Source organism: Sebastes fasciatus, chromosome 8, assembly GCF_043250625.1.
Source record: "Sebastes fasciatus isolate fSebFas1 chromosome 8, fSebFas1.pri, whole genome shotgun sequence".
Classification (NCBI taxonomy): Eukaryota; Metazoa; Chordata; class Actinopteri; order Perciformes; family Sebastidae; genus Sebastes; species Sebastes fasciatus.
This window is the reverse complement of record NC_133802.1, coordinates 12,352,992-12,413,939: the sequence shown is the minus strand read 5'-3', so window position 1 is coordinate 12,413,939 and position 60,948 is coordinate 12,352,992. Positions and strand designations below refer to the sequence as shown.

General features: G+C 40.0%; 5 protein-coding genes across 7 annotated transcripts; 2 read left to right on the top strand and 3 right to left on the bottom strand.

Annotated features, from left to right (window-relative positions):
* Positions 1-831: 831 nt before the first annotated feature.
* Positions 832-11,619, top strand: LOC141772465 (oxysterol-binding protein-related protein 2-like). Of its 2 annotated transcripts, XM_074643456.1 has the most exons (15): positions 832-983; positions 1,283-1,438; positions 1,897-2,008; positions 2,381-2,456; positions 2,902-3,036; positions 3,963-4,060; positions 4,164-4,346; positions 4,769-4,876; positions 4,961-5,050; positions 5,135-5,261; positions 5,727-5,846; positions 7,541-7,664; positions 7,780-7,870; positions 9,168-9,240; positions 9,331-11,619. In XM_074643456.1, exons 2-15 carry the CDS (start codon positions 1,393-1,395, stop codon positions 9,367-9,369), a joined length of 1,422 nt encoding a protein of 473 aa, XP_074499557.1. In that variant the 5' UTR covers positions 832-983; positions 1,283-1,392; the 3' UTR covers positions 9,370-11,619. The 2 variants fall into 2 exon arrangements, with proteins under 2 accessions (XP_074499557.1, XP_074499558.1); XM_074643457.1 differs by lacking the exon at positions 9,168-9,240.
* Positions 11,620-13,573: 1,954 nt separating this feature from the next.
* On the top strand, positions 13,574-19,559 carry adrm1 (ADRM1 26S proteasome ubiquitin receptor). Its single transcript, XM_074643458.1, has 10 exons — positions 13,574-13,642; positions 15,022-15,249; positions 15,335-15,451; positions 15,607-15,730; positions 15,824-15,910; positions 15,997-16,093; positions 16,708-16,949; positions 17,823-17,980; positions 18,473-18,575; positions 19,213-19,559. Exons 2-10 carry the CDS (start codon positions 15,040-15,042, stop codon positions 19,314-19,316), a joined length of 1,242 nt encoding a protein of 413 aa, XP_074499559.1. The 5' UTR covers positions 13,574-13,642; positions 15,022-15,039; the 3' UTR covers positions 19,317-19,559.
* Positions 19,560-19,960: 401 nt separating this feature from the next.
* Positions 19,961-30,138, bottom strand: cables2a (Cdk5 and Abl enzyme substrate 2a). Of its 2 annotated transcripts, XM_074643455.1 has the most exons (9): positions 29,528-30,136; positions 28,434-28,526; positions 26,553-26,630; positions 26,291-26,390; positions 26,011-26,179; positions 25,816-25,913; positions 24,425-24,531; positions 24,061-24,265; positions 19,961-22,820 (listed from the first exon to the last, which is right to left on the bottom strand). In XM_074643455.1, exons 1-9 carry the CDS (start codon positions 30,103-30,105, stop codon positions 22,680-22,682), a joined length of 1,569 nt encoding a protein of 522 aa, XP_074499556.1. In that variant the 5' UTR covers positions 30,106-30,136; the 3' UTR covers positions 19,961-22,679. The 2 variants fall into 2 exon arrangements, with proteins under 2 accessions (XP_074499556.1, XP_074499555.1); XM_074643454.1 differs by lacking the exon at positions 26,553-26,630 and having other exon boundaries at positions 29,528-30,138.
* Positions 30,139-32,713: 2,575 nt separating this feature from the next.
* xkr7a (XK related 7a) lies at positions 32,714-41,214 on the bottom strand. Its single transcript, XM_074643453.1, has 3 exons — positions 40,114-41,214; positions 36,426-36,625; positions 32,714-36,258 (listed from the first exon to the last, which is right to left on the bottom strand). Exons 1-3 carry the CDS (start codon positions 40,722-40,724, stop codon positions 35,303-35,305), a joined length of 1,767 nt encoding a protein of 588 aa, XP_074499554.1. The 5' UTR covers positions 40,725-41,214; the 3' UTR covers positions 32,714-35,302.
* Positions 41,215-43,304: 2,090 nt separating this feature from the next.
* rap1aa (RAP1A, member of RAS oncogene family a) lies at positions 43,305-55,284 on the bottom strand. The gene is made up of 9 exons (XM_074643439.1): positions 55,154-55,284; positions 53,313-53,469; positions 51,178-51,265; positions 50,612-50,680; positions 50,446-50,502; positions 50,213-50,353; positions 49,055-49,198; positions 47,287-47,405; positions 43,305-44,045 (listed from the first exon to the last, which is right to left on the bottom strand). The coding sequence occupies exons 3-8, from the start codon at positions 51,232-51,234 to the stop codon at positions 47,316-47,318; spliced, it is 558 nt and encodes a 185-aa protein (XP_074499540.1). The 5' UTR covers positions 51,235-51,265; positions 53,313-53,469; positions 55,154-55,284; the 3' UTR covers positions 43,305-44,045; positions 47,287-47,315.
* Positions 55,285-60,948: the final 5,664 nt, after the last annotated feature.

Below are 60,948 nucleotides of genomic sequence, written 5' to 3'. Positions count from 1 at the left end.
ATTAAATAGTATCTGCCTAATTGTGGTCCTGAAATATTTTGATCCTTGTTCATATGGAAGTTTTTACATGTAAACCTTAAAATACATATTTACAGAGTAAGTTATGTGAATTTGGAAATCGCCCTGTATTTTTGTGGATGTGACTTTACACAACACAAATACAAAATTACATGTCTGTGGGTAGTGAAATATTTGCAGATCATGGTACACATTTGTGGATTGTCTTCTGTGGGTTACAACTAATAAAGTCCAATAAAAACTTCCATGTGTTCATCCATGTATGTAAAGCACTTTGTAACTTTATTTTGAAAAGTGCTGTGTAAACAATTTTCATCATTATTAATTCAACCATTTTATTTGAGGAGTCACGTCCACTCAGTCTGTATTAAACTCCCTTGTGGACTTTTTAATGTCACGTTTTTTTATTTTTTTATTTTATTGAACAAATTCAAATTTACAAACAACATGGCTCATAGATCATTGCATTAGAGTAAAATGACAAGGTGCATACAGAACAAGAACAAATAAAATATGTAAAATTATACATGAAAATAATAATAAATTAAATTAAGGGCTATAGGGCTGTATACCTGTAATTCATATTCTTCTATTATACTAAGAAGTTTCTATGCATTTTTGTTTTTCATGACTTTAAGGGCTTTTATGTAAGAAAGAAACTCAGAATGAAACACATTAAACCTAGGTGGACTGAACATCCCTCTCTCTCTCTTTGACTGCTATTTCTAGACGGCTCCTGAATGCTGCGCTGTGATTGGCTGTCGGACCTGTCAGTCACTGTATCCTTGCTGTGCTGTGATTGGCTGTCGGACCTGTCAGTCACTGTATCCTTGCTGTGCTGTGATTGGCTGTCGGACCTGTCAGTCACGGTGCCCTTGCCGCCCACTTCCGCCCAGTTTTGAGAGTGCAGTTCACTCTTTCGATTGTTTATGTCACTTGAGCTTCAATTTGACCTTAATTCACAGGTATATCTAATTGAATTGTGTTTAAATCTTCGTGTCTGCGTTGATAACGTTATCTAAACTCTGCTGCCCAGCCTCCAGCTAAAGGTGTAACTTAGCAACAGCGATGCTAACAGCTAGGTAGCTAGTTTAGTCAGAGCTAACTACTAGCTAGCTACAGCTCTCTGGTGAGCAGAGCTGCAGCTCTCTGGTGAGCAGAGCTGCTGACAGCAGAGCTACAAAGATGTTATTGTTTTATTCATAGCATGCACTAGATACTGTTTGGCTGCCCTGCTTGGTGTAACCAGTCTGTGCTGTTGCAGGTGGTGTATTTGTGGCTGGTCTGTGATGCTTGGAGAGAAGCTGAGTCTGCAGGGACAGGACAGGCCAGATGGTGGAAACATGACTTCTGAGTAACACACAGTTACTTTCTATGCTCAGTATGAACAGCGAGGAGGAGTTTTACGACGCTGAGACAGGTGAGACACGCTGACAGATGTCTAATATAGTTAAATATACTTGTGCTTAATGTGTCTTTGCTTTCTTTCCTCACCCTCCTGTTGTCTCCATCAGGGCTGGAGTCAGCTGACAGATGTCTCATAGAGTAAAATATACTTCTGACAGATGTCAAGTCAAGTCAAATTTATTTCTATAGCACATTTAAAACAACATGACCTGACCAAAGTGCTTTACAGATATAGGCAGAATAAAGACCGGTCAACAGAGCAGACAACAAAAGACTGTAATAATGAGCATTTATAAAAGGCCAATTAGTAATCACAATTCAAGTACATTCAAAAGCCAGAGAAAAGAGGTGGATCTTGAGCTGTGCTTTGAAAGACTCCGTAGAGGGAGCTAGATGTCTCATATAGTAAAATATACTTGTGCCCTAATGTGTCTTTGCTCTCTTTCCTCACCCTCCTGTTGTCTCCATCAGGGCTGGAGTCAGATGATTCCTGTGAGGTCAGTTTTAAAGATGCCCTGGTGTTTGACAGTAAGCAGGTGACTGACGGCAGCGACAAACAGGAGAATGGAGTGTGGGAGCGCAGGTGAGGAGGACTTGTGTGTTTGGTATGTCTGTCTGTATGCATGTTACCACATGATCACATTTGTCTTTGGGTGAGGGGTCAGGGCTAGAGGGGCTCTTCATGCATGTACTCGCATGTGGAAGAAGCAGACAAGGCCAGTGTAAACCAGATTTTTGTTATGCTGTTAGCTAGTGAGCACCTCCTCTGCAGAGCATTTGGAGTTACTGTTTGTGAAGCTAGTCAAGACTTTGTTTCAACTTTAAACTTTTCACCCTGAAAATAATCTGGATTTTAAAGCAGTACATTGTGTTCTGTGATGATATGCTGCCAGCTGTCAAAAGTTTTTTGATTTTACATCTTTTTAAATCTTAATTTGGTCCAAATGTGTACCAGGAAAACCCTGCCTGCTGAAATGATCTCCAAAAACGATTTCAGTGTGTGGAGTACACTGAAGAAATGCATCGGCATGGTGAGTCCTACCTGCTTCTAATTTAATCTGAATTTCTTACATGAGATGTGCCACAAACAAGCTGTTGTCAGATTCTGGGTCTAGTGTGACATGTTATGTCTATTTTTATAATTGAATACTTACACGTTTCAGCTTTTATTACCCCTTTACAAGATTAGTAATTTCTTAACTCTTTCTTTTACTCTATAATCGGCTTGGAAATTGCATTTTTTTTTTTTTTAAAGCACTTGAAAGTACCAAAATAGAACATCAGAATACAATGAATATAAAAGATATTAAAGGCAGAGCATATTTGTTGCATGAAGGTTAAATAATGTGATCCATGATAAGTTGTTTGAGTAAGGTATTTTGTACTACAGTGTCACACTTTGAATATGATCTGGTATAAAGCTCACCTGCTTATTTATCCGGTCTGTTTATTTGATCTTTTCTTGTGCTCCCACAGGAGCTGTCCAAAATAGCGATGCCGGTGGTGTTTAACGAGCCGCTGAGCTTCCTTCAGAGAATCTCAGAGTACATGGAGCACACTCACCTCATCCACAAAGCCTGCAGTTTGTCTGACTCAATAGACCGCATGCAGGTAGAGATTTTTTTTAGATTTTCAGCTTGTTTTCATTTCTATTTAAATAATTTTCTTCACTCTCTGCATTCTTCTAAACGTACCTGGACAGATGTATCTAACAGATCTTACTGAGTTAAGGCTGCAGCTTACAATTTACTTTTTTTGTAGACTAATTGGTCATTAATATTAGGGATGCACCGATACTAATAATCATATCGGGCTGATACTGACTCAAATAGCTGGATCGGGTATTGGTGACAATGGGGCCGATCTATTCACTTCAATTCTATGTTTATATTCTACTGTATATTCATTATTTACTGGAATTTGTATTCCTGTTTAAGTTTTAACCAATTTGTTGCTGCATTGAAAAGGTTTACACCTGAATTTTAATTCCTGTTAATTTTGAAGTTTTTTTGCCAAGTTCCTGGTGTACAATTTATTAATAACAAATAACTATTCAGTAAATATGAATATGTATTTATTTGTTACATTTTGTTAGGAAAGCAATATTTAAGTAAAGCCTGACGTTGCCTTACACAAAATAATAATCCCAGTCACTTCCACACAGTGAGGCATACAGCTTATTAATTAAACACTGGTATCGGACTGGTACTTGGTATTGGCTGATACCCAACGCCCAGGTATCGCTATCAGGACTGAAAAAGTCGGGTCGGTGCTTCCCTGCTTAAAATGTCAGAAAATTGTGAGAATTACCCATAAAGTTTTCTATAAACCAATGTGACCTTTTGAGAAAGCTTGTTTTGTCTGAACAACTGTCCAAAAGCCAAAGACATTTCGTTTTACTATCTGCAAATCATCACATTTGAGAAGCTAGAACGAGGGCATCATTGGTGAATTTTACTGAAAATATAAATTTTCTGTCAGTTGAACCAATTATTTTTTGCAGCTGTACTCTGATTCACTTCATGTCTTTCTGACAGGTTGTTGCTGCGTTTGCTGTATCGGCTGTAGCATCTCAATGGGAACGGACTGGAAAGCCATTTAATCCTTTACTGGGGGAGACATATGAACTCATACGGTACTGGACAAGAATGCTGACGAAAGCCTATAGAAGCTCAAATTGCATAGAACAATATTGTCTTGATGATAGACAATGATGATGATGAATATTTTTTTTAAAGAGAGGACGAGGGATACAGATTGATCTCGGAGCAGGTGAGCCACCACCCCCCTGTCAGTGCCTTCCATGCCCAGTCTCTCAAACAAGAGTTTGAGTTTCACGGCTCCATTTACCCAAAACTCAAGTTCTGGGGCAAAAGTGTGGAGGCCGAGCCGAAAGGCACCATGACGCTGGAGCTACTGAAGTGAGTGTTTGTGTCATTTATTTGTTGTTTGATTATCTTTGTTGTGGTTGTGCTTTTAGCTGCATTTGATTGGTTCAATTATTTGTTGCTATGTTTGCACATTGTACATGGCTTTTCCTAAAATTAAAGTTTTTCTTGCTCACTCTGGTGTTTTACAATGTAAATTGTAGATAAACCTGACTTTGTATGAAAATGTGAAAATTGAGGTGGCCATGACACCAAGCAATCTTTAAGCATTAGTTTGACATTTTAGGGAACACATTTATTTGCTTTTTGCTGAGCGTTAGATGAGAAGATTGATACCACTCTTAGACATGAGAGTGGTATCAATCTTCTCATCTAATGCTCGGCAAGAAAAAAAGATTGTGGGTATTTCCCAAAATATCAAAATATTCCTTTGAGACTCTGGGAATTTCTTACAGGCATAAAGAAGCGTACACGTGGACAAACCCAATGTGTTGTGTGCATAACGTCATCCTGGGAAAACTCTGGATTGAGCAATATGGAACCGTGGAGATAGTCAACCACAGGTATAGTGACAAATACTTAACTGCAAGATTTAAACTTGTTTGATCAGTGACTATTGATTGACACATTTATTTTTAATTCATCAGCACGGGAGATAAGTGTGTGTTGAACTTCAAACCGTGTGGCATGTTTGGGAAAGAGCTACACAGGGTCGAAGGTCACATCCTAGACAAAAGGTAAGAGCACGATCACAACACTGTTAATAGCCAGAGTGGTTGTGATTCATTTTCTCTGAACTGAACTCTTTGCTGTTGAACCAGTAAGAAGAAGCGGCGAGTGATCTATGGAAAGTGGACAGAGTGCATGTACAGCGTGGACCCCAAGGTTTACGAAGCATACAAGAAGTCAGACAAGAAGACGGGGGGAGACCCAAAAAAGCTGAAACAGGTGAGTGATGCTCAGATTTACGGTCGATCCTGCCTTGACTGACATCTGATGAAATGCTGCTTAGAGTTTGTTCTCACGTTTGTCTTTGACGTGTTTTATCTGTCTTATAACTGTGAAGTAACCTGTGACTCATCACTCTAAATTCTTTTCTCAAATGGTATCTTTTCCTTTCACAATAACATGCAGTGGCTTTAGTAGAAGGTAAGGTAAAAGTGTATTTGATATCTGTAGTGTGCTACTGCTGTTGTCTAGTTCGAGTTATGTTCAAAGTGTAGTGTATGATTAGATCATTGCCAGCACTAATCCATAATGTCTTGCAATGACATGCATTGTTGCTTGAGAGATGTGTTGAATTTGTGGCAACTGTAGTTCTGTGAATCACCTGTTTGCACATGAACTGTACATACTGTTGAGTTTCAGCTCGTTAGTCCACGTTGATAATGTTATTTATATGTGTGTGTGTAGGAACATAGTTGTGAAGCTGACGAGGCAGACGAGATGCCAGAAGTTCAAGAGACTGTGACTGTGATACCAGGAAGTGCCTTACTGTGGAGGATAACGCCGCGGCCTGCTGACTCAGCACAGGTCAATATCACACACACACACACACACACAGAAAATATGCTAAACAGTAACCGTTAAAGCCGGGGCCACCGTGACACAACATGAAGCAAACCCCCATCTTTTCCAAGTCTCCAAACAGCCACAGAGACCAGCCACAGAGACCGGCCACAGAGACCGGCCACAGAGACCGGTCACAGAGACCGGCCACAGAGACCGGCCACAGAGACCGGCCACAGAGACCGGTCACAGAGACCAGCCACAGAGACCGGCCACAGAGACCGGTCACAGAGACCGGTCACAGAGACCGGTCACAGAGACCGGCCACAGAGACCGGCCACAGAGACCAGCCACAGAGACCGGCCACAGAATGTGCAAACAGTTGAATTTATTTACAATTTCGGTTGAATATCGGTTACTAGACTCTCTCGAAACTCAAGGTGGGCGACTGCCAACAAAACAAACCAAAATCCCTCTGAACTTACTGGTCGTCATCCGAGACAGGCCAATCCCCTGCGGGAGCCTGTAGCTGGGTCCACCAATGGTCGTCTCGTTCCGGAAATTTGTGGACTTTTCTTGTAAACAAACAAAGTTTCTGTTTACAGTCAACGTTTCTCACCAAAACTCGTGTTTATCTTTGCGGCCTGACAAACATGTTGAGTGTAGTTCCATCCTCATAAAACATTTGTCATGCTGAGTTTGTATTATTAAATATTAATATATAAATCCTGCATTGTTGACATCCACGTTCACTAGCTTGCAGTCTACTTCTTCACTCATGGCTACATTTCTTTGCGCATCAGCACCATCAACAAGCTGCAGGAATGCATATTGTATCGCCTGCATCGTCGGGCACATGTATGATACAAACAACCGTGACCCACTTAAAAAACACTGCTCTGGTAGCGTCATCTGCGTTCCTCAGGGTACCTGAGCTGTGATAGCTTAAGATATGGAAGGCCGTTGTGATGATGATAAATGCCTTTTATATTCTGTATAGTGACGGGCTAGGTTTCCATTTCCTTTCACGTCAATTTCATTCTATAGGTTAATTTTAAACGTGTGTGTAGGGACATGTAGATTATATATATTCTTATATTCTAATCTTAAATATATTCAGATTCATTTGATTAGTTGATTTAACATTACCTTGCACAGCAGCTGGATTCTCGCGATGTCACAAGATCACACGAGAATCACAGGAACACACATCTCACCAAAATCTATCTTGTCAGGCTTCAAGTAATGTGTTTGTGTTCGGCATGCCAGATCATGGCCAATCAGCGTCCTGTGAGGCGCTACTGGCAGCTACGGGCGTGGCATGTGTGTTGCGATACGGAGAGGTGACTGTTCTTTGGCGAGGTCACAGCAATGACGGCTCCTAAATAGATTAGCGTACATGCTGCAATAGCATCAGTATGTACGAGTATTTCTTCATTGACAGTAGAGCAAGGAACGCCACTGAAGGCTTTTCTTGATTGAAAAGATGTTTTCGCTCTTCTCCCGACTGATTTCGGCTAGAGCTTGATTGACAGATGGTTCATCCGATCACCTGCCAAGTATTTTTTTAAAGTGCCTGCCCTTCCAAACAGTTTCCAATGTCGGCTTCTCAGATGGTTCTGTGTAACAATCCATTTGGCGGGTCAGGTTAGATTTAACAGACTGCCAAATCACTTTATGAATAAAGATGTTGATTCTGTGTGTTTCCTTCTGTCTAGATGTATAACTTCACCAGCTTTGCCATGACACTAAACGAACTGGAGCCCGGCATGGAGAGACTACTGTCGCCAACGGACTGCCGGCTGAGGCCCGACATCAGAGCCATGGAGAACGGAGACATCGGTAACACCAACTTCATATAAACAGGCTGAGAGAAGCTAAAACGATTCCTTCCACACACACACACGGCCCTCAGATGATTCTTCATTCATTTTTTTGTGTTTTTTTTTTTTTATAGACTCGTCAAGTGCAGAGAAGGAGCGGTTAGAGGATAAACAAAGGGCCTCACGCAGGGAACGCTCCAAGGATGAGGAGGAGTGGTCAACCAGGTGCGTCTTTGTTATAAATGTCAAGGCTTATTTTCAAGAGCTTGTAAATAAAGCCCCTCTCAGACATGCACCTCGTTGGTGGAATTGGATGCTGTCAGATTAATTTAAAGGTTGCAGCTCCACAACCTGAAATACACAGAGAGAAATCAAATCAATTAGGTTTTATAAATCACAGAAAACTGTTGTTGAAGAGATTCTGTCATGTCAGATCAGGCTAAAACTTCTCACGGAAATGAGATCTTATGTAATCTTATTTCATGCATCACTGGAACCGTTACATCTTCATTTGGTAACTTTGAGCAAATATGATATAAAAAAAGTTATTTTTATAAAACTGTCACTGTATCCTGACAGCAGTACATGAGACCGATAATGTGAAAAGAATCATGTTCCTCTGCCTCCTCTTAGTGCTCCTAATGGCATTTGCAAGTTTCTACCGCGCCCAAGTCCTCTTCAGACTTAATGACTTAGTCATTAGCTTGTACTCAAAACGTCACTTACTAAGATGTGCCAATAAATTGCACTTAAAGGGAGCTACAGTGTGCGGACCTTCTTCTACGTTTTTCATTTTACAGCTAAACAGTACACTTAAATACGTTTCTGAAAACATTTGAGGTGAGATATAGGCATCACAGTAACAGAATCATGATTCATATTTGATCAGCGCTGCCTAGTCTGACAGTTTGATTTGAGTTTGTGAGTTTCGCAAGCAGTGATTGACGGCTTCCCAGAGACTGCTCGGCTCTGACTGGTTGTTTTTTTTCGGCCAGTGAAATCTTGCAAAGCACAGGAGGACACACAGGAATTTTTTTTTTTTCAGATTATCTGACTCATGCACTACTGTGAGGGTATACTGACAGTTTTATAAGAATAACTTTATCTTATATTTACGACTTCAGCTTTAACAACAAGCTAATTTCGTTCTGAATTCCTGCTAAACAGCTTGTTATTCTATGCTTGCTATTATACAACAGACAGCAGAATTTACTCTCTTAAAAACGTAAGGTGAACAAACTGATGAGTAAAACTATTAGGATTAAATGTAAGAAAAACGTCCTTTGCGTTCACAATAGTCATCAGATAAGGCTTCAACAGCAAAATAAATGTTGTTTCTCTTTCTGTGTATGTAAATGTCAAGTCACCTTTGTGACAAGAAAAATCACTTAAGTACATTGATGAAATTAGCAACGTTACGTACACCATGTCTGAAAAAGGGCTCATGATTGCCTTCCAATTCCTGGATTTCTGCTGTGTTAAATACATAAATGGAAAGACTACACTTCTCACGTCATCACAGGTTAGCTGGAATAAAAGTAGTCTACTTAGCAGCCGTGTCTCTTGATGCTGCAAAGCCCGTTTCCCAGCTAAAGGCAGAAAACGCTCCCGGGATCATCATTTTAACAGATGACTACTCATGTTATGTCATATTTCCTTTAACTGTTTTATGTGTGTCTCTCCAGGTGGTTTCAGCAGGGAACAAACCCTCATACAGGAGCTGAGGACTGGCTGTACACAGGTGGATACTTTGACAGGAATTACACTGACTGTCCCAACATCTATTGACACAGAAGGAGGTGCTCGGTGTGAAGACCTCCTCCTCCTCCTCCTCCTCCTCTGATAGGATTCACTTTATTTCTCAGCATCTAAGATAGACGCTCACTGGTACTGTGTCTTTGTTTGAATCCATGAAAAGCTGATAGCAACGTGTTATCGGACAGTTTATCAGATTATTACTGACTGTGAACGTTGTCCACAGGAGAAATGTTATAATAAGGAGAATTTTAGAGTTTACTTACTGTAAATGTTGACATCTTTATCTTTATACGCCCTAATCATGACAATAATAGTCCACATGTATGTTACTCACCTGTCGAGGGGTTTTAAACCAGTCACCTGTGTGTGTGTGTGCGCGTGCGTGTGTGTGTGTGTGTGCGTGTATGTATTATGTGTGCGTGCGTGCGTGTATGCATGTGTGTGTGCGTGTGGTGACCATGCTGCTGCTGCTGCAGGACACAAAGCTCTGACTTCTAGAGGATATATTCTCAGTTTTAGTTCAGGTACTCAACCGTAATCTCACCTGTAGACGTACCACACACTTCTTGTCCAGTTGCATTCAGAAATCAGGTTATTTAAACACATCTGCTACTTTTTTTTTTTTTTACCATATAACCTATTTGGATATTAGATGTGTATTTTAATTAGCCGTAAACATCCCTAAAACGTCACACGTGTGATACATTTTTCCGTGAATAGAGACTTACAGTAGAGATCAAAGCTGCTTATAACCGTGTTTACCGTCACAGTAAACATATTGTTGGTACATTATATTGTCGTCCGCTGTAACATAGATGACGTGTATAATAATTGGTGCGTGCATGTTCACCAAGATGATTATTTACACAAGATAAAGCCATAAAAACATTCTCTGCACTAAGTATAATACTGTAAATGGATTCGCGTCAAAAAGGATACAGAGCGTTTTGGTTTTAAAGCCGGTGGTTATCAAAGTCTGACACTATAAGAAACATGTTGATGGGATATTCTGAGCCATACAGACAAAACAAGTTCATATTAATGGATATTTTAAACTCATAATATTATTTTTTCTCTTACTTAAAACAAACTAGCTGTAAACAGGAAGTATAGTGTTGCCATTGAGTTAGTTAGGTAGTTAGCTGTGTTATTTTTTTTTCCTGTATTTGTTTATTTTGGCAAATTGGCACCATTAAAAGTTTGCCGAATTAGCTAGAAGCAGTTCCTGTTTGCAATGTACCCGTAACATGTACAGACAACTATCACTGGATTACTTTGATACTGAAGAAAAGTTAGAAATGTGATGTTTCTCAGGCAAGTTCTGGTGTTAAAAGGAAGAGTCTTTTGGACGTTTATTTGCAAGATAATGATATCCCCGTGAAGTGTAAGTCACGCCGCATCTAAAATTATGTGTTATATATATTTAGGAGTAGGAAATTTGCGGCTCACGTCTCTCCCTCCGCGTCCCACTGCCGATGCACAGTTCAAAAACCTCTAGTTTAAAGAGAAAGCTGTGTCATACTGACTCTTGATTATAGCTATTTGTCTTCACACACTGACGAGTAACTCTTGAGAGATCTTTTGAGAGTTTCCAGATGAAGCCCTGAGACATTTTCCTCCATCGATGAAAGCTGTTTTAGGACACAGCAGCAGCAAAAACCGACAGGACACTGTAGCCATTATAAACCTATGCAAACTGATCCATCCAGTCTGCCCTCCTGAAATGTGAAGAATGAAAATACAACACTTAACTCCTCTTTAGCTTGTAGCCAATGTGTGCTCCAGACACTACAGAGGCAGCAGTTAATGAATGTCATTTGCAGATGATATAACGTTTAACATACATACAGCAGATGTTCCTTTGTGTTTAAAAGCACTAACATTGCATAAACTGCACATTTGAACGCTCACAGTCCAATGCACATAGTGTGTACAGTGAAAATATATTCTACATCATGCCTTCCCCCGGCTGCTCTCAACTTTACTCGCTCAAAGCACTTTGTGACGCCTGCAGACACTTGAAAGTGCAGGTTTGCTCCGATGGTTCTTCTGATCTCACACTCTTTACCCTCTCGTTTCGTCTAGCATCTGTTTGAAAATGTTTACATTATGTGTTCATTGATCTCTTGTTTCTTTTCCTCCTCATACTCTTATCCACATACAACCATATGCATCCATGGCATATTTGAGAAATAAATTATGGACTATTGAAATTACCAGTCCTGTTGTTGTGTTAACAATCACTTTAACAGCATCTTTATGACACCAGAGTGTGTTATTTATTCCAGTGGTGCCCAAATAAGGGGTCACAAGATGATTTATCGGATCAAAATCAAACCAAAACATGTTGCTGCTACACAACATTAAGTATTTTGCTGATTTTTTTCTAACTTTTGCTTGTTTCTTGTGAAAAACTGGAAAATCTTTTACCTCTTCGGGCCTCTAAAATGATTCAAAAGAAACAATCGGATAAGGGAAAACTACTCACAACTCATTGACATAATGCAACATGTGATGAGGGGTCAGGTCCATAAGGTAAAAAGGTTTGGGACCACTGGGTTAAAGGAAACATAGGGTCTCTGTAATTTAGCCTAAAACCGAGGTGTCAACATGTATTTCCACATCATAACTGGTTTGTTTGGGAATATGGGAATATACACATTTTTAGTGCCTGATTGTTTTGTTTTTTTGGATAAATGGTCAAAACAATATTGCCACCTAGTGGTGACCTCTGTAAGCCATAGAAAACTATAGGACTACAATTCTCACGGCGCTTCAGCCAATTAATAGAGCCAGGTGCAGTAGCACCGAGATCGAAAAGTGGCCGATGGTGTGCCACTGTGGTTCAGAGTGGTATGTGGTTCAGAGTGGTATGCCGCTCATGTTCCTCCACCACATACTGTTTCCTAACAGCAGGCACCACTTGAAAATGGTAGGCCACTGTCGGACTGCATATACAAATTTGACCTCACCACAAGTACAACCTTAAATGTTTATTTATTTTCTGTCTTTATTGACAATGTAGCACAACACAGCGCCGTAAATAAAGGAATCGATGTCCTTTCTCTGGTCCGTTCTGTTGTTGGGATATTATGCAATGCTTTTGAAATGACAGTGAAGTAATTTCATACTTGCCGATGTACCCTGAAGCTAATATGAGAGCTAACATTAGCTGAATGATCTCAGTATTTTTAAAGTCCTGAAATATATTTGGCAAAAATATAATATTTGGCAGTTACATAATCAAAATATTCAGCTGTGCAGACCAAATTTCATTGAGATTTGCTTGAAGCATACACAGAATGTCACTGAACACTGTGCATTTGGAATATTACATCTCTCTTGGTTTTACGTTTCATGTCCATAACAAAGTATGTAATTCTGCTGTTTCTATGTGCACTGTGGACGCTGTGTGTCAGCACTTAGCTAGTTAATATTGTCAACTTCTATCCCTATTTAGTTTTAATTACAGCTGAAGCAATTGGTTGATTTATCAGTGAGTTGATAAAATAGAAAAATATTATGCATTCATATTATCATTTATTTAGCAAAAATGCCAAATTTTCAAAAGTGAAGATTTAACCTGCTGTTTTTCTATGGGCAGAAATATTTGTCACTAGAAACTGAATTTGAATAATTTTTATTTAAATTTCAATTGTTCAACTTGAATAATTGCATTGCAAAACTGAATCTTGAATCGAATTCAGTTGCTCTGAAACTGTATTTGATCTGTGGTCAGCTTTGTCCTCGCAAGGTTCAGGGCTGATTTTAAACAGTTTAAGGAGTGTTGAGCCATTTTTAATCCATTAAATTCCATTTTCTATAAATTTGACGTGTCACTATTAACACCAGCATTGATATCAGTCATATCATTTAGTTTACTGCTCAAAAAAACACATTGAAGTGTGCAATACCTCTTTAAATAATTCTTATAAACCTTTCATAAATGGTGACTTATCAGAAAGTAACTAGTAAAGATCTCTTTCCTCAGAGCTCAAATCATTAAGCATTAAGTGGAAATACTCAAGTAAAGTATAAGTACCTCATGATGTCTGCTTCATGTATCTCTGTGTTGTGTCATCTCTACCGAACATGCTCATGAAGATTTAAAGCCCCCGTGATTGACACGCGGGTCGACCAATCACAGTGAAGCACCGCTGCCAGTCAGCCAATCACGATCATCCACAGTATTATTGCCTGTTCTCCGGTTGAACGACATTTCAGTGAGTAGCACTACATGTAAGTATGAACATCTTATTCTCTTATACTTGTTGTTTTTCAATAACTAACACAGTAGCCAGGTGTGTGTTTAGCCCAGGTGTGTAAACATGTGGAAGTGCAGCTCAGTGGTGACCTCGTGGAGCTGGAAACAGCTGAGAGGCTGCTAGCCTGCTAAAGGATGCAGAGTCATCTGCAGCTGCTGAGGCTGCTCCTCTAGAGCTGCTTTATTAGCTGGTTTATTATGGGGAGCACAGGGATGAGCTTTGTTCCACTTCTCTGTTCCATTTCACATTTTCTTTTCTTTATTATATTCTCTGGTTGATTTGTTATTTTTTTTGTCTAGGAGAGCCTTACTATCTCCTTAAATGGAAATAACATAATACACATTAAATAGGCTGGCAGGCAACATCTCCAGAATGAATGAACTAGCATTTAAAATATGCCTCTGTTAATCTACTGCTAGAGGCTAATATGTTCATTAGCAGAGTGGAGTGACACAGCAGGACACCTCCCATCTCCTGCAGTCTGATTTCTTAATTTTTTTTTTATTTATTGTATTTATTTGTACATATATAAAACTGCACAAAATCCAGTCAATGAAAAAACAAAACAAGAAATGTGTCAGGAGAGGTCAAGAAGCCACAGGCTTATATACAAAGGACCTCACCCCAATCCCAGAAGAAGAAGAAAAAACAATAACAAAAAAGGAAGAAAGTCTAAACATAATTTTAAAAATACAACAAAAGTTGAACAATAACAAGTAGTACACAAAATGTGCAGAAAAACCTAACCAAACAGTGGAAAACAATCCAAAAGAAAACAATGAAATACATACAAAAAAACAGTGCAGAAGAAAAGAAAATATACCTAAACATATCAAAAGATAATTAAACATCATGAATTAAATGTGATGATAATCCTCTTTTAAAATGTGCTAAGGATAATGAGCTCTTGATAACGTGTAGTTTGATGTTCCATATTTGTACACCAGGATATCTGATGGAGTACTGGCCATGTTTTGTTTTGTAAAAAGGCAGGTGAAGATGATTAACCTGTCTAGTATTATGTGAATGAATTTGAGAATTAGATTTAAAGAAGTTGCTAAACGATGATGGTAAAGAAGAACCACACAGCTCTAAACAGATATATTGTACATTTTTCATAGTGCTTTGTTTTCTTATTTTGTACTGTAAAATATTCTATATTTAGCCTATGTTTCTTGAGTTTTCTGTACTTTATTTTTATTTTCTCTTGCACCAAAACACCAAGGCTAATTCCTTGTATGTTGAAAACCTACTCGACAGTAAACCTTATTCTGATTTCACCCTCATGATCATAGTCCATGTGTGTCTGTATATAACTGTCTGAGGCTTCCCTCCTCTCTGTCCTCCCTGCAGCAGTCTGTCCTCTCCATCATGGCCTCTGGAGCTTTATTCCCCAGCATGGTGTCTGGGTCCCGCGGCTCCTCCAGCAAGTACCTGGTGGAGTTTCGGGCCGGCAAGATGACCATGAAGGCCAGCACGGTGACCCCTGACAAGCGCAAAGGTCAGGTCTACATCCAGCAGACGGACGACTCCCTCATCCACTTCTGCTGGAAGGATCGGACCACTGGGAACGTGGATGATGTGGGTGACACCGTCAGCATGTAAATACTGGCTCCACCTGTGTTTGACTTTTTAATATTAACCCCTTTTCATGTCCTGAATCTAGGACTTGATCATTTTCCCTGACGACTGTGAGTTCAAACGGGTGAGCCAGTGCACCACCGGACGGGTCTATGTGCTGAAGTTCAAAGCTGGCTCCAAAAGACTCTTCTTCTGGATGCAGGTATGCAGCACATACTTCTGTATTCATGAAGCTTTGGTTTTCACTTGTTAAAAAGACACAATGATAAAGGTATATTTACAAGAGATGCATCTTTATTTTACAGATAATGTCTCTGTTGCATATGAAACCTCTCCGTTTTGTTTTTCTGATCTCAGGAGCCAAAGACTGACAAGGATGAGGAACACTGCCGTAAAGTGAACGAGTATCTCAACAACCCTCCCATGCCTGGCGCTCTCGGAAGTGGCGGCAGCGGAGGACATGATCTGTCTGCTCTGGGAGGTAACAGATGCTCACATAATTGTTTTCCTGTAATGTGCAAGAACCTGAAATATCGATTTTAGAACTGTCATCTGTTATTTCTCCCATGTAAAGGGGAAGGCGGTCTGCAGAGCCTTCTGGGTAACATGAGCCACAACCAGCTCATGCAGCTCATCGGACCAACTGGACTGGGGGGGATCGGTACGTACCTACGTCCTAATCAGGGAGAATATCTTGGTAAATGCAGTTTCATGCTCTCAGGAGAATAACGTGGAGGTTTCTTTCAGGTGGTCTCGGAGCACTTGCCGGTCCAGGATTGGCCAACCTCCTGGGCAGCAGCAGCAGTAGCAGCAGCGTTCCTGCAGCCAGTAACTCCTCCACAAGGTGTCTTATTCCTGTTAAATATCCAAGAACAAATCTACCTTTTTTAACACGGTCTGTTGTGAGGGGCAGCTGTGACAGACAGGAGGAAGAAGTGCATAACAGAATCAGATGTCTGAAACACAAACAGTAAACATCAGGTTTTAGTGTCAGTCCATCATAATCAAAGATCAAAACCAGAGTATGTTTGGCATTTTTGCTTAAAAAAGGACTTAAATGATTATAAAAAATAGTTGCTGATTAAATTTCTGTTGATCATCTACTCTATCAGTTGGCTAATTGTGTCAGCTCTACTTGGATCCATAAATCAGAATACAAAGTAGTCACAAGAGGCAACTGGAATAACTTGTTGTCTGGTTGTTATTATTGTTGTTCTCCACACCTTCACGTACTAAACACATCACATTCAACATGAATTCTCTCTGAGGTTGTCAAAATGCAAATGAAGGAAATAACTCAAGCAGCGGTACATTAGGTAGGTTAAAGGAAAATGGGTACAACTAGAAAAAAAACCTCACTAAATAACATCCAATATCACAGGTTGATGTGTGTTAGTACCTCCTGTTGGGACGTTTGTTTTAATAATTATCCAATGATCTTCTTCTCTCTCCTCTCAGTCCGTCCACAGCCGTCACCCCCACCTCTACCTCTGCTACCAGTCGGCTCGGCTCTACCCAGGTTCCCACCACCCCCATCACTCCCTCCGCCACCACAGCAGCCTCCCCCACAGCCACCACCCCCACCACCCCCGCTGCGGCCTCTGTGGCGGCGGGGGCAGCCAACCCCACACAGCCCATCCAGCTGAGAGACCTGCAGAGCATCCTGGCCACCATGAACGTGCCCGCCAGCGGAACGGGAGGTGAGGAACCGACCGAGTGATGACTACTCTCCTCAGAACGGATTAGACAGAAAACTTAAATAACCACCATAATTAGACCTAATTAGTGTAATTTCACAAGTCATTACGCAGCAAATAATTAGCATTGTGAACGCAACAGACTGTAATACTGTATCATTTTAACATGATGAGTCTAGTTTGTTGCAGAAGCAGGAACCCCCTGCAAACACTACAATCTATTGCTGTTTTGATTTAATGCTTTGAACTCTCCATCCTGCTTCATGGATACCATTTATCCCCCTCACCTCACCTACAGATACACATTTAAAACTAGTGAATACTGAAGGATTAAAACTACTGATGAACATAGTGAAGCATTTAGCAGCTAAAGAGACAGATATTTTTTTCAGGAGTTGGTGTAGACCGAAAACAGCTAAGAGAGAGAGAATCTTGTACTTACATTCGTCTTACATTCACCTTCTTGGGCTCTGGGAATTATAAATGGTATTTTCACTATTTTCTCACAAGCCACACTGATTAATTGAGAAAAGAACATTTTTTAGAGATACGTGGTTCTCACAGGACAGTAACGCTGCAAAAACATGATGATTCTGTAGAATATGATGCATTGCTGTAGGTTCAACTACCCAACAGTATATAAAGGATTGAAATTAGCACAACCTTAAAGGTGATAAATTCAAAATCTGCATATTTTTAACAGTGGGCAACTCCAGGGTCTGAGAAGTTTTTGGCGACGGCCAAAATGCCGAACTCAAGGCTTCAAAACGGCAGTCCACAAACCAATGAGTGACGTTACGGTGTCTACATCCACTTTTTATATACAGACTTTGATTTTTAAACTAACCAACCCGTGGTGATGTTTGTTACCTGCAGTGGACCTCGCCAGCGTCCTGACACCTGAGATCATGGCTCCAATCCTTGTCAACTCAGAGGTGCAGCAGAGGCTGATGCCTTACCTACCCTCTGGAGAGTCCCTGCCTCAGAGCACGGAGGAGCTCCAAAACACGCTCAGCTCACCTCAGTTTCAGCAGGTAAAGTGTTCACTGCTGACAACCTCTGTGGTTTACAATCAGTTTGTAACTCAATATAAGTTTCCTTAATTCTGGGAATGTTTATATTTATATTAAATATAAAAATGTTGTTCTGTTTCCTCCTTTTCCATTGAACAAGAGCCTGGTATTATAATGAGTATGTTTTTTTTAGAGATGTGGACGAATACAGACCATCTTTTAGATTTAAGGTCAAACAATCATTTAACAAATACCCTCTTATTTGTTGCCTGTGTATCTGATAAATACACAAACCACTCTTGGCTCTTACTTCCAGCTTGAGTTTGACATTCAACATTTTATTTATTTCCGTCCTCGGGGCGCAGGAATAGCATGAGAAGTGAGATACTACAGTATATTCTCTTTTGAGCGGTTATTCTGGTAACCATGAGGCTCTCTCTTTCTCTTTTGTTGGTATTTAGCATCTAGTTGTGGTATTTGTCCTTATTCTTGGTATTTGTTGTCTCTCTGCAGGCTATGAGCATGTTCAGCAGCGCCCTGGCATCCGGGCAGTTAGGGCCTCTAATGAACCAGTTTGGTTTGCCTGCAGAGGCTGTGGACGCAGCTAACAAAGGAGGTCAGTGTTTTGCCCACATCAAGCAGAGAAAACTGTGACTGTTTGTTCCACTGCTAGAAAACTAATTATATATGACATTTTTGGATGAATATTACCTCTGCCTTACTTTGTGTATTTATATTCCATCACTGAGTATTTCCAAATTTACTATACTATGACTTTATCACTTTTTTTCGATACTATCCTATAACTTAACATACTATTTTATGACTTTTTTGGATTTCTTTCGAAATGCTATACTATGACTTTTTTTATAACTTTTTTCAACATAATATACAATGACTTATATCTAAAAATATACTATGACCTTTTTTGACTTTATTCAACGTAGTACACTGACTTTTTTACGACATACTATACTATGAATTTTTTATCACTTATTTATTCGACATACTATACTAAGATTTTTTTCGACAAACCACATTTTACAGAAGGTTTTGTAGACTGCAAAAATAATCAATCAATGAAATTGGCGAACAACCCAAATAAACAAGGTTACATCTCTTTAAATTTACAAAAAGAAATTGGTAAAATGTGATATTTTTAGAATGAATTAATCAAGAAACTGATTTGCAAAATAATTTATAAATAAGTCATTATCTTCACCACTAATTTCTGGACATTTCTATCGCTGCAGATGTTGAGGCTTTTGCCAAAGCCATGGAGACGGAGACAAAGTCGGACGGGGATGGAGACTCCAAAGACAAGAAAGACGACGATGAAGACATGAGTCTGGACTAAGAACTCTTAAAGTTTATTATTTAAGGTATTTATTTAGCAGCTTCATCTTTATTGTAACTATTAAACATTAAGGATAAAGATTATAGTTAATATAGTAGAAACTTTCTCTGCCCCCCCCCTTCTGATTGTGCCGTGTTGAATTCATAAAACTAATTTAACTGATTGAACATTTAACCCACCTGCATGTCAGCTACTAGACTGAGCTGTCCTAATGCAAGGGAACAGTAAACGATGAGAAACATGCTCAATTGTCTTGTGTTTGTTCTCTAGACTGGTTTGTGAACGATCGTTTTACTTGCTGTAGACTTTATTTAGTACTCCTATCGCCTAGGGATATGACGGTGAGGACATTTTCCCACTAGTTAATAAACTTGTGACAACACCGGTGTTACCGATTACACCGGACATTTTACAAGAAAAGATGACGGTCAATGTGCGTAGCGCGCTTACTATGATTTTTAACGTCGGATAGCTGTGTGTCTGGCCTCTCCGGTAGAGCTTTCGCTGCGGGGCTGCAGGTTTCCACCTGACGCCGCTCCACAGCGCACTCTGGCTGTGACCGCTCCATCCATACCGCTTCGAGGAGATGAAAACGGCTTCATAATAATGATTGATTGTTGACTCAAAAAACAAACAAACATCACTTTTCAGTGTCTGAAAATATATTTGAAAAACATTAATTTTACAATATTAAAAAAACAGAATAAATACCCATACAAGTACAACATTTTCTGCAGTTACAGTTACATAGGATGTTTATCAGAATACATTTTTCACCATTGCAGACAATAACATTTTTTGATTATCTTTCCCATACAAGAACAACTTCAACATTTAAAGATCTCTACAGCAGCAAGCCTCAAATGTCAACATTAAATCACTTATGATAAGATGGTTAACCTTTTCACTGCCACTGTAGTTTCAGGCACTTTTTTCCATACTTGTACGCCTAAATCTTAAGAGTTACTAGGGCTGCACCGATGCCGCATTGGATAACAGGTCGATACTGACTCAAATAGCTGGATCGGGTATCTGTAGCAATTAGGCCAATCTATTCAGTTGAATTCTATATGTATATACTACATAATAGAATTTTAATTAACTGAACTAAAACTGAAAAAGTTGGATCGGTGCATCCCTAAGGCCCTGTCTACACGTATACAGATATTTTTAAAAACAGATATTTTGCCTCTACGTTTACGCCGGACAGACAGAGTAGTGTTACGCCAGGCAGACACACAGCTGCCAACCTCGCATACTAAATGGTGTGTCCTCAACAATGCATGCAGCACCGTGGCTGCTAACTCTCCTGGACGGGTGAACTGGGGACTGTTTTGCACACACACTGCAGCTGGCGCACCGCTGCTTGCAACACACCAATCTTGTTGGTTAACGTTTAATAATCGGTTAACGAGGGTCGGTTATCTGTTAAAAAGTCAGTCATTTTTGCGTTTGAGGACGGAGAAATTTTGTCAAACGAGGGTCGTGTGGACAGGCTTTTTTTATAGACAGAGGGGGAAAATATCAGTTTTTTTTTTAAATATCTGTATACATGTAAACAGGGATTATGAGTTACTACACAATAAGTGTAGTTAATACATGTGGTACTTGTAGTTATCTGTCAAAGCACTACAAGTAGTTACCTTCCACTGACATACAATAGGAGCACAGGTGATTTCAGTGATGATGGCAACAGTAATAACTTTTAAACGTCTCTTTGGGTTAGATTTTATGAGCCATTCAAAGATATGAGAAAGTAAATTTCCTGAGAACTGAAAAATATGACAACTTGCCAGACTAATGACGAATAAATTCCAGTGCAGTGTTTTTTGTATATAAAAACATATCCCTGGTTAATGACATGAACGATAAAAAACATTTACTATAAATATTATGTCACCACAATCCTGTTTCCTTGCAGTATAACAGTGGTTATACTGTATATATCAGCACAGTCTGGACACGCAGCTGCCGCAAGAGTCTGAACTAATATTTTCTTTCTATTCAGAAGATAAATATGATATTGGCGGACATAAAAGTATTGAATAAACAAGGCCACTTTCTGCCTTGTCTAATAACAGACTACAAACTAAAATAATGTTTTCCTTTAGCAATCTACAGTGTCATGTTTCAGTCTAATGGCTAAAAACACCTCAATGTCAGTGGGTTTAAAAAGGCATTTACAAAAACAGTATGGTTCTTTGTAGTTCAATATATATACTATACAGGCTGTGTATAGTAGTGAGAAAGGTGCAGGAGAAGAGTCTTCCACAAACATCACAGCGGGTTCACAGAGGGAACGGTAGCGCCGCGCTATGTTAATTGTCGTGCAAGCTGAATATGGAGTCAGATCAGTCTCAAAATTAATGAATGCACACATTCACAAATGTATTTTGTGATTTATATATAAATGACTCCACAAATGTGTTTCAATGCACACAAAAATAGTTATTGTATATAAATGTAAATCCACATAAAAAAATATGGTTCACAAATATATTTCAGATGCACACACACAAATATTTCTTGTTTTGAATAAATGTAATTTATATTTCTTATTTTTATATTTATATACAACGATAACTATTTTTGTGTGATTTGAAAAAGAGTCATTTATATATAAATCACAAAATCCATTTGTGAATCTTTGAGTGCATTCATTAATATTGAGACTGATCTGACTCCATGCTTATCAGAATCAGATCATTTATATCACATATAATATATCATTTATATTAGATTATCAGTGTGTTCTCGTGGGACGCGGAGAAAACAGACCAGACGCCGAAACTATCGTTGAAGATCGCGAGCCGGCAGCAGAGCTCCGTGGCACGGCGCGTCCTATGTGAACAGTCCAATTGATTTACATGGGTGCCCAAAGGACGCAGGCAGCGCTGCTCTGAAAACCGCAGTGCTTCACGGCGCTTTCGCGGCCTATGTGTACCCGCCATAAGTTTCATTTAAATAGGGGGTTAAGAATACTAGGACGTACCAAAAGAAATGGGTCACTGGAAATAAAAGCACAATTAACGTGCTCATTGAACATCTCTAACATAGAGTTCATGACTGCATCAGCAACATCACACGTACAAAAAGACATTCAGGGAGACACACATGCCATCAAGTCTAAAATATGGGAGTGTAAACTAGTTATCCTTCATATACAGTAAGTGACTTAAGTCACGACCGACAGAAAATACATAGTACCAGAATTATTTGTGTCAAACACCACAGCTTATAAACTGGTCAATCCAACACACACACACACACACACACACACACAGTCCTAATTACTTCACCACACACACACTTGCTGATGTTGTTAATGAAACCAGCAGATTGTCAGACATCACCGTATCCAGACTAACCTTGCTGCACAAGTCTGCGGTAGTGTGGCATGACCTTGCTCTCTGGTAGGTACAGTCCCATTTCCAAGGCAACCAGCACTGGGAACTCCAGAGGAACCAACTCCCGTCTGTTGATACGGAAACGCTCCTCCAGCTTCTGCTCGTCCACAGGAACAAAAAAAGAGGAAGAGTTACAGGAATACATGTTATGTGGTTAGGGTCTAAACATGTAAAAAGATGCAGATGATCATCAACACTGAAATATTTCTGATTTTTTATGGCATACAGACATACTACACTGACTTTTTTATACTATAGTATGACATTTATACGACTTACTATACATGACTATTTTTTTATAACATACCCATGACTTTTTTTATGACAATACTATACTTGTACAATACCATACTTTTTCATGAATTATTCATGACATACTATGACATATTTTATAATATACTATGACATTTTAATGAAATACTATACTATGATCATATTACTTTGTTATGGCATACTATATGGCCTTTTTTATAACGTACAATATGAGTTTTTTATGGTATACTATACTATGACTCTTTCATGAAATTTTTATGACATACTATATTATGACTTTATTTATTTTTTATGGCATTCTATATCATGACTGTTTTATGGCATACTATACCGTGACCTTTTATGGCATATTATACTATGACATGATTTTTTTATGGCATACTAGTAAAATTTTTATGATATATGACACTGACAGTTTTATGGCATACTATATCATGATTATTATGATTTTTTCATGACATACTACACTGACTTTTTATATCTTATTACATTTTATGGCATATTACATGACATTTTTAATGACATACTATACTATATTTAAATTTTATGATTTTTTTTACTATACTATGATTTCCTCTGATTCTTTTACATACTATACTACAATATTTTTGAACTTTTATGACATACTATATTATGAATTTTTTAAAGACATTTTTTATGACATCCTATATGATGACTTTTTATGAGGCTTCTATAACATACTATACTATGACTTTCATAAAAGATTTTATGAAATTTTTTATAACATACTATACAATGACTTAATTTTTCATGACTTTTTTATGGCATACTATACTGTGACTTTTGACATATAATGGCATACCATACTATGATTTTGTTATGACATACTATACTATGACTTTTTGTGACATTTTTATGGCATACTATGACATTATTAGAAAAAAAATTATTATCTATAATCACATCACTGTCACTCTTGCTATGTAATTTTGAGTTCAACTGTATAGTTCCTATTTTTATTTCTATACTTATTTATGTTATATACTATATAATAGGTCACCATATCCTGCTTTGTTTCGTGTTTCTACTCTATCTTTACTCACATCAATGAGCTGTTTAACTTCTGGCTTCCGCAAATCGCTGCTGATCTTTGCAGCCAGCAGCACGCACGCTGCCGCCACCAGCTTCCTGTTCTGCTTGTTGAGGCAGCCCTGCAGCACCAGCTTCTCAAAGTAAACAAAAGCCATCGCAATGGTGACCGGCTGTAGACCGCAGTCGTCGCTCATGGCCCGCATCTCCCTCTTCAGGCTAGTGGAGAGCAGGGGAGAAGTCACAGTTACTGATTGGTTTTTCTAAGAAAGAATGCACTGTGTGTCAACCAGATTAAAACACAATGAAATGTGAGGAGCTACAACAAGGTTCAACCTTCAAACGGCTCTTAGGGGATAGTTAGTAATCTATCTGTACCTTCTTATCTTGCTCAGAGTCAGCTTGATGTGAGGAAACTTCTCCCTGAAAGTCTCATTCATGTCCTTCTTCAGGTCAGATGGTTTCACATACTCAACAATAGTCGTCTGCACAGATGAAAACCAAACAAGGATGTCAGTAGCTACCGTTTCACACACACTCATGCTAGAGGTTACAGTCTTGTGACATATATATGATCTACTCAGCAGCAATAAAACCATGTGAAAACTGACATAATGGATGCGTTTTATTCTTTAACAGGGCCGGAGTTTGGTTCAGAAGTGGACATCTGCTTCCTTTTACAGACGTTACAATAATTTACAAGTTAAATTAAACAGCCATGTCCCTGACTTCTGAAACAAACAAGGACATTAGAGAACCAGTGTGTTTACATGCATGCACTGAAGAAACTAGCATGGCTCTTCTTATTTTAACTGTAGTAGTGACAGAAAACGCTGCGTCTGTGACTTCCTTTTCTTTGTGTGTGTCTGAGCAGTGAGAGGACAGACAGAGCAGAGATTTCCTTCACAGCATCTGAATTTAACAGTCCAATGTTCAGCGATGGAAACCGGTTTATTACCAATGACTAATGATTAATTAATTTAAGTTTATGCTAAAATCTTAAGTTGCAATGAGGCAATGAGCATCCTAGCTTATAGCTGGCAGTAGCGACAGTGGTTGCTACAGGTCTGATGTTGCCGACTAGAGCCGCAACTATTAATCGATTAGTTGTCAACTATTAAATTAATCGCCAACTATTTTGATAATGGGTTTGAGCAATTTTCTTAGAAAAACAGTAAAATTCTCTGATTCCAGCTTCTTAAAATAATGACTGTAATATCTTTGAGTTGTGGACAAAACAAGAAATTTGAGGATGTCATCCTGGGCTTTGGGAAACACTGATCAACATTTTCTGACATTATAGTCCAAACAACTAATCGATTAATCAAGAAAATAATCGAAAATTAAAATAATTGTTAGTTGCAGCTCTAGTGCTGACTGAAATTCCACGAAAGGATTGAACAGCCTTCAATATGCACAATCCAATAAGTTAACAAGTGTGTACGGTCTCCCCACAGCCTGTAATCGGATACAAAAACATTTTATAACATTACTGCCTACAACAGGCAAGAGAAAATATTTATGACTTTTTAATTTATCTTTTTTCAGGAAACTGAATTCAATGCTTTTTAAGACTTTTCAAGACCTGCAGATACCGTGTTGTTTCAGTTTTAGTCGAACTTTGGATGGGATAATCCCTTATCCCGATTACGCAAAACTAGGTTTCTCATTTACATCATGTTTAAGAAATAAGCTTACTGGAGAAATCTGTGTGTATCCTGAATATTTAACTGCATACAAACGCACTGAATTAAAAAGAACAAACTCACCACGTATGATGCAAATATCAGAACCCTCTTGTGTCTCCCGCAGGGCCACTGGGGGTCACTGAGCAGGTAAGGATCGTACTCTACCACCTCCTCTACACCTGAAAAACATTAAAAAAAAGAGTGAGCAATAACATCTGATGGTGAGTTAAACAGTGAAGAAGCAGATGTGTCTGTTGGTCTAAATTGGAGACATACCTGGGTCTTGTGCTACGGTGCTGTTCAGACGAGCTGGGGTGAAGTTCCTCTGCCCGTTGCCACGGAAACGGGACTGAGGGGTCTGAGCCGTGCAGTTCTCTGGTGCACCGCCGCTCTTCTGTCTCACCAAGGCATTAGTCGGGTAAAGGAACTGAGCGTATGACACCGTCTGAGGAGGGAAAATTAGTCTGTCAGCAACCTTCAAATCAAGCAGATTTATCGGATTAATGAGAGTGTTTCTGTTCCTCATCATCGTATTATATATCACATAGACATTTACCTTGGAACAGTCTCCAAGCTCCACACCTTCCAGGGAAGGAAGCAGGTCAACCGCCACCACAGACGACAGTCTCTGTCTCTGAGTCTCCTGCTTCAGATCACTGTTCAGAAAGAGTCACATTTGTGTTATTCTCACTACACGATGAACTCACGCTGCCCTTCCCTGAGAATGATGATGATGATGATAAATCACGCAGGAGGATGATGAAAACATAAAAGTAATGGGTGGATGCTCTCTGCTTGGGGTGGTGCTTTATTTGTACCTGAGGTGAGCACTCTGTCCATAGGGCAGCACTGAGAAAGCAGCACATAGCGACCGCTTGGCACAAATCACCACGATCCTGCAGGACACAGCAAGTACAGGCAGACAAAACAGATGGTGTGTCAGTCTACAAGCAACAGCTACAGTCACTACTACTCAGCAGCTACTGTACTCACGATATTCGTCATTGATGGAGCTGCAGTGACGGCAAAATCAGTCACAGAGCCACTTCTATGTTGATCTGAGTCACTACCAAAGCTAAACTGCTATCAACAACTATCTAAAGCTATCTAAAGCCCAAAGCAGGGGGAAAACCTGAGAGCTGGACAAGCCCCAGTTTGTGCCTGTTGTGTATTACATTCGAGTCACAGATGTAATAATCTCTATAAACAAATTCTGCATTCACATGTAGATGCTTATCTGTCGTCAGACCGGAAGCAGATGGGTTCCGAGATTGTAGGGATAAGTAAAGACCTTTTGTTAATTTATATTTTTTAAGCAAAAATGCAAAAAATTCACCAGCAACAGCTTCCGTTTTGGTTCCAAATGTAAATATTTTCTGGCTTTCTTAGCCTTATCAAAATTTCTGACTGACTTAACCTAAAGTTAATTATCATAGAAGACTGAAAAACAGTAAATACTTATATTTGAAACCAGAATGGAGGCTGTAGCCAGTGATCTTTGGGAATGTATGCTTTGTTTCTTTTTTTTTACCATTAATAAATTATCAAAACTGCTAATAGTACTCGATTCATTCGATCGAGTACTATTAGCGGGTTATACATTTTAAGAAAAATCTGATGCTTATATCGGTGACTCAAAGGTAATGTTAATACATGAGGCACAAACTGGGGCTAAGCGCTGGACTAACACCAACAAATGCAGTGCACATTCACTAGAACTCTATTGCTCTGACAAAAATATGGACAAACAGACCACTCACGGTCTACTTACAACCACTGAACACAACAGTGCTTTTGGCAACTAAGAAAACTGCAAACACACCAGGAGCTTCAGCTCTAAACAAAACACCACTCAATAACATACAGTCAGCAGACTCTGGGTCTCAGAGAGAGATATCAGATCTCTTACAGGGGACAATATCGCAACACAGAAATCTACTTCTGCTAATTAGCTTAGTTATATAACCTAGCTTTGTTTCAGCTCGGTAAGTAACACGCACTGCCTCCAACAGAAAGTCAGACCTGTGGGGAAATTTAGGATTGCTTCATCGTTGTTTTGCACACACCAGCAGAAAACACGTGACACATATTCAGGTATGTGGGCATGAAATGTTGGTAAAGTGGAGGATAAATGTAAAAAGAAGAAATGGGAGTCAAAAACACATGGTTTGACTAGTGGGAAAGAAAACAAAAAACAATGACATTTTGTTTCCAGTATCTAAAGACAAGAGTAAGAAAACATTATTAATATAACACCACACTTTTGTTTTTGGACACGGGTCAACCAGCTTAACAACAGTGTGATGTTTCAGTCCTGTCGTACTTTGGGGTTACCTTACAGTTGCTGCAATATTATAGGGTGTTACATTTCTACACTGCACCCCCTTTTGGTTTTGGCAAAGCTTCCAATGGTGATTAAATTCACTGTAGCAGTTGCCGCGCAGCAGCTGTACTGCTGTGATTCCTCTGCAGGCCAAACTAAGTCTCAGAGTGCCAGAGTTAAGCGGCTTATTTCAATACTCACAGGAGTATAATACTGCTTGTGAGTTAAAGGCATATTTCAGAGTCCAAAATAAAGCAGCCTTTGTTTTGTTTTTTACTTTTCTCTGACCGGAAAGTTAGTGTAGCCGCATTCCTCATGGGTTCCTCTATTATATATAGTATTTAAATGTATTTGTTTACGTAAATTGGAGACTCACCTACATCCCCTGGTATCATACTGCCTCATACTCTTGATGAAGTGGACTTTCTTTGGCGCCCTGGGTCCAGGAGAACCAGAGACATTCCTCAACCTGAGTAGAAATTATGAAAAAACACCTCATTAATGCTTCAACCAAACAAAAAGGACCTTCACATGATATGGCTCAATCTGTAATCTGTGATGTAAATTCCTTTAAAGGTCCCATGTCGTGCTCATTTTCAGGTTCATACTTGTATTTTGTGTTTATACTAGAACATGTTTACATGTTGTAATGTTCCAAAAACACATTATTTTCCTCGTACTGTCTGCCTGAATATACCTGTATTTACCCTCTGTCTGAAACACTCCGTTTTAGTGCATTTCAATGGAATTGCAACGGAATTGCGTTGCTAGGCAACAGTTTGGGTCCATGTTTACTTCCTGTCAGCTGATGTCATTCACATACACTGCAACAGGAAATAAACTGGGACACATTTAGAATGTTTACGTTTAAAACCGTGTAATGGTCTAAATATTGTATATTTGTGACATCACAAATGGACAGAAATCCTAACGGCTTGTTTCAAACGCACAATTTCTGAATACGGGCTGTGTGTATTTCTCCGTATATTGATATATATATATCTATTTGATAGTTTAACAGTATTTATACAACACTTAAACCTGCTTTATAATATAAAAGACCTGAAAATTTCACTTTTTACAATATGGGACCTTTAACACAGATTTGGAGGTAAAGCAAAAGTAGAAGGTCAAGATTTATTAGGTATTTTCTCCAAACAACACCTCACATCATAAACCTGACAACAACATTTAATTTAAGGGAAGTGACTGTGATTTACAATATATATCCAAGAGCAACAGTGTTCAACATAGGAAAACACAGTGAAATAATCCTATTGTTAACCTATACTGTAAATCCATTATTATTCATACATGACACCTCATACATTGTTTTATATGTTAAAGCAGCTGGAATATGACTCCATGAGAGAGAAAGTGACTCTTCCTCTGATTATACCTGCTGGTTATGCGGAAGTGAGTAGCCTGGTTAAAGGCCCATGTTGAGACACCGACCACTACTATGCTCACCTCTGCCGTGAATCCAGAGAGTTCCCGGCCGGACCCGGGCTCAGAGCGGCGGGCGTGGACCTGACCCGGGAGCAGGACTGGTGTGTTCCGGGCCCAGGAGACAGAGGGGTGTCCGGGGTTAACGTCTCCACCGCGCTGACACCCTCCAGAAACACCTCGTTGGCCCCCACAGCGGTGGCCCCGGCGACTCCCGGGGACATGACCAAAGAAGGTCTTGTAGGAGTCGGACTGAGTACCGCTGGAGCACTGGAGGACGAGCTGCTGCTGGCGGCGGCCGGCTCTGTCACCTGGGTGAAGGGTTCTTGGCTGCCTGCCGGCGGGAGCTCGACCGCTGCTCCTCCGGCGACTCCTCCGTCTGCGTCCCGGAGCCGCTGCTGCTCCTCGGCGGCTTTTTCCTCGGTGTTTCCATCGGTAAACTGACACTGTGGCCGTCCGTCGAGCGAGATATTATTGAGAAACAACAAAGCCGCTTGTCTCCGCCTCGAGTCCTTGGCTTTCCTCCGGTGTTCCCGGTGTGTTTTAGCTGGTTTCGTGGTGGAGCTGCCGGTGGACTGAGGACCGCAGAGAGCGGTCGCCATTCTAGTTTGAAATGTGGCCGTTGAACGCGAATGCAACGATAGACCGGTAACCAAGCGTTAGCCACGCCCACCTGCGCGCTGATTGGCTGTGAGGGAAATTATGTATCTTGCTCGCAGTTGATTGGCTGTAGTGTAATTAGTGGGAGGAGCTCTGGAAACAAAGGAAGTATACACCAAATTCACCAATTAAATGTGATGGCTGATTCATTTATATTTATATGAACTTGTTTAACAACTTTTTTTTTCAAAGGTCTTTTTATTAAAGGGACTGTTTGTAAGAATCAGAAATGCTTGTTAACAGCGACACCTGTTGCCGTGAAGTCAACGAAAGTCAGCGTCGGGTTTCGCGCTTGTGCTCGCTCTAAATAGACATGAACTAGCATTGCTCAACACAGTGAGGCGACACACGTCAGCTAAAACCACAATATCACTCTATATTTCACCTGCTTGGCAGTAATGTTAGCTGACCGATGGTCTCTCCATGAATCAATGCTGATCCTAGTCTTGGCTTTTCCTGCTTCAGCCGGAAAGAAACGTTATCATCTCCGACCGCAGCCGGAGTGAACAGGGGAGACAGCGGCACGGTCGGAGAAAATAACGTTTCTCGCTGCGGAGCTCCGTCACTTCACAAGACACGGGAAACCTCTGTTTGTCTGGAGGAGCTGCAGCAGTTATTTCTGCACAAACGTCCACTGTACATTCACTAGATATTCTCAGAGCTACTAACTCTTCTGCAGTGTGTAGTGAGCGCTCATGCACGTGAGGTGGAGCGAGAACGAGCGAGATGTGTGAGTGAAGACAAGCAGGCGGAGGAGCGGTCTGAACAGCGTAGCCAGACGCGAGCGCGCATATGCGAGCGCGCATTGGAAACTGACCCGGTAGATTTATACGTGTAAAAAGTTACAAACAGTCCCTTTAAACCACTTCTTTTTTTTTTTAAAAGGTCTTTTTATTAATTGTCAATAATCAGTAGAACAGTCACTATACAGGGAAAGTTAGTTTTTGTTTTTCTGAACAACAATCACCCGTGACACAACACATCAATCAATCATACCTGACAACAACATACACACAGAAAGCCACAGCTGGCCATAAAAAGACCTAACTGATTCTCAATCATGGATACATAAAATTCAAGTTGTAGAGAATACAACACAGGGAGAGTATCCGCAATAAGTCATGAAATAAGAAGAAGAAGGAGAAGAGAAAAAAATTTAATTTAAAATATATATATAAATACATACCTACATACACACACACATACACATATATACACATATATACACATACACACACACACAATTCACCAATTAAATGTGATGGCTGATTAATTTATATGTATATGAACTGGTTAAACCACATTTTTAATCAAAGCTTAAACCTAATTTTTTCTTCTTTTCTTTTTAAAAGTGTACAAAAACAGATTTCCTTCTCTCTCTCCAAATTTTTCCAGATTCAATTCAAGGGCTAAAAGCTGAATATAAAAAAATAAGTTATGTCCATCCAGTCTGCTGTTGTAAATGATAATGAGTTGTTGATAAATGGATTTTAGGCCAGACACCCACAGACCTTTCCCATTAGGTGGTCTAACAGTCAATTTGAAGCGCCTTTCTGATGAATTTAAGGAGGGCCTAGGCCAAACATGTTTTACATTGTGTTTTCCCTTTGAGGAAATAGCACTAGCTATTTATTTAGCATTTGTCAGAGGTATGTGAAACTGTGATTGTGGGATCATAGACAAGCTGCTTGTTCCCTCATTTTACTGCAGTAATAGGAGTCAACGGGACAGTTTGCACAGGATCCACTGACTCCCCATTGACTTGCAAACATGAAGCTTGAGTCTAATTTCTCCGAGACCAAGACTGAGAAAGCTTTTCCATCTTCTGAGTGGAAGTGATCAATAGAATAGACTGATGGAAATCCTACTCAGTTTAATTACAATGATAACAACATATCAAAGAGTGTAGCCTATATAGTGTTTGAGAATATGTTTGTCTGTTAAGAGGCCACTGACCTTTGTGGATATACTGTAGGTGGTGGTGACAAGTTCAGAGCTGCTAATCCATTGATCCGCTGCAACACAGAGATGGGGTTTAGTCTCAGTCTAATCAGATGAATCAATCAATCTGCCTTCTTAGACGTATCTATCTATCTATCTATCTATCTATCTATCTTCTGTTATGCGCTTGGTAACATTTCTGAAAATGTTTAAGTTTAGAATCAATGATTACGCACAAATTACAAATTTATTTTATGTCGATATATTCAAATCAAGTAATAAATGCATTTTAAGACTACATTTTATTGTGTTTAGGGAAGAAATTAGGGAGAATTTTGTAAATATATATACTGTATATAAAACAATAAAATAAAATAAATAAATGAAATATACTTATGTAAAGATATTTTTAATCTCAATGTATTTCCTGGTTAAATACACTGTAAATGAAAATAAATGTATAAAATATAAAATTTTTTTGCTTTTTTCACAACATTATTCCATGTTGACCGTAGCACGTAGTATTATCTATCTATCTATCTATCTATCTATCTATCTACTGTGTTTTAAAGTCTCCTGTTCTGTGTAAAAAGGCACTAACAGCAAAAGTCAGGTAAACACATTGCTCTTTATTTTAGCAACAACAACATAATGAAATTGTCTTCACCTTCTTGTTAATCTTTTTTTTCTTGCCATGAACAGCAACAGTCTGGCATGACCAGTTTAAGGCTTTTTGATTCTAGCTTTGTTTGTGTTTTGAGGTACAGCCCCGCCCAACTCCTGCCACAACAAGCTCATTTTATGGTACACTGTGTGGTTGTTGCGTGATGGACTCAAACAGTTAGCACCATAATTGAAGCCTCTCAGGCTATTTTCTTTTTTACTGCAACAGGGGTGGTAAAGGTATTCAGTGGGCTATTTAGTTATTTATTTCAGTGTCATCTGGGAAAACTGAGCTGACTGGACAGTGTTTACAACAAAACTGTCTTACCTCAGTGACACAATTTCAAATTAATTTAAATGCACAGGGCAGGACTCCCCTCCCCCACATACACCCATACACATGCTGGTATGTGAGCTCACACACACATACACGCAAACACACACAAACACACACATACGGTTCAGAAATGTCCCTCTTGTGACTACTACTATAGAAAAACAACCCTGATAAAGGAAAGTATGGTAACGCATTCGTTTACAGGTCCATATATTCTTCATTTCATAGGAAGGTCCCTGGAAAGACCATGGTAATTTAGCACTAATTATAGTTAAATGAATACCAAATAATCAATTCCAATTAAAGGTACAGTGTGTTGGTTTTGGCAGATTGCAACCAACTGAGTACCCCTCCGCCCACTCCTCCCTTTCCAAGACTGCAAAACCGTGATAATACCATTTTCCTCGCTTAACATAGTAACGCTGGCGTAACCACAGTTTTGCACTCTGCGGCTCACATTACTGCAGTTCCACAAGCGAGTCAGAGAACTACGGTGGCCTTCAGGTAACAAAAAAAATGCAAAAGGCTCTCTCTAGAGCCAATGTTTGGTTTGTCCATTCTGGGCTACTGTAGAAACATTGTAGCAACATGGCGGACTACATGAAGAGGACCCGCTAAAAAGTCCACAACGATTCTTAGTTTCAGGGGATTATACACTAATGAAAACATAGTTATGAATATTATATTTAATTTCTGCCAATAGATCCCCCGAAATGTTAAACACTGTTCCTTTAAAGGCTAAGCTAGTTTAACCTTGACTCTTTCAGTCAGTGTACAGCAGGTCAAAAATGTGTCATTTGGTGAGTTTGCAATTCATCATATATGAAGAATCAAGTGTCCAATAATAAGTGGGTGATGAATACATTATTTTGGGGTTCAGATAGAGCAGTTCTTTCCTCTGGAAATCAATAACTCAAATTTTGTCTCTATTTTACCTAAAATTAAATATGTCTTTCTCGGAAAGGTTTTGAGTAAATTATAAGAAAATAACGGACCTGTAAAATTAAGCGTTACCACAAGTACCACATGCCTGTACCATCAATAATATCAAAGCTATTCCGAGTCTGCAGCTAATTTTTTTTCTCTACATTATTCAGACAACAAAGTATGGATACAGTACAATTACAGACAGTGCTGTCCCTCTGTAACTTCCTCTTCATTATACAGTTTAATTTACATGGAAATTAAAGTCCTGTTTCCTTTGCTGTGTAAGGTGGATGCAGTATGAAAATACAACCGTTGAGAGTCCTATCAGTAGAATACATCCTGTAAATGTAAATCATAATGTAGCTATTGTTCAGCGTACACATTCTGAACGAAGGTGCATCTTATTGGAATAATAGTGATGGCATGTCCCGAAAACAACAGATTGCTTGTAAACACACACAAATCTCTTTTTTTGTTCTAGCTTACCTCAAAAAAACAAATATAGTACCACAGGAATGTTGTAAATCCCACTAACAGCATGTAAAATGCCCGAAGCCTTGTCACAGATAATCACATTTTCAACTGTTTTTACATTCAACTTAAATGTTTTCTATTGAACTGCCCTTCAGATATGAAAGCAGCATTTTCAGAGACTCCTTCAACATGAGTGAGTAGTTATGGAAAATTATGATTATGATCATCAGTGCCAGTGTTGTTTTTATTGTAGACTGTGTTTTAAAATTACAGTGCGAGTTCACCATATTTAAAACGCCTCTCACCCATCTTGTTCAGTGATGTTTCACTTCTAGCTGCCATAAATAATCATGCATGTTGAAGGCTCGTCTCTGTTGTTGTCCGCCTTGACAGGATGGTGCTGAAGCACCTTCACTGAGGAGGACTTTTCTGCCTCTGATTGACAATCAGCTCCACTTCTCTGCCTTCCTGTGCTCCTCTCTAACTTCACTGGACAGCAAGCTTTTTTTTGCTAACGTCGACCTCTTCCTGTACCACGCCCTGACCTGAGAAATGATACAGAAACCGAAATATGCACCATCATTAGACGAAACATCACAGCACTTTGCCTTTGTAAAAAATAAAGACACCACATCCGTCCTTTCGCCTGTTTGTCTCCACTGCCTGACAGTACAGAGAGCAATCAAGTAGGCGTGGAGCTGAAACAGACTGCTCAGTGAGAGTCATCCACCTGCCACTTTATTTTAAGGCAGGGTGTCCGCACGGCAGCGAGCTGAGTCACAGCCCATTCAAGCACATCACACGGTGGTTTCGTACTCCATCATTTCTTTGGGTGTGCCCAGACAGCGGTATTGAATCCTTGGCGTGACCGGGGCGGCGCTTTCCAGCACCAGGATAGTTTTGCGCAGCCGTCGGTCGATGAAGTGAGCGTCCCAGGCGGGGTACTTCTTCCTGGGCAGGTCTATTCGGATGACTGGCCCCTCTGTTCTGGGTGTGAGGTTGGGCATTGGAGCTTGAGCTCCTCGAGGCGGTCGTACCTGAAACACATCTCCATCCACCCCGGACCCCTGCTCTCTTTCTGGCCCTTTAGTTCTCTGAAGGGTCCTGGGGGGGCTGCTCACCACGTCAGGAGGGAGGCTGGCAACCGGGGACGCCAGCAACTCCACAGGCACCTCCTTCTCCACAATGTAACCCCACCCTGACACCGGGCCATCAGGGTGCAGCAGACAGTAATACACAAACATGAAGAAGGTGCCCAGAGCGTAGCTGCTGGCCACCACGCACACCATGATGACGCCGTAGAAGTCTGAGGAGCGAGGGTCGCGGTACAAATACCAGGCGGTGGTGAGCGCCACGTTCTCAACGAACACAGTCAGGCTGTAGATGAGCATCCTGCAGCGGGTGCGACCCTCTCTCACGCTGAACCAGCAGAAAACGTACACGATGCCAACCATCATGTTATAGATGATCTCCTCCCATTTGGACATGCAGAAGTCCGTTTCGCCTTGAATTATCCAAAATGTCATGATGCACCAGTGGGCCACGATGAAGATGCCGAAGTAGAGCTGGAACACGGAGGCGAACAGGGCGAAGGCCAGAGTGCGGGCGCCGATGGTGAACAGGTGCCACAGGATCTGAACTATGACGGCCTTGTAGGTCATGGGGAGCTTATCGTCTCGGGAGTCCCTCAGGACTTTCTGATAGGAGGCGACCATCCAGGCGAGGGATACCAGCGAGGCAGAAGCTGAAAGCCCTGGAGGGACAGAAGGAAGAGAGAGAGGAAGAGAAGTTAGACAGGATGGAAATGGCTCTACATTTCTCTGCTCTGTGGGGGCCTGATTGAGTGACTCATCGTGCACAGCGTGGGCTGCAGACGTGTGATTGACTGATGTGGTGGATTGGCCATTTTGGGACACTCACCCTGAAGGGGCAGCACCTGCCTGGCCTGGATCATGATGCTGAGCTGCAGCACCAGCTGAGGGGCGCTCTTCAGGAAGGACTCGAGCAGACGCAGCATGCTGATGTCAGCGCTCTCAAACATCATGCGCCAGTAGTAGTGACGGCGCTCGGGGTCTCGGTGCAAGCGGCTCTGCACGCCCAAATACAGGGCGTGGACATACCTGTGTATCAGAGGCAGACGCATTCATCAGTATACTGTGCTTCAAAAACATTTGGACATCAAACACAGACTCTCAGAAGTCATAACTTTTGATTCCAAACTCTGGGAGCTGTCAGTAGTTCTTGCCAAAAAAGCTGGTTGCTCGCTCCTCTGGGATTTCAGACCAGACTGAAACTGAACTAAGCGGCTCTGTGGTTTTAATTTTAGTGCAGGCATCGCAGGGGGTGAAAGAGAGCTCATCTGTGATCTCTCTTCAAATAAAATCTGAGTCAGAGGGCTGCAGAAAAAGCCAAATATGAGAACAGAAATCCAAATAAATGCTCTCAGTCTAGTCTTCAGATTGAAGGTTAGAGGGGGGAAAAAGAGCTCGCTATAAATCCCTTGTTGTGAACTCCTGAGCTTTGCTGACATGTAGTCCCACCCCCATCTCAGCTTGTTCTATAATGACCTTGTATAACAAACACATCCTTTTGTAGACACACCGGGTCACATGCATGCACTGTACAAACATATTACTGCACAAATGTGTTGACTCCTATTTGCACCGTGCAAACACACAATGTGTAAATCATTACCTTTATCATTACATCATTTGAAAAAGAGTGGTGGTTGCCACAGAGGACTGGAGCTATAAATGTGTCAGTAATTGCCTCTGGGAGAAGGGTCAGAGGAGCCCTATGTCAACAAGCCCAGTGAACCACAAGGGAGGTTTGTGTAACCCTTTTGTGTTCTGCTTCCCGCTACACAAAGTGTGCCTTGGGATGTAACACACTGAGAAAATAGAGCATACGTGCAGTAATGAGGGTCAAAGACTCAGGAGGATACACTGACACACACAAAGACAGAATTTCATCACACAAACACACACACACATCGGCCTGTAACACAACCCCATATCCCATCTCTTGTGTGCTGACATTTAATTCTGGTAGCCGGCCCAAATTGATCCTGGTTCACCTGACTAACAGTGTATCAGTGACGGATCATTCCAGAGTTAACAGCTGAGGGTAAAACACACAGCCGGTAATCCTCTTAATGTGCAGACACGCTGGTCTGAGAGCAGCGTCAATGAACGGAGCACACAGCTTTAATGGCATTACCGGTAATTCTGTGCCGCCACAATGTTTTAATGTGCTCCTGGACACACTCTCTCTTTCACACACACACACACACACACACACACACACACTCACACACACACACACACACACACACACACACACACACACATAGAACTCTAAGTCTCCAGGAGGAAATAAGGAATCAATATATATTACCCATAGGGCTGTCTAAAGAGGCAGGAAGAGAGCGACCACAAAGAAAGATACAGACAGGGAGATTATGAAGGCCTACAGATAAATCAAACAATTGATTCACATCTGATTCCATCATTCACACATAATTTGTCCTTCTATAACATCCTAGTATGTCTATAAAATTCATCACTTGATTTATGGCCAGATTAGGAAAAGCAAGGACAGCATTTTTAAGACTTGGAAACATCTGGAAGTCGACACATATAACTAGAAACACCAAGATTAAGTTATACAACAGCTGTGTACTATCTGTACTTCTATATGGTGCTGGAGAATGACTGAAAGAGACATATGGGCAAGCTTTCCAGCTTTCACAATACCCGCCTCAGAAAGATCATGAGGATATTCTGGCCAAGGAAGATCACAAACCATGAACTACACAAAACGACAGGGTGCTTGGACATGGATACAATATTGATAAGAAGAAGATGGAGATGGCTTGGACATGTATTAAGGAAACCATCTGATGACATGACAAAAGTGGCATTGCGTTGGACACCAGAGGGAAAACGCAAAAGAGGGAGGCCCAAAACAACGAAGGAGAGATGAAGACGAGAGGATACAGCTGGAACAGCATTGAGAAGAAAGCAAACAACAGAGATGAGTGGAGATCCTTACTCCTTGCCCTATGTGCCACCAGGCGCAACAAGGACTAAGTAAGTAAGTAAGTAAGTAAGTAAGCATGTCTATAAAATACAACTTGTCTTTGAATATCATCACGTTTTGTCTAAAGCCTCCTCCACCAGTTCAGCTGGATGCTTCCTCCCAGCTGGCAGCAGTTCAAGCCTGTCAAACCCTATCAGAGCACTCTAAGCCTGAGCACTGCCTCTCCTCTCCATCACTGACTGAGAGGCTGACCTACAGACCTACTACAGTACCATCCGTGGTGTGAGAGAGGAAAGTGTACGCTGGTTTGTTTTTAGTCTCAGAGCGTAGCCCGGTAATTAAACATGTTTGGGCTCAGCTGAGAGGAAAACAGACTGAATCTAAAAAAAAGCTGCTGGGAGATTTGAGAATATGGATTTTTGCAAAAACATAAGAGCAGGAGCCTCAAGCTAAGAACTGAAAATACACTAAACAGTGAAAGGGAGGCGGGTACACATATCACTGCAAATAGAAAGCAGCTCTCATGACATTTAAGACTATTCATTTTTCTTCAGCAGTCAGGCTCTTTCTTGTCCAAAACCCCTTAAAGACAAAGAGGATTTTTTATTTTTTCTATGTAAGGCGATTGGTGTGGATGAGTTGATGATGAGATGATTGACCTAAAAGCAAGGGGTTGGGGGGTTGGAGGGGGTGGAGTCAAAGTGTTTTACATAAACATTCAAGAACATTGCCACAAAGTGGAAAGGACCATTAAGACATAATTAAAACAGTTATAAAATCATTAAAGATTAGAAAATAAAAACAAGCTAAAAATAAAAGCTAGGATAGAAGCTAAAATAGAATATAACACACAAGAGTAAAAGCTCTAGTGCAGTATGTAAGATCATTATCTGGTTTAATAAAAGGCAGCAGCAAACAGGTGTGTTAAGTGTTAAGCTTTTTTACTAAAGTAAATGATCTGAGTTATTTCTTCCACTACTGGCTATAACTACAAGCAAGATGATTTTTTTTTTGTTACTCAAAGCCACTCATTTCAACCTGCTGTATAAGTAGAGCTCTGTGCAGGAATATGAACCATAATAACCAGGTATACAAATCCTATTTCTCTGTATTATCTGTATCTGTATTATAGCTCACACCAAACAATACAAAAAGACATTCTGGCATTTTTGGGCACACAGTCCTCCCTTAATGATTATAAGCGTTTAGCTCCAGGGAGTGATGCTGCATGGGCTTTGGGAGGATGCATGTGCACAGAGATGCACACAAATCAGAATCAGAATCGGAACCAGAACCAGAATCAGAATCGTGTTTATTGCCAGGTGTAAGAGGTACAGTATACACTAAGAATTTGCTTTGGTTTTGTTGGTGCAAGTAAACAGTATAATAACAAAAGAATAGATAAAAACGTTAGAATAAAATAATATATATATTTATATTATTGTATATATTGTATATATATACAATATACAAAATAAGCTACAAACAAAAATAAACATGATATAAACAGATAGTGCAAATGCATAATGTATAGTCCCCCCCACCCCTCTCTTATGTTGAGACTTACCTCCAGACCTGTGCCAGCTGAAAGATGTGAATGATGGCCTGGAGGAACCAGATGAAGACTCTGCAGCAGCCCCGGGCTCCTCCCCCGGTGCCCGGCCCTGGCAGCCCCCCGGCCCCGGGCCCGGCCCCGGCCCCGGCCCCAGCCCCAGCCCCAGCCCCGGCCTCCACCGAGGCAGGGCGGCCAGCGCCCCGCTCCGCCTCGCCGCTGTCCTTGGTGCTGAAGTCGCCGCTCTCCTCCGTTCCAGACGCCGCAGCAGCAGCCACCACGGCGGCCGCAGCGGTGCCGCTGTCGACGCTCTCCGAGAAATCGTAGGCGAACCATCGGAAGCTCAACACTTGCACAACCACGGACGGGATTATCACAAAGACCAGAGTCAGAGCAAAGCACCAGTAGTACCTCCTTAGGTAGTAGTCGGCGGCCAGCCACAGGTCTGAGGCCCCGTCCGAGAAGAAGACCAGGAGGGCGCAGAGCGTCCAGCAGCAGTCCGGGAGGGAGTAGCGCTGCTCGGCGAGGCGCTGCTGGGGAGGCCGCGGGTCCGACCTGGAGGAGGCACACTCAGCTGGGAGCTCATTTCGGAGAGAGACGGGTGCACCATCAGATTTCGCGGCCATGTTTGTTGTAGGGAAGAGAGTGAGTAAGAGATGGGAAAATGATGGAAGAGGGGGAGGGGGGTCGGTCTGGATGCATGTGTGTGTGTGTGTGTGTGTGTGTGTGGGAGAGAGAGGGAGGGGTGAGGAGGCAGGGAGGGAGGACCATGGGAGGTGAGAGATGGGGAGTCACCACCGCTCATCAATCAGCAATCATCATGATAATATGGAGAAATAGGATTTTAATTGCGAAAAATTACAAGCTGCAAGTGATGATTTTAGAGAGCAGATTGGTACCTGGTTATTATGGTTCATATTCCTGCACAGAAAGCACGAGCTCTACTTATACAGCAGGTTGACATGAGTGCCTTTGAGTAAAAAAAAAAAAAATCATCTTCCTTGTAGTTATAGCTAGTAGTGGAAGAAATAACTCAGATCATTTACTTCAGTAAAAGTACAGTTGAGTATAGTAAAACAATCTAAAAAATACTATAATGAAAATCCTGCATTCATCATTCAGCTGTGATAATATGGAGAAATAGGATTTTAATTGCAAACAATTACAAGCTGCAAGTGATGATTTTATAGAGCAGATTGGTACCTGGTTATTATCCTTCATATTCCTGCACAGATAGCACGAGCTCCATACCTATACAGCAGGGTGACATGAGTGCCTGAAAAAAAATCATCTTGCTTGTAGTTATAGCCAGTAGTGGAAGAAAGATCATTTACTTCACTAAAAGTACAGTTAAGTATAGTAAAACAATCTAAAAATACTATAATAGAACCATCCAGACCTCTCAGGTCATCTGGATCAGGTCTGCTTAGTGTCCCCAGAGTCACAACTAAACATGCAGAATCAGCGTTCAGTTTTTATGCACCAAATATCTGGAACAAGCTCCCAGAAACCTGCAGGACCAACTCCAACTCTGAGTTCTTTTGAATCAAAGCTTACAACTTTCCTGTTTGCTGCTGCTGCCTTTTATTAAACCAGATACTGATCTTATACTGCACTAGAGCTTTTACTCTTGTGTGTTATACTTTATTTTAGCTTCTATCCTAGCTTTTATTTTTAGCTTGTTTTTATTTTCTAATCTTTAATGTTTTTGTAACTGTTTTAATTATGTCTTAATGTTTATGTAAAGCACTTTGAATTGCCCTGTTGCTGAAATGTGCTATACAAATAAAGCTGCCTTGCCTTACCTGCCTTAGTAAAAGTACAGTAAAGTATAGTAAAACAATCTAAAAATGCTATAATGAAAATCCTGCATTCATCATTCAACTGTGATGCAAAAGTACATCACCATTATCAGCAAAATGCACTATTAGATATACTGCAACATCAGTGTGAATGTGGAGCATTTTGTTATTGTAGCTGGTTGAGGTGGAGCTAGTTTTAAATACCTGTTCAGTCGCATGGTGCCCAACCCTAGGGGTCAAAAGGGTCATAAGATACAGTAAATCATAGAGGTGGTAAGATGAACACTGGGGGAAAGAAGAAGAATTTGTTTTCATTTTTTGGACCTTTCTCTAATCTTTGCTTTTTTTTATTAAATATTTGAAAATTTTACCTCTTTGGGTTTTAAAAATGTTTAAATTAAACCATCGGAGAGGTTTAGATGGGAAATCTCTTAGGTGGAACTGCTAACACAGATACAAGGGGACCCAACTAGACAGTCTTCTTAGCAAAAAAGTTGGGAACTACTGGGTTAATTTTTAACAATACATCATATTTTATAAGATTATCATAGGTATTTTAAAGTAGTAATTATAGGTAGCTGTCAGATAAATAAAAATAAGTAAAATATACAATCATTTTAAGTACAAAATGGAAATACTCAATTAAAGCGCAGACTTGGATCTAGAGAGGTCCTATATAAATAAATGTACTTATACTTACTATACTTACTTAATATACTTACCTACTCATACTAGTACCTCAACATTGTACTTTAGTAAATGTACTTTCCATAACTGTAAAGTTAAATTTCAATGGCACAGAAAGCAGTTAGAAAACGTCTATCGCATTTGCACCCCTGTGCTCTGGTGTAAAACTCAACTCCTTCCACTTCCACTCATGTAATCACGAGGTTATGTTTGCAGTTAAGTGTTATGACATCTTAAAGAGGTCTTTGTGTCTCACCATCATCCTGAGGAAGATCAGCTGAGTGAGCCTCGTCTGCCTTCACTTGCCTCAAGTCAACCATCTGATCACAGTTTCCCAATGTGCTTGGGAGGGGTTCCTCTTTCTGTGCTCCTTCCTCTCTTCTCTGAATCAACTCCTCGGCTAAAACTCTGGTGACTTGGGCTTAGGCTGTCGTTTATTGCAAAAGGAAACACTACAGTTACACTTTAAGCTTGTCGAGACTCTCTTGGAGGTAATGATCCTCTCACTACTGGGTGTCCTGAGCAGTACTTTACCAAGTTCAGCTGTCGTGTGCTGTGGAGAAAACACATGATTTATAAAAACCATTAAAAGTGTTGTTAAAGTGTTCATACTTTACCCCACATCTAGAATTATATTTCATTCTATCAAACCATGATAAAACATCTAACAACTTTGGAAAACACACATACAATATAGGAAAGAAAACAAGACAAAAATAATGAAAATGTACTAAAATTTAATCATTCATAAAAGCTGGAAAATCATCTGTGACAGCAATGTTAGAGTTGGTTTAGTACAATATATTTTCAGCCTCAAGACACAAATCAGAACGCACCATTTTCCCCTCATCAGTCTATAAAATACTAATTTCCTTAGCTTTATTATGCAAAAATGGAAGTAGAATATATTATGGGAAATATGGAAGGCTTGCAGCTCTTAATAAAAAACAAAGTCACTTAGGAAAGATGTTATCTCATCAATACACATCCCTGTAAGTAGGAGTGAGTAACTTATGGACAATGAAGCATCTTTGTTGACACGGTTAGTGCAGAAATGTATGAGAAGGCCAACATTTCACATGGTTTCTTTTTGCAAACGTATTTGTCACAATATGCCAAAGATTGATGTTACTTTTAATAAAACATTTTAGTTCCCATATATGGATTTAAACCCACGGTCTCTTCTTTTACACCGATATTTCAAAAAGAAAGACACCTTGGAGAGGAAAAACACAACAAATAAAACAAAAACAGAGTTGTCATCAGGCTGACAATACAAAGAAAGAGAGGTGGATTTCTTCGCCATTAAAAAGCAGAGAAGAGTATCTTGAGAGTATGTGCCGTCTCCTGCCATTTTGCGAGTGGTGAAGTATCTCTGTCGGCCTTTTTCAAAATGCTCTGGAGAGGACTTGGAATGCTGGCACGATCCACTGGGAAACAGTTAATCATTACAAGTTTCTGCAAGCAAGATAAAAATCATGTCAGTACATATTAAATATTGTGAAGGACATAAAGTTAACTTTATTTTAACTCAGATTGTATGCATATGGTGCTGTGTAATTATACTATGACAGTTTTCCAAAAAACTTGATTTAAAATATCCCAATATATCTCCTTGCTTACAGTGTCACAATATATTGAATCGTAGCCTCTGTATCATGATACGTATGGTATCGCCAGATTCTTGCCAATACACAGCCCTAATTTGAACTACATATGCTGGATCTGGACCCTGGGACCATAGTTTGAGACCCCTGTTTTAGAGTCTTTGAAGTCTTGTTAATAGCTGTCTTTATTTTTACCATTTACTTCACAGTGGTCATAATTAACCTTCAGTGGCTACAGTAGTTTGGACAAGCTCACTGAACACATCACATCCTCTCATGTCATAACGCACTCATAGAACAAAGGAGTGGACAACCACTATTATAAACCAGTTATCCCCTTCATACAAATCATACACTTAAAGGGATAGGTTCACATTTTTATGTCTTAAAGTAATAGTCAGGTGTCAATATGAACATTGAAACAGGTTTTGCTTGCTGTAATAATTCATCCTGTTCATACGGACCATTAAAACATCCCTTTCTGGACAGAGCTTCCTTTGTCCATACTAGCATAGACAGCATACGGATGAATGTTCTGCGCAGGTTGCTCTACCCATTTCAAATACCACCATTTGAGATACCAGTCCTCATCTGATAAATTGGACCGATTGTTCTCTGAATTAATTTGGAATGTGAAGCATCCAAGAGTCAGACTTAAAACTTTGCAACTTTCAAAAACAGTAAGATGACTAGGACTACCAAATCTTAGATAATACTTTTGGGCAACCTAACTAAAACCTATGACAGTGTAGATCAGAGATCTCACAGATGGCTTAACATTGAAAAAAGCCAATGCCAGCCTCATTTCGGCTATCCAGATCAATTTTTCTTCTGACAAGCGTAGGCAAAAAGATGGTCAGAATATGGACTTAATTATGTACACCAATTGTGCGATAGCAAGCCATTTGAACAATTAATTAATTAATTAATTTATCCTCCTTAAAACACAATTTTTTAGGTATTTATAATTAAGACATTTAACAAAACACAAAGACTGGGACAAAATTGTAAAACCCACAGGAGGAAAGATGGGAGGCTGAGATGCAACAAGAGATATCAAGGGAGGACTGGAAGGTAATATGCTCTGAAGCATTCAAGTGTAAAGGTATTGCCAGATATTTTCACAGATATAGGCGGGCCCGATACACACTTAGAAATGTCAGAGAAATTGTGGAGCATATATAGGAAGTCATCTCCACATAGTCTGGTCATGCTCTAAACTAAGACCACTCTGGTAAAGAGGTATATCGAGCTCTTAGAGAGGTATTCCACGCTGATTTCCCTCAAGACCCACAAATCGCCTTATTAGGGGTAAAACCTGAAGGCATAGAGGGAAGACCTGACAATTATATATTGCAGATCTTACTAATCACAGCAACGAAGAGTTTTACTATTAATTGGTTAAAGCCTGAGCCACCCACGTGCAATTAGTGGACCCCTAGAATCTGGGACATCTATGAGATGGAGCAGATGACCGACTGCAAGATTACAAAAGAAGTTTGATTAGAGATGGAGTCCTATAATGATCTTATTAATGCAGTGATAACCTTAACCCTCTGGGGTCTCGTCAGTCGCCCACGATTGTAAAAGCACTCACTTCATACTGTTAAAGATATCTCTGCAACTCCTTTATGTAGCGACTTACTATGAAAACTATCCTGCAGCACAACGTCCAGCCATTACAACGAGCCGTCACTAATAATCCATCCAGGGGCTTGGTAATCCATCAAGGAAACACTTATTTTTGGACACTTTTGAAAAATAATAAAGGGCATAATGCAATGTTATATGTACATATTCATCTAATGCCGACTTTACAAACAACTCTTAAACGTTACTGTTTTGGTGAACGAGATTGATGGCAGACAGGTTGACTCCCTCCTCTCCAATTACAAACTGTGATATTGCACTTTCAGTGTGATGTGGGACAAAATCTACAGTCCTCGTTCTGTGCTGAAATGTATTGCAAAGTTTACCTGAAGCTAATATGCTTAAGCAGTCCGAGTGAGACAAATAAAGTGGTTATCTTCCACAGTAATAGTCTTTTTGTGGGATGGTGACACAAAGAGGGATTTTACTAAAAATACTGAAACTTTGGAAAGTCCAAACGAGGACTGTGAATTCTGTCCCCCCTTCACTTTCCTTGGTGTATAAGGAAAGCTTTCTTCTTGGCCAGTATGAACAGGAGGAACGATTACAGCGAATAAACTTGACTTGAAAAAATAGTGAACACACAAAGCATGCTGTTGCGTTGGTAATCCATCACAGGGAACAACACGTCTGCTTTTATTGATGTCTGAGTTATATTCTCATAGTGTTCCAAGGCAGAGTAGTTTCATTTGAAAAGGCAGCAGACATAATCGTCACTGTGATGAATTACACGTTTCAACCAAGCTTCACGTCTCCAGATCGAGTTTCATATGAAAGTGAAAAGACTGTAAACTAATGATTTACATTCACAAACCGGGGGAAACGCATACAGAAAAACATGCTTTGGGGAACAGTGGCTGGTAATGTAAAGTCTAGCACATTAATACAGTGCGTCATTTGTAGAAAATGGGCCAGAACATGAAGTAATGCTGGTATATTGTAGTACAATTACAGTTACAACGCTCCATCAGCAGGTGGAGCCACAACATTCATGAAAGGCTTACAGCTTGATACTTTTATATGAAACACTATAAATCCTCTTTGATCAAATTCAAAGATGAAGCCCTAAAATGGATTTTCACACATCATTTAAGGTTCCAGGTTTCCTTTTCATCATATGAAAACAGAAGGTGGTATAACTGATGGCACCAAAGGGCAAAAAGGGACCGGAGAGGGTTTTCATTTATTCTATTCCCACCTCAAAAGATTTACTTTATGTGTCATCTTTGTGTCAGAGACATCAGTGATGCTTTCAACCCCATTTTACTCAGTTTATCCTGTTACCGCAACACAATACATGCATGCGTGCCGTCAAAATTAATGAAATTACTCAAATAATTACTGCAATAAAACCTCTAAACGTTCAGTGACAATCCAGAGCTCAGTGAGCAGCGGGAGCCCTGCTCATGTCTGGAATAAATTTAGATTCAACACCCACTCACCTGGCCTGGAGCTGCTGTGGGAGGGCATTTTAGAGCAGCGTGCAACTCGACTTCTTTTTTGTCTTCTTCTTTTCCAACGGCGTTTTTCTGTTGATCTGTCTCACCAGATCATAGAAAATCTACAACAAGAGAGTTCAACCGTCTCAAGATTTTTGCTTTAACGATCACAGAACTAATATCTTAAAAGTCACTGATGTCATTTTAGTAATTTTCTCATAAAAAATGAAGTAGATTATATTATACTGTAATATATAGCTTGCAGCTCTCAATATACAACAAAGTCACTCATGCTTGTAATGTTTTCTCATCAATACACATCTCGTAAAAGTAGGGGGGCATACTCAATGTAATGTTTCTTGGCACTGTTAAAGCAGAAATGACTGAGAGGGTCATAAAGCTGCAACAATTAGTTGATTAATGCATCAACTTATCACCAGAAAATTAATCTGCAAACTATTTTGATTTTCTTTTTTTTGTATTCAAGTTATTTGTCACATGCTCAATATATCTGTACATTGTGCAGTGAAATGCTCGTTTGTCCCCTCCTGTGCTTGACATAATACATTTTAAACAATACAATATAAACAACCGGAAAATATATATATGACAAAAGATAAGATAATGATTATCTGTAAATACGAAATGTGATGCAGATATTAAAAAGGATGTTGGGGAAGGGTTGAGGTATTTGTCAAATTATGTCAGATGATTATTGATTAATGGTGGAAACTTTTAAAGCCCTGACACACCAAGTCGATGGTCGGCCGACTGACAGTCAGCAGTCGGTAGGCTTATATATCCGCCGTCCTCGGTCTTCTGGTTTCCCTTTTTGAATGACGAGTACAGACTACCACCGCCTGCTGGTGTGGAGAGTTATTTCTCTCACGCAAGTGCAAAACGTATGTGCTAACTGGCCGTCTGCTGTAGTCTTTGCCGTGTGTTCAAATGCAACTTGTCGGCCAAGACAAGGGCGACGTTAGGTGACGCAACAGTTGGCCTTCATCGAGTTCTTTGATGTCAGCTTGGTGTGCTGGGCCTCAAACCGAACTCTGTTAGCAACATATGCTGAGGTTAGTACAGCAAGCCGTGCAAGTCAGTCACACTATGGTGAGCGCAAATGAAATGCTGGTGCTGGAAGACCCGCCTGCCGTTTCCCGGCCAGCTACAACGGCAACGGAGAGAGAGTTGTGTATAAGACGAGGACGGTGTGTCTGTGTTGCTCCTCCGTTGTAGGAGATGTGAATAGAAACATATCGAACATGGCTAACGCACATCACCCAGACGAGGAAAAAACAAACCGGAGCCCACTAGATGAAACGGAATACATAAATGTGCTTTGAATGTTTAAATATAGCCAATTGAATTGGAAACTAACTGAAACACTCCTTCTAATGCACAACTTTTATTTTGTATTGATATATGTATTTTTTATTTCATAGCATAAGAGAAGCTTTTCAGATTTATAGCCTGTTGCCTTTTGGGAAAGAGTTTGTTCAGTGTTCATACAGTGTAATACAGAAGTGTTTGAAATGTTCCTTATTTTAATAATGAAAACAGTTGCCAGTAGGCAAAATGCTGCCTCAGTCCCCCACCGAGACGATTGTGTCCGTCTTTGACACGTGCGCTACTGTCTGCTCAAAATAAATGAAAAGAAACGTATCCTTATGTATTTGGTTTTTTTTCAGCTGTACTGAACTGTCCATGATTCATAAACCAGGGCATGAACCGAACCGTGACTTCTGTGTACCCTTATAATAGTCGTACTTACCTCATTAACATTGATCTTTGATTTAGCTGAAGTCTCTAAAAAGGCACAGTTGTTCCACTGACGGGCCAGGTTCTGACCCTGCTCCTTGCCAACCACACGCTCGTCCTCCAGGTCACATTTGTTTCCCACCAGGATCATTGGAACCTGATCAATTAAAGGAAATGTTAAAGGCTCCATCTCCAAAGCAATATCATACTGCATATAGCATTTTAATGTTTACACAGCCAAACATGAATGATCCTCTAGGTTTATGATCTTATATACAGTACATGCACAAATAAAATGTTGAGTGAGCCTTTAACCAAGAAACACAAGACCTATCAAGTAACCTGCTGCTATGAATAAATAAAGCACACACTCAGCATGCTGCACGTCCTCCCTCTAAATCAAGAGAAGAAGAGGTTAAGACTGAAAGTGGCAGATAGCGTCTAACAGCTCTGACATTTCCACCCCGTCACAAAGTTCCTGCCCCCCCCTCGTTCTGCCCTCTCTCCCACAGAGCGGACTCTAATGAGGGAGTGATGAGCGCGAGAGGCGACACAGGCAGATTATACAGAGAAACACCGACCAAAGGTTATCACTGAGGAGGAACTCTCCACACACTGAGGAGGTGCCTTATCGAATTACATGAGCGGGTGAAACATTAATGTCACTAGTACTACAATTAGGAAAAAAATGTGGAAATGCAAAACAGTTGATGGTTCCAGCTTCTCAAATGTGAACTTTTGGTTGCTTTTCCTTGTCTAGTATTATAGTAAATTGAATATCTTTTGACAAAACAAGACATTTGATGACATCATCTTGGGCTGCAAGAAAGCGTGATGTTTTTTTTTTACCATTTTCTTTCTGACCAAAATATTAATAAAAAAACCAGCAGATTAATCCATGATGAAAACAATCAGCAGCGGAGTACAAAATCAGATGGAACAAATATAACCGATATAAATTTTTACTGGTTAATTTTTACTCTTTCCATTTAATGCATTTCAAAAAATATATTGTCAATGAACACCGTAGTATTTTAATGTGATGCTACCACGTTGCCATGTTTACAATTAATGTTAAAATAAATCACTCACTTCATTGATTATAATATCAGTAGTGTAAAAGACATTTGATAAATAAAATTCTAATGTTTAAAAAGAGTATAACACTCACGTCCTCTGTGTCCTTTACTCGCAGGATCTGTTCCCGGAGGTCCTGTAGGTCATTAAATGTCGACTGCGCTGTGATGGAGTACACCAAAGCGAAACCTTGGCCATTCTTCATGTACAGGTCCCTCATAGCCGTGAACTGTTCCTACAGATCAATCACAGATAGGAGAAGCCATCAGCAGCCTGTTTACATTTGTCTCCTATCTCCATCTGATGCCCGTGTCTGACTTGACTTACTGTTCCAGCCGTGTCCAGGATTTCAAGCATACATTGCTGCCCGTCGACCTCGACTTGCTGTTGGAGAAAAAACAAACATTTTACTTATAAAACAAGTGGAGGCATTTAAACAGCCAATCACTGAGTTGCATTGAGGTCAGTGTGTACAGTGTGTTTCTGAGTTTACCTTTCTGTAGGAGTCTTCTATTGTGGGGTCGTACTTCTCCACAAAAATGCCTTGCACAAATTGGACCGTCTGAAATGGACAAATGAAACAAAGCAAAACATCAAGACAGTGTGTCTTTACTAATCAAAAAGTGGCACACTGTTTGTATTACTTCATCCAAATCTATTTCCCAAAATATATAAACACATTTCAATTATTATGATTCATCATCCCTGACTAGCAGCCAGTTTAATTTCTTAACAAGGATAATTTATATTCTTGAGGCTGCACAGCCCATGACTCATGTGTATTCTTGCCTCCTAGTCTCGCTTTTATTTATTGTGGCCTCTTGAAATATTACATCCCCACATATTATGTAACTGCAGAATACAGCCCTGTACAACAATGCAGTTTATGTAGCGCTAAGAATCTATCTACAAATTTATAGAATATATATTTCTGTCTCATTTAACGCACTCAAATTTATTGCAAATTGCATCATAATCATGTCAATAACACAACTTTACTACAAAAACTGTAATAAACATATAGAGACAGTTGTCGGTGCTGCAGCAGCTGTCACTCACCAGTGCTGATTTTCCCACGCCTCCTGATCCCAGCACCACTAGCTTGTACTCACGCATGGTGGGCAACTTCACTGGACAGCACAAGGGTCTGTGAAAGGACAGACAGAACGATAAAGTGAGACAGAGGATCTTTGTGTCTTTTATAGCAACAGAGAAAACGGCTCAGCTAGCAAACAAGCTTTTTCAAATGACTGTCTATGAGAAAATATCATTAAGAAACATTTTAATAACCTGACTCAAATGAATTCATGGCACATCCATTATTCATCTATTACAATAATATTATATTTGAATCAAGGTGTTAATAGAATAACCTCCTTAACAGTGCTTTTAGACCGTCATCAACACATAAAACAACTCCTATTCAAAACCTATTCAATTCTCTTTGTTGCTTTATATATATTTGTATACACACTTGTATGAAGATAATAGTTCTCTCTTTATTTTTACTTGTCTTTGTTCAGCTTGTCGTCCTTGTTTTTAGCTGCATTTCTATCTTCCTGCAAACTGACTGTGTTTAAGTACATTGAGAGCAACTTAAAACCCGAGTCAAATTCCTTGTACGTCTTCACATACTTGGCAAATAAAGCAGATTCTGATTCTGTTTGCAATCAAAGACTTTTTTGCAGCAAGAGACCAAAACCAGAAACTTCAGCACTATGTACAGTAACTGAAGTCCTGAAGCTGATCGACTAAGCTGATCTCAGAGTGAACACCCTGTCAGTACAGTGTCCACAACAATGAAAAATCACCACTGACATCACAGGATTAAAACGTTGTTCCTCTGCCAAAAAATGAGCTCTCTTTCCCACCCACTACCATGGGACTTCAGCTGTCATGACGACAGGGGCGTCGCCTTAAAAAAAAAAAATCAAGAAGAGCTGAAGGAAATCATAAACATGCTCCTTAACTCCAGAGACTCAAGCCAGTGTTTCAACCAGTAGTTAACACTGGCATCAAAGAATAATTAAGTGCCTCTTTAGTAAAAACTTGCAACGCCTGACCCATAACATGTAATGTGGAGCCGTAGACTTAAAAAAGTGCAACAGATCTTGAAATATCAGTGTAAGAGTCAGTAGGTAAGAGTTCCAGTGCTGCAAATAACTTAACGTCATTACAATATGTAGGAGAAAGGTCACAGAGAATGACCCATCATCAACTCCATCAGCCTGACACAATTTAGACAGCGTACGTGGCCTAGAAAACATTAAGTGTCAGGAGAACTGTCACAGGCAAAAATGTCGTCATCAGAGGGTTTACGCGTAGGCTCTATGCGGACATGTACAGAGGCACAGGGGGAGAACATTTTTAAAGTAGAGCTCTTTGTGTTTTAAATGATATTCTGAAATGCAAATATAATCTTCATTTAATGTACAAATGTCAAAGAGGGGGTGATGCACACTAAAATCTCATTTACGAACCTCTTTGAATCTACTAATCATACTAGGTCTGCGGGACATTTGTCAAACGTTGAGACAAACAATACAAAAACCACTCTGTCACACTCGACCGGCATTTGCAATTCTAAATACCACGTATGAAGCACCACCAGAAACCCACAGTGTGAGACAGGCACACGAGGCACTCTACAAAGAGCCATTGTAATGACCCTCCTCTACTCAACTAGACCATACAAACAGAAAATGGAGATCAGAGGGGGTGCATGCATGACCACGACACTGAAACCATTACCAGGGCGAGGGGGGTGCACCTAAGGGTGACGCAAACGTGTGCCTGATGCATTTGTTAGCCTAAAAATTGTACATAAATCTTTCTGTGTTTAAAATGTAAATTTATGTGGGCGTCACAAAACTTGCTTCTAAGCCCTGACATCAGATAAGGCACCTAAGCCTTCCCCCCGATTAGATATGAGCCTGGACTAGAACATTTCAAGTATCAAACACTTGAGCTGACAACCTTCACCAAACCTACTCATGAATTTTTGCTGGCTTTGTTGATGAGAGCGCATCATTGTTGCGAACAGCTGATGAACACTTTATTCCACATTCCTGATCAAGAAGTAAAATGTAAACATTTATCCCAGTTTGCTAATGGGCAAAGCCTTACGCAAAAGAGCATTTTGCACAAAATCTGTGCAGTAAAACAAAAAAGCACATTCATGCAGCTTAACCTACTGTGTACACGGCTGCTGCAGATGACAACTCCCTCTACATCTGGGGAGGGGGGCGCCGGCAGATCCTCAGGTACACTGATGTCAGCGGGCAGGGGCTGAGGGTCGGTTGGGAGCCAGAAAACTCGGTTACACCAGACTGTTCAGACAGGAAACTGTCCCTGAATTAAACCAAATACGGAAGTGTTTACATTCAGATCACTGGCCTAGATTAATTTACAACAACATTGGAATTGTTGCTGATTTGTTTAGAAAAGGCAGACAAATGGAGAAATGTAGGGACATCATTTGACACCAGACTCCATTGGATAAACAGGTGATTAGAAGAATTATTAAAATAATCTGCTGTGCAGTGTTTGCTCAATCACACAGTGTGATGCTGCTGCTTTTGAGGGATGACTTGTTGCTAGTTTAAAGGCCGTTCATTGTGTGCAATATTAATGTCCAACATGTGCAATGTTACTTATTTTTCTGTTTGTTAGCTTACTTTACTAATTTTACTAAATGTATCTTACTTAATTGTTATTCTATTAGGCACTGGTACTAGAAATAGTACTTTTTTTATTTTATACACTTGAACTTGTTGTAATTTTGTTGTATTTTTGAGCAATCTCTGGCACAAGAATTTCCTTTGGGATTAATAAAGTTCCATCTTATCTTATCTTAGTTTAAAGGCTGTGTGGGTCTACTTAATAAAGTCAGGAGGTGAGTTATCACATGTTACATAAACATAACTTATTCCGTGAGAGAAACCTGTTGCTGATCAACCCACACAGTAAAACATGTTTGTCTAATACATTCATCACAAAGCTGGTGGACTCTTAAAATCATGGCTAACTGGGCTACTCCTCAATCTGGCATCGTGTGTCAGAGCCTGAAGGGTACAAATGGATCTTAACTTAAGATCAACAGATCTCAGATTAACACAAACACACTTCTGATTTAATACAACTTTTATAAAAGTATATCTTGTGAAACTAAGACTATATAAATGAACCAGTAGTGCTATGTTGGCATTCAAAACAAACAGAAGAACTTATTTTGGTGACAACATTATAGCTGGTTGGTTTCTAAAGGAAGGGTGTGGCTATTAGTTTCTCAATGCAACAGACTGTGACCGTAACACCGATTGAAAACACCAGTACTGTATGTATTAATGTCTCAACATAACTTCAGTGAGAGTTTAACATTAAAGGTTGAGATCTTAGTAAATAACCAACTAAAAGTATCTTGATTAGGACTCTTCAGATGTTAGCACTCGGCTAGGAACAGCTGGTGAATGCTAGCTACCATTACTGGGTGTTAACCTGGAGAAGATACGACGAGCTGAGCAGCACAAACACTGTTAACTCACGAGAAACACAGCTGATCTCACAGTTTAACGTCACTTCACGTCGGACACACATTAAACTCCGCTTCAGTCTCCTAACGGTCAACACAACACAGCTAGCACCGTTAGCTAGCCTGTTAGCATCAAGCTCAAACTCTAGTTTATTATATTTAATTTGTTTTTAAAGAATTCACGTTAACATGTGGAGACACAACTACATAATCTGAAAGCGAGAAAGTGAGATACAATGGGATATTAAACTACTGGCACCGTAAACCATGTTACAACTGGTTAGTTAGTGATTAGCTGTTAGCTCGTTAGCTGCTCATCTAGCTAGTGAGCTAAAGCTACTCTTCTCTCTATAGTCAGAAGCCAGAAGTCTTTTTAGTGTCTAGTCGGAGACAGTAACATGTTAAGAGACTATTCGTTAAACTAATAAAGTCACATAGCTGGATAATGAGCTATAAAAGTGTTATTTTTCCACAGAGGAGGAGTGAAGATTCACAGACACTCACCGTGTTCCGCTGAGTGAGTGCTGCTGGTAGATCACACTGAGTGAATGTACGGAAGGTCTGAGCAGCAGCAGCTGATTGGTTCAGCAGCAGCCAATCACAGCCCACCAGGTTAAGGTACATTAAACCTCTGCAGCTCAAATCAGGTTTATTTATATATAGCACATTTTATATGACAGGCACAGGCACTGTGCTTCAGATTATAAAACAAAGACCATACATGACAAAAACATATAAGATAAGAAGGTATTACATATACAAAAACATATAAGATAAGAAGGTATTACATATACAAAAACATATAAGATAAGATAAAACATATAAGATAAGAAGGTATTACATATACAAAAACATATAAGATAAGATAAAACATATAAGATGAGAAGGTATTACATATACAAAAACATATAAGATAAGAAGGTATTACATATACAAAAACATATAAGATAAGATAAAACATATAAGATAAGAAGGTATTACATATACAAAAACATATAAGATAAGATAAAACATATAAGATAAGAAGGTATTACATATACAAAAACATATAAGATAAGATAAAACATATAAGATGAGAAGGTAGGCCTATTATTATTATTAAAGGGACTGTTTGTAAGAATCAGAAATGCTTGTTAACAGCGACACCTGTGGTCGTTAAGTCAGCGAAAGTCAGCGTCGGGCTCGCGCTTGCGCTCGCTCTAAATAGACATGAACGAGCATCACTCAACACAGTGAGGCGACACACGTCAGCTAAAACCACAATATCACTCTTTATTTCACCTGCTTGGCAGTAATGTTAGCTGACCAGACGAAGGTCTCTCCATGAATCACTGCTGATCCTAGTGTTGGCTTTTCTTGCTTCAGCCTCGCAACCGTGCCCGGAGGGAACAGGGGAGACACCGGCACCCGATCGGAGATGATAACGTTTCTCGCTGCGGAGCTCCGTCACTTCACAGACACGGGAAACCTCTGTTGGTCTGGAGGAGCTGCAGCAGTTATTTCTGCACAAACGTCACTAGATATTCTCAGAGCTACGAAGTGTTCTGCAGTGTGGAGTGTGCGCGCATGAACGTGAGGTGGAGCGAGCTGAGTGAAGGAAGGCAGGCAGGCAGGCAGGCAGAGGAGCAGAGACTAGTTTTCTCTCAGAACACTTGAATTACAAAATGTTGAAAGGTTATTATGGAATTTTTTGCCCAATTATGCCAAAAATATATACTGCCTTTTTAATGGAAATTACTGAAAAAGAATCAGTGGAGGAGACATCTACTTCATCTTATATAAAGTGCATTTTCTGTTTAAAGATCTAAATATATTAAATATTCACAATTAACATTGCAGACAACAACATTTAGGATTTACAGGTTGTTTATATTCTTGCTCAGGAAGCTGGAGCATCTCAATAACATCTCAAAAAATTACATCTGGTTCTCAAACACTCCCAGAAGAAAATACACGGCAGAGAGAAAGTGTCTTTATTATGAAAAAGTAGCACAGCTGCACTGAGAGCTGATGTTTGGCAGGTGATTTTTGGTTTGAAGTTGAATCCAATAATAAAAAGTGCTTTGGGAAGTCCCCCTGTGACATAAACCGCCATTCAAGTTCTCGTGTTTGTTCACTTTTGGCATTTCAGATTTGCAATGAGATGGGATCTTATTTTTCAGTCTTGAACACAACCAAACTGCAAAGGTTGTTTTTCTGTCTTACCATCGGATCTCACGTTAATTTGTTTTTGTTTGTTTTTTTGTCAGATATTGTTGTTCAGAGCATCAGTCTGAGTTGCTTCTGTTCCTGTTTCTTTGTATTTATAGATAAAAATATATATATAACATCATTCCGTTGTTGCTGGATGGATTATAACAAACCTTTTGGTGTAGATTAAATACATGTACTTGCTATATGAACTGTATCCCTCTGAACTAGTGATCTGATAAGGCAGTATACATATTTAACTTTTAGATCACATGGTGCAGACTGAGTGCCTGCCAGTCATCAGTGGACACAGAGGTGCTGTGATGATAATCTGGCTGCTCTCTCCAGCTGTGGCCATTGACCTGAGTCATCACACATCTGTCTCGCAATGTTTCGGTGATCACAGCGTCTGATAAGCAACAAAATGCAGAGGGAGAGTTGAGTCACCCTGCTTATTGCCTTTTATATATATATATATATATATATATATATATATATAATTCAGTTATTTTAGGGCCCTCATGGCTGGAGATGCAGGGAGTTTATGTAAGAATGTAGACATCCCAGAACAGTGAGTCTCCTTTTCAATATTGAGCATTCAGAAACTTTAAAGGTGCAGTGTGTAGGATTCAGCATCATCTAGTGGTGTGGTTGCAGATTGCAACCAACTGAGTACCCTTCTGCCCACTCTTCTCCGTTTCCAAGACTGCGCTAACGTGAGCTGCTGAGTGCAAAACCGTGGTAACGCCGTTCACCTCACTCAGTGGCCATCCTTACCATAATAACACTACTTTCGGAGCAACGGAAGTTAGACGGTGGCTGGCAGTACCACGGTTTTACACTCTGCGGCTCACGTTAACGCAGTTTCACAAGCGTGTCAGATAACTGCAGTGGCCTTCAGGTAACGTAAAAATGTGAAAGGCCCTCTCTAGAGCCAGTGTTTGGTTTGTCTGTTTTGGGCTACTGTAGAACTGTACTGTAGTCACATACCATCACTTTATTTTTTTGCATCAATGACACCATAGTTACCCTTGGTGCCACTTTAGGATTAGGCAACGATACGACTATTCTTGGAGCGTTTACTGTTGCTGTGGATGGTTTTACATTGTAGTTAATGGAACGCCCGGTGCGTTTAATACCGGCGCTAAAGGGTGCCGTTTGCGGCGGTACCGAATGCCAAACGGACTGACAGACCCTCGGTATTTAGCCCTGGGAATGAGAACAGGCTGACATGGCGGACATGAAGAGGACCCGCTCCCTATGTAGATATGTAGGGCTCATTCTAGGCTAACAAAAACACAACGCTTCTTAGTTTCAGGTGATTATACACTAATGAAAACATAGTTATAAATATTGTATTCCATTTCTGCTAAATGTTACATACTGTTCCTTTAAGCACAGTTAAATTGCAGTTGCAAGTGATCAGTTTATTGATGAAACTAAAATGTTTCCAGAGTATTTCAGGACTTTTTTAGCCAACGTCCGTCTGTCGATCCAGACGAAAACATCTATATTGAACTATTGAATGGATCGACATGACGTTTTGTACAGACATTTGTGGTCTTCAGAGGAGGAATCCTTCTGATTTTGGTTTTCCCCTGACTTTTCCTCTATAGCGCCACTAGCAGGTCATAGCTTTCATTTGTCCTGTGAAGCACAATATCTCAACATGTACTGGATGGATCGCCATGAAACTTGGTTCAGACATTCACGTTTCCCACAGGATGAATTGTAATAAGTTGATCCCTCAACTTTTCATCCTTCACCATCATCAAATCATTTTTTTGTATTTGTCAAATACTTCAATTTATGATAAAATACCTGGCTGCAACAAAACTTTGTGTTAAGTGCTAATTAAGAAATGTTTGCATTCTAACACGTTAAACTTGGCTGACATTACTTTTGTCGCTGAGACACATTTAATTAACGTGGGTGTGTCACATTATTGGTCGTATCTAAATATTTCCTCCAGTTGATCATCCACTTAATACTTCCGTATTCCTTTGTCATGCCATCTTTGTCTGCTGGCATGACAGAGGCCCACATGAAAGAACAAGACACCCAGCTGGTGACTGCATGGATTTAATGAGTTACTCTCACTGCATATCTTCCTCATTACACTGGCTAAATATGGAGTTTGTGACACACGTCAGATGACTTATGACTGGACATATCATTTATTGTTGGAGACAGTGTTGCCATGTTACTCTCACAAAAGGTTCTTGCCCTCATTGAAAACAAACAAATTAAAGAGCTATTACCACAGTCATCATCATAAACTGTAGATATGGAAGTTATAAATAGCAGCCTTAAGTAAAGTAGATAGAAATGTACACAGCATCTGTTTGTACACTGACATGTTGACCTTTGACCTATTCATACAAACTACAGATTAACTTAAAAAGAGACACACACAAATGCCTATTTGTCAGTTCAGTGCAACACCGGTGACCGAGCTTCAGGCCAGACCTGTAAAATAAAAGAGACGCCAACAGAAGTACTATGCACTACATGATATGAGGAGAATCCACAAGGCCTTGGCTCTAAAAAATACTGTTTTACTATCCTTACAGCTGGAGTCACTTACGGCTCCAAGAGTCGAACAATTACACAAAAATCAGTAACAGGATATTTCTGATTGAGTTTTTCTACATTCATTTGTATTCACAGTGTATAATCATGAAAATCCATCCAATTCATGTGATTCAACGTGACGTTATCGCCTCCTACTCCTCATTATACTGTATATCCCATAATGAAATAATTTCATCTGATCTATGCTTTCATTATGCTGTTTGAAATGAACAAAGGCTCCCTGTAGATTCTCCCTCCACTCTGTCTTGATGTCTGCCAGCAAAGCTACTTTATCTGGCAAATAAATGGGAACAAGAGATGCCTGTGAGGACGGGTGTGATGTTGGAGGAGCAGATTGTCCACCTTCAGCCTTTTATGTGACCTTGATCAAGGTGAGGGTCAGTCAAGGAGAGAGCAGGTGTCTCATTGATGCTTGACTTTTCTTTTCCTTGTTAACATCAAGGCTTATGGAAAGGAGGCTGGGTTACAGGCGGACATGAGTCTTGGGGTATGGGGTATAACACATGCGAGTGCAGGCCAGATTTTACTGCGCATGTGTTATACCCCCAAAGATATGACGCGTTGATGACGCGTGACCCAGCCTCCTTTCCATAGGCCTTGGTTGACATCCTGCACATTTCAGCAGCTGTTTTGTGATGAGAATTTAAGGCAACACTGAACCTTATGGGTTCACTCGACCTCTTTCATTAGAAATTTGTTGTCAGCGGTGGAAAAAGTATTCAGAGTTCTTTACTGAAGTAAAAGTACTGAAACAACGATGTAAAAATACTCCATTATTACAAGTAAGAGTACTGCAATCAAAATCCTACTCAAGTAAAAGTACTTGTTCTGCAGTAAAATGCCCCGTGACTGATATATTATTATTATTATATGGCATTAATTGATTGTTCGTAATGATGCATCAATGTGTAAGCTGCAATTTGCCTCCAAAGGGTCACAATATAAATCTGAGTTCTGCTTCACAATGTGTATTTTGATTAATTTATTATTTTATCAATATTATATATATATTTTTTTACTTTTCTCTGATCTTTGTTCTTTTGTGACATATTGGGTATTTTTACATTTTGGGCCCCAAAAAGAGTTATTTAAATGAAACCATCTGAGAAGTTTAGAGGATCAATTTTGCTTTCTCTTTCTGAAACATTATAGCAGACATTTTTGACTTGTTAAAACAGTGAGTAGTAGATTAAGAGCTGAGAGTCTTAAAGGCTTTCACACTGTCAAAAGTATCCAAACATAAAGACAAATGAACTGCACCAAAGGCCTCCTGCAGGTGGACAAATCCTATGTTTATCTGTTTAGTTGAAAGTTGAATGGTGGGTGGATATCTTGTGAGGGTCAGTGCACTGAAGAGACGCTGCAGCAGAGTGATTCAGTTTACTGGAGGAGATACAAGAGTGTGGAATAGTCTTTGTATATGTAGTCCTTGAAAGGCTCTATTGGCAGCAGCTTCCTGTAAAGGAATTTAATTTGTTTTCACATGAGCTGCTTCATTCCCTGAGCTTCACTCA

Coding starts and splice junctions, on each gene's coding strand:
- adrm1 (XM_074643458.1), top strand. CDS start 15,040: ATGGCCTCTGGAGCTTTATTCCCCAGCATGGTGTCTGGGTCCCGCGGC. Junction 15,911..15,996: donor AACTGGACTGGGGGGGATCG/GTACGTACCTAC, acceptor GGTTTCTTTCAG/GTGGTCTCGGAGCACTTGCC. Junction 18,576..19,212: donor GGACGCAGCTAACAAAGGAG/GTCAGTGTTTTG, acceptor CTATCGCTGCAG/ATGTTGAGGCTTTTGCCAAA.
- xkr7a (XM_074643453.1), bottom strand. CDS start 40,724: ATGGCCGCGAAATCTGATGGTGCACCCGTCTCTCTCCGAAATGAGCTC. Junction 36,626..40,113: donor CAGCTGGCACAGGTCTGGAG/GTAAGTCTCAAC, acceptor TCTGATACACAG/GTATGTCCACGCCCTGTATT. Junction 36,259..36,425: donor GCAGGTGCTGCCCCTTCAGG/GTGAGTGTCCCA, acceptor CTGTCCCTCCAG/GGCTTTCAGCTTCTGCCTCG.
- LOC141772465 (XM_074643456.1), top strand. CDS start 1,393: ATGCTCAGTATGAACAGCGAGGAGGAGTTTTACGACGCTGAGACAG. Junction 4,347..4,768: donor ATGACGCTGGAGCTACTGAA/GTGAGTGTTTGT, acceptor AATTTCTTACAG/GCATAAAGAAGCGTACACGT. Junction 9,241..9,330: donor AGCCCGTTTCCCAGCTAAAG/GCAGAAAACGCT, acceptor GTGTCTCTCCAG/GTGGTTTCAGCAGGGAACAA.
- rap1aa (XM_074643439.1), bottom strand. CDS start 51,234: ATGCGTGAGTACAAGCTAGTGGTGCTGGGATCAGGAGGCGTGGGAAAA. Junction 50,354..50,445: donor TCCTGGACACGGCTGGAACA/GTAAGTCAAGTC, acceptor ATTGATCTGTAG/GAACAGTTCACGGCTATGAG. Junction 49,199..50,212: donor GAGTAAAGGACACAGAGGAC/GTGAGTGTTATA, acceptor TTAATTGATCAG/GTTCCAATGATCCTGGTGGG.
- cables2a (XM_074643455.1), bottom strand. CDS start 30,105: ATGGCGACCGCTCTCTGCGGTCCTCAGTCCACCGGCAGCTCCACCACG. Junction 26,180..26,290: donor AGCTTGGAGACTGTTCCAAG/GTAAATGTCTAT, acceptor TTCCCTCCTCAG/ACGGTGTCATACGCTCAGTT. Junction 25,914..26,010: donor CACCGTAGCACAAGACCCAG/GTATGTCTCCAA, acceptor AATGTTTTTCAG/GTGTAGAGGAGGTGGTAGAG.